Source organism: Eutrigla gurnardus, assembly GCF_963514095.1.
Source record: "Eutrigla gurnardus genome assembly, chromosome: 12".
Lineage (NCBI taxonomy): Eukaryota > Metazoa > Chordata > Actinopteri > Perciformes > Triglidae > Eutrigla > Eutrigla gurnardus.
In genome coordinates, this window is record NC_139926.1 from 14,164,479 (window position 1) to 14,236,567 (window position 72,089).

Here is a 72,089-nt window from a genome sequence, read left to right on the forward strand (position 1 = left end):
TACACTTCTTGTATTTATCTGTGAGAGAGAGAGAGAGAGAGAGAGAGAGAGAGAGAGAGAGAGAGAGACACACACACACACAGACAGAGAGTGTGTATGGTAGTAGACAGTAGTAGTGCAGATATACCGTTGAAATACACATATTGGTTTATCTACTCTTCACATGTATTAAATGTATTGTCTCTTCCTGTTTCCCAGTGCGAGTTTAGATACACAAATATGATCGCATTTGTCAATCGCGGTATTTTATTTTGAAAATTGACCGGATTGTCTCGTGTTTCTTTGTGTGATTTCCTGCCAGAATTGACGCGTTCGCTCGCGGCACACGCAAAAAATAGAGCAGACGCCGAAACGATCGCTTCACGGAGCGGGACGGCCGCGCCTATTTGCGGCGCTCCGCGTCTGGTGTGAACGACACCGTAGCTTAACAAGGGCGCCGAAAGGAAGCGGGCTCCGCTACACGCCTATTCGCGGCGCTTCCGCGGCCTGTGTGAACCCGGCGTTAGCGGTAGAAAATGGATGGATGGATGGATGATTGTTGTTTCTCGACTCCTTACCCGTCTGTCTGCTCTCCAACTGTTTGCCTGCATTGTGTTGGATCGTCTGGATTTGCCTTTCATTAAAGCATTGTTGAACTTTTACTCCTGCCTCCGTGAGTTCAGCGCTTGGGTCCAGTTTTCTTTGTAAGAGCATAGCAATCATAGCACTCTGTTTACAGATAGGATCAAATGCCAATCTCCCATTATGTTGTTGATTCTCTGAAGAGGTCTCTCCTTATCTTGTACCTTCGGCTGTCTGCGGTAATCTGTAATCATCGGGTGGGTCATGGCAACATTACACCAAAATCATATTCGCTGTCCACTTTCATTAAGTTTGTGAAATAATGGAGGCACAGATAATGCCTGGTGAGGAGCAGACACTGGAGCTGGCAGGTAATTCGTTTGCTGAGTTGATTTGAGCCGGCCTTCCTCTCTGATGGACACTAAATGGTTCTTTGAACATGTCATTGACCCCATATAGGATATATTTATTGGATTTACTGTGGTTAAATTTGTCTGGAAGCTAAAGTTCAATGTCAATATCATCTGGATATTGTTTTTTGACATCCATGGTATTTTCCCCCTTTGTCCGGGTGTGTTCCTCGTTTTGGATGAATTGAGAGGTGGGCCTTTATCAACTATAGTTAACATGGTTAACTGGCCTGGAGGAAAATGAATGCGGTATTTGAGATTTCTGGTCATTTTCAGTCGAGTCATTCTTATTCATTTAAACTGTTCTATGTATGAGATCATCTAAAGCGAGTGGGTCATTATTGTGAAATGAACCCTGACAGCGTGAATCACTCTGAAGGGGTTCATTTTGCAATAATGACCACTCGCTGTACATTATCCTGTTATTACACGGCGACAGACTAAAAATGGCAACGGCAGCGTATATTCACATGTGCAAACACTCATCAACGTCAGAAAAGACAGTCAGGAGATTGGATTAAGGGCAGCGTCTCTTTATAGAAAAGTCAAATCACAACATCCTGCAAGCTATTACACTTGACGGGCAGATTGTTCTGCTGACAGAACAAAAGACTTGGTGAGGAGACAGGAGGTGGACTCTGTGTTTACATGAATGATGCTTTGTGCTCAAAGTTGATGGACAATGTTTCCCTAATGTTGAATCATTATTGTTTAATATGCCGGCCTATATTATCTGCCTAGAGAATTCATGAGTGGTTTTGTTTCTGATTAAACTTTTCTCCCCATTAAAGTAAAAAAATGCCCTTCAGGAATCAACAGACACATACACACAACTGGATGGTATTTTTATTATAGCTGGTGATTTTAGTCAAATAAATCTCAGATATTTTTGATCAAAATTCCACCAGAAAGTGCACATCTCCACCAGAGGAAGTGATACACTTGACCATGTTTTCACAAATATTCCTGGCAGCTACAAAGCCCTGTCCCACCCCCACTTTGTTCACATGTTCAGGGACGCTGCCACCCAGAATGATATCAATCTTTAGGAAAAAACAGTGACATCTTCTATTGGCAAATGTGTTGATGATGCGGTGATCACAAAGACAATAAAGTCATTCCCCAAACAGAAAGCCTGGATCAATATTTTGAAGGCCGGATCCGGAGCCAAGGAAGCATACGGCATTGCGAGATCAAGCAGAGGCGTCAAGAGAGACCTCAACACCCACAACACTAAAGATATGTGGCAGGCAATCCAGAATGTCACACTGCAAACAGCAGAAAATGGAAAAAAGGAGGCAAAGACACACCCACCTGTCTACATCAATAGAGCTGAGCTGGAGCATGTGGACAGTTTTAAGTCCCTGAATCAGCCTCACAAACATGGTGGTCACATCCTGGTGGGAAAAAAACGCATAAATGGCTGTATTACTTTTACTTATTACTTGTTCTACTTCAGAAGGCAAAATCAAGCACTGGCTTCTTCAACATTCTCTCCCTGCTCTTCATCTTTATTGTATTACAATACAAAAACTGCAGTTTCTTGTTTGAAATTGTAGTTAAACTCAATTAAGAAAGAAGATAGGGAGGAGGATCAGGAGGAAGAGGAAAGAAGCTTCAGATGCTTCAGACAGGACTTTGTGTGTTGGATAGAGCAGCACAGAGAGCCACCAAGTTGTTGCTGAGGTTGAGATGGGGGTCGATTAAGATGTTGAAGACCCTCTACCTAGAGGATACATCCCTTCACTTTTTGCTCTGCAGGCCACCAATTAAATCCATCGTCCATGGTTGACGTCCATTATAGAACAACAAAAACAACCAGTCACTCTTGACAATTAATAGTCAGGAAAAACACCAAGCAGAGGAGATTTGCTTTCACACAAATGAACAGGTCTGCATTCATCTGCCAAATACGGTGGACCCAGGAGCTCAACACAATGCAAATTAGAGAACACGCCAATAGACGAAGCACAAGCTAATTAAGGAAATATAACAATTCAAATAGCAAATCACAAACCACACAACAAAACACAACCAAAAAGAGTAACGAATGGCGATTACAGAAAACACCAACTGCATACACTTGTTGCAAGTAGCACACAACTCAGTAGAAATGGTTTCCAGGGGACACTTGATGTACACTGCTAGCCATTGTTTGTGGTTTAGTGTTATTGACTTTGGCTCTGTGGCTGTGATGGAAATCACCTTAACTTTTATAGATCGCATGATACAGATATTATTGCAGGTACCTGCTGTTAATCAAGTGGGAGCATTTTGCTTATTTTTAGTTTACCAATTCAAACAACCTATCTTAGGGAAATATATTATATTGTATTGAGTGAGCTGTAGAAGGCAGTTTCCTGCCAAATGAGTCAGAACCTCTCATTAAGCCGAGTGAGTGACAGAATACCTGAAGATGTGAATACAACGTCCCACTGGAAATGTCACCATGTGACTGCAGAAACAAATTAAATTAGTCCATTGTGTTTAAAGTAGTCATTTGAGGTTAAGAAGAGAAAAAAACATTATGTTTTGTAATACTAATAAACTAGAGGGTAGCTCTTCTTTATTAGGGTAGCTCTTGTTTTTCTAGTCATGAGTATTATTAATACAAATATAATGCCTTCTTTACTCTACACTTGAGACCCCTCATGTATCATGATATATTTATCCTTGTCTCCGACTCTTTTCTGGACTGGTCAGTCCATCATAATTTATAGTCATGGAGGATATTGTCGATTCGGCCTCAGTGGGAAACGGCTTTACAGTCAATGTCAGACTGTGTCCTGCGAGTGAGAACCACACGTCGCCTCTTCAAAAGAAACAGACATGACAGCCTCTTTGTGGGAGAGCAGGAAAATAAAATGTTTCTGAGGAAGCGCTATGAAGCAGCATGTACACACAAGTGAACACTGTTTGATAACCGTGTGACACTGAGCATTGCCTTGAAAACCTCTTCATTGTTCGAGGGTTAAGAAACTATAAAGGGACAGAAGATGAAAAACGGTGATCATTCCTCCACGGTAAGATGTCTGGGGATATACTCAGCTCTGATTATCTGAGAGCGAGGGTGGACTTCTTTAATCACACTAGTGCCGGACTTTCTCTTCCTGAGTGACTTCCTGCTCCGGTCTCACCACAATAGGACCTGTATTCATTTCCACAGTGCCATTATACCCAGAAAGGGAATGAAACATTACACACAAAAGCATCAAAGCCTAAAGGAGTCATTTTCTCTGAGAGAATTGAATAATCCGTCAACTTTTAATTTATCCAGGGAGCATCATTACTCCCATCCTCTGAATGTTGCCCTGTTGCACCAGTCGTAGTTGCTGTGCCACTTGCTCTTAAAGGACTGACCTGAAAAGAGCTCTTATTTTTTTTTTCAATCGCACCTTGTTAGTCCTTAAATAACAAAAGCCGATACACGTATACATTCTCTGGTCTGCAGTCTAAATGTCAAGTGAGAGGTGCAGCTGTAGGGTGGCATTTCTGGATGTCAGGGTGGTGCTGAGGGGGAAGATGGTGCTCACCACTTGAATGTTGATGTAGCTTTTTACACATGGTATCATTCTTGCACGTATACAAACACACCTAAGGGATATGATCGTACATTTCTTTAGGTGTCATTATTGTATGTAATGTGTTTTTGTGCGTCTGGTTTTCCTGAAGAGGCTGTGGGAGACAAAAAGCCAGAGAGCTTTTCATTTCTAGACAGAAAACACTTCCTCTAATTGGCCAAACACGCTGAGTGTTGCAACAGCGAGCATGAGCAATAGCTGCGGCGACGCGTTGTTAGCGCCGACACACTGCCGAGCTCATTATAAAGCCAAAGTGCCGCATGTTCCAGTCAAACTCAATCAGATATCAACAGCAACCTTTTCAAGTGACAGGCTCAGTCTCCCAAAAGTTTTTTGGATAGATTTAGGGGTGTTGGCTTAGAGAATGATTTCCCAGCAGGGGTTGTAGCCGATTCCGTGGTCTGTCCAGGGACCATGGTCTCTGGCACGGCCAGTGGTCACAACCACTAGGGGCGCTAAAGACACTGGTCCCGACCAGCTCCTCAGTGGTCGCGACCAGTAGCTCTGTGGCACGGACCAGCGGGTCTCTGGCACGGCCAGTGGTCACAACCACTAGGGGCGCTAAAGACACTGGTCCCGACCAGCTCATCAGTGGTCGCGACCAGTAGCTCTGTGGCACGGACCAGCTGGTCTCTGGCACGGACCAGTGGTCACAACCACTAGGGGCGCTAAAGATACTGGTCCCGACCAGCTCCTCAGTGATCTGCCCTGTGGTACCTGTGGTCTGTGAAGCAGCTTTAGTATTTTCTCCCCTTTACACTCGTTTTGGCAGCACTGTCAGCTGGATAAATGTCAGAGATCATAATCTTTTGTCTATAAAATAGAATTATTATGATTAATATTGTTATTATTATTGATTATGAAGATCGGTGTGGTCGGGACCAGCTGGTCTCTGGCACGGCCAGTGGTCACAACCACTAGGGGCGCTAAAGACACTGGTCTGTCTTGTGGTCCTTGTCATCTGCCTGTTGTCTTACCGAGTGGTCTTTGGAGTAGTTGTACATTTAATACACCTTCTCCCTTTTCTCATTGTGTTGGCAACACTGTGCTGAATCAATGTAAAAATAATTATTTTGTCTGACAAATATTTTTACTATCAATAGAAATCATACTGACTGAAGTTATCATTTTTCCTGACTTCAACCAAGCTGTTGAACAACTAAACTGTTCAAATGTATTGTGTTCCATATTTTGAGGTGTTTTTATAATTGTTTTTTGTGTTGTTTCTGTGAAGCAACAAATATAGCACTGTGCCGAAGGCAAATTTCCCCTCGGGGACAAAGTTATTTCTATTCCGTTATGATTTCTATTGATAGTAAAAATATTTGTCAGACAAAATAATTATTTTGACATTGATTCAGCACAGTGTTGCCAACACAATGAGAAAAGGGAGAAGGTGTATTAAATGTACAACTACTCCAAAGACCACTCGGTAAGACAACAGGCAGATGACAAGGACCACAAGACAGACCAGTGCCTTAGCGCCCCTAGTGGTTGTGACCACTGGCCGTGCCAGAGACCAGCTGGTCCCGACCACACCGATCTTCATTATCAATAATAATAACAATATTAATCATAATAATTCTATTTTATAGACAAAAGATTATGATATCTGACATTTATCCAGCTAACAGTGCTGCCAAAACGAGTGTAAAAGGGAGAAAATACTAAAGCTGCTTCACAGACCACAGGGACCACAGGGCAGATCAATGAGGAGCTGGTCGGGACCAGTATATTTAGCGCCCCTAGTGGTTGTGACCACTGGCCGTGCCAGAGACCCGCTGGTCCGTGCCAGAGAGCTACTGGTCGCGACCACTGAGGAGCTGGTCGGGACCAGTGTCTTTAGCGCCCCTAGTGGTTGTGACCACCGGCCGTGCCAGAGACCAGCTGGTCCCGACCACATGGATCTTCATAATCAATAATAATAACAATATTAATCATAATAATTCTGATAAAGTGTATTTTATAGACAAAAGATTATGATATCTGACATTTATCCAGCTGACAGTGCTGCCAAAACGAGTGTAAAGGGGAGAAAATACTAAAGCTGCTTCACAGACCACAGGTACCACAGGGCAGATCACTGAGGAGCTGGTCGGGACCAGTGTCTTTAGCGCCCCTAGTGGTTGTGACCACTGGTCCGTGCCAGAGACCCGCTGGTCCGTGCCAGAGAGCTACTGGTCGCGACCACTGAGGAGCTGGTCGGGACCAGTGTCTTTAGCGCCCCTAGTGGTTGTGACCACTGGTCCGTGCCAGAGACCATGGTCCCTGGACAGACCACGGAATCGGCTACAACCCCTTCTCTGATTTCCTTAACTAACTGCAGTTACAGTGATGAACCTACAGGGCATTATCACCCCAAACCACAGCCCCTTTTGGCTTTTTGAAGCTTCATAGTGAGACTGTTAATTGTCTAATCCTCCACAACTTTAGTGTACTGGTTCAGTATCACTACCATTCTGATAATGTGCTGTTGCTTTCTCCAGTTAAGCTATTCAGTGAAAAACCTCTAAAGACCTATACCCGCTCACCACCAATATATATAGCATGCATAAATGGCTAATTCATGGAATTGCCTCACATGTGTTTCATTGCTCTCGCAAAGGTAACCTTGGAAACGCAACAATTGTGGGTTCCTTGGGAATGAGATCAACCTTACCTTACTTTGAACTGCCCTAATGGACTATACCATGTAAGATATCTTAGTCTTAGGTCTTAGTTGTTCTTGTACAGTCTGGTCATTGTTGTACTGATATTCAACACCACAGCAAAACCCTTTATTTTGTTTCCTTCCATTGGAGTCAGTAAATCTACTGCTTGAAAATTATATCAGGTAGAGAGAAAGTCAGCACCACTCTGACCCGATGTGGTATTTTGCTCTAATACTCTATGGGACCTCTATGGACTGATTACTAAATGTGACACTGGAAGATGCAGATGAGACATATGGACAGAGCGAGCAGTTGGGGCTGAGGCTGTGCCTCTTCTGAAAACCCTGTAGAAGCTTGTTGCCATGGATTTGTAGCCTCATACACCAACAGTTTACTCAGGGCTTTTGGGGATTCATGGTTGGGATTACGACAAGCATCCAACAAAAACAGTTGGCTTAAAAGAAAGGATACGTGGAATCCAAAACATGCAAATAAAGCATGCGACTGTTATACATTATGAAACAGAGGGGTAGTTACAGTACACACCATGTCCTAATTACTGCGCAGAGAACTGTTATTTTTACACTTTAGTGTCACGTAAACATCAGAAGCTCCCAGAAGCCGCTGGCTCCAAATCTCCATTTGCACAGTTTCCCAGTCTTTTCTGGCTCATGACCTCATTTTTAGCCCTCAAAATTCCAATTCCCCCAGCAATCAGAGGGTTGTCGTGCAAAATTCAAAATATGGTGGCTTGAACAGATGCGTTTCAAACCGGGTTAACTCATTTTTTAATGAACACAAATCAGTCAAACATCATAATAGAATGGGTTTGTAGCCAAGTATAAATAAACCAAATATAGGGCCTTGAGAAATGTGGATATGTAGGTGGCATATGAGAGTGAAACAGAAGTTAGAGCGTCTTTACCTCCTTTACTGTGACATATTGCAGCGAAACAGAATATTTGAGCAGTGTACAATTACAAGATTCATTAATTAAAATACTCCCCCATTTGATTGAGACGCTAAAAATTGGGCAGGCTAAGTGGTTCACCCCATGTGCAGTCTTGTGTTTCCTCCTTCAAGCTCTGGTCCTCTACCAGAGGCCTGGGAGCCTGAGGGTTCTGAATCGGGACTTCCACAGATGATCAGCACAGGGTTCCTGTCTGGTGTGGTAGACCCCCAGTCTCTATCGATCTTGTGTTCAGGGCCTGTTCTTGTGCTGCTATGATTAGTGCCTCTGTGCTTTCCTTCAGACCAGCCTTCTGTCCTTCAATGATGGTTCCCCCGCTTCCTCCTCCTCCTCTTCCTCCCAAGGCTTCTGCTGTCTGAGATATATTTTATATATTGCCATCTCTTGGGGCCTTCTAACTCATGTACTACTGGATCTTGGTTGTTTCATCCTAGATAGTGTCTCTGATGCCTATAGTCCTCGGCCTCCCTACTTCAGCTTAGTGTACAATCTCAGAGTGCTAGACTTGGGGTGAAACCCTCCATGCATGGTGAGGGGCTTTCTTGTCCCGATATCAGTGGCTTCTATCTCCTCCCTTGTTATTATACCAGTAGGGTATCTGATGACCGGCAGTGCATACGTTTTTTTTTTTTTGCCTTACTATATAAACGGTATATATATATGATGTGACTAGGGATGAGGTTGGAATTTTTCATTTAATCTTGAAATTATGTAAGAAAAAAATAACACTGCATGTTTAATATCTACATGACACCAAATATCTTCATTTCACACATCATTCTATAACCACAACACACTATTATAGTTTTCAGACAAACATCAGAATGTCAGTATAAGTCACAATGAACTGCGCAGGTCTACTCAATGTGATGTAATGTAGCAGGTGTGAAGGATTGTTCATTGTGGAACGCCTGAAGTTAATCTTGGCCTGTTTCGCTTTAACAGCAGTGAACGGAGGCACCCACCTGATAAAGTAATCACCAGACAGATGGTAACACAAGATTAACTTAACTTTCAATCCAAGACACAGTGGTGAAAATCCCCAGTTTCCAAAGAAGCCAAACGTGATATGAAATATCTATAAAATATTTATTATAAAGACAAAAAACGTCTGTCATACAGTGTGAAAAGTGTGATTCTGGAGAAATCCCTGCAGGAAAATCAGGATTGTACGTGGAGTCTCCAGTGTTTCAGCTTCTTACAGATGGATGCAAGCAGATGGTGAAAGTGTTTGATCATGTGATACGGTGAGAAAGAGCCGCATAGAGAAGTGCAAAAGGGAGGAGACTGCATTTAAAATGCATCCGTCATATTGGAGAAGAGTGGGGATTACTGGAGTGTTTCCTTTTTCTCATTCTCACATTCGGTTTCTATCAGATGCAACACACACATCAGTCAGCGTGTGTTTGTGTATGAACGTGTGTGTTCATCATCAAGCTGGGCTGGGAATAGAGGTGGGTCGCTGCGTTCTCTGCACTGCCGGAGCTCAACTCCAACTGACTCTTCTTCTTACACCGACTGTGATCATTTTCTGTCGCGTGACACCAGGAAGAGGTCAAACCGGGCTTTTTTTTAGCATTGCTAGCTTTTCCTGACACATGTATTGCGTGCAATGCACGAGGACACACTCACATCCCCGCAACCATTTCACACTGCTCTGCTGATTGACAGTTGCCAGTGGTACAGTAATGGGCCAGTCATTTGCCGCAAGACAGGAAACATGGATACGATGTAGGTTTTAAAAATAGGCTGTTTCATGTAAAAAAATCAATGCAGATTTTTAATGAGGAATGAAATGCATTTACACACAAACACAAATCCACATAGTGATCAGCAGATCTCAGCATGAACTACAGGACACAGACTGAATATACAGTGTCAGAAATAAATAAATTCAACAGTGCCAGAGGTGGACCTGCTTGGTTTGAAAAACCTAATGGATGGCCCTATGGTAGAGAAAACATGATAAAGTGCCCTCTTGGATGCGTGATAGATAAAAGTGATGAAGTGCCCTCTATGGTACTTCCTGTGTGCTGGTGCTCTCTCCAATGCAACTGATGCCCTTTTTATATGTTTAGCCCCTGCCCTTCAGACGGCCCGAGTCTGCCACTGATCATTGCCGAACCGATGTGTAGATAACTCTTGATATTTCACAGTACCACCGAATAAATACAATTTTGATTCATCTAGATTCCTGTCTGTCCACCCTTGTGCATCCAATTTGTAAATAAAAAATGATAACCAGGTGAATGATTGACATTCTGTCACAGCACGGCGAACCCCATCTAGAGATCAGATCCGATAGAGAATGAAGTGCTGCTGTGAAAGACAGCTGGTTTTTTCATTTCCTTTCATTGGCATTCTACCTGTCATCCACACCCTGGCGGCTACAGTGGGGGTGATCACATTGGTTACACCCGGCGGTGGATAGTATCAAAATCGACCTGAGTAATCACTCTGAGGCTCTTCATTTGAATATTCCCATTTTATGCTACTTTAAACTTCAACTTACTTACTACTATTAATCACATTGTGGTTTTACATGAGTTACTTTGAAGATATAAACTTTAAACATATTATTAGGATTATTTTTCTCCAAGTTGTGGTATTGCTCCTTTCAAAAATCTGTTGTGAAGTTGACCTACTGAACCACCCCAACCTGGACTTTGTTGCTCTATTACTCCGCCACCTGACTTCCTGTATAAACATGTTGGGGCACTTGCTGAAAGTTTCATTGCACAAATCTAGTAAAATGACTAAACAGTGGTCTCCTTGGTGAAAGTCCTGTGTTTGTTTGACTAATCCATCCTTCCACCTGCCCTACGCAGTCTTTCTTGCTCTACATACTATGCTGGTTGCTGGTTGCTGGTTGCTGGTTGCTCTGACCGTCTATGAATGACGATGTGGCGGGATTTAAATTGTTAGTTAGTTGAAAGCCTATGCATCCCATGTAGAAGGATGTTGCTTTAAGTGAAGGACAGAATGACATTGAAACAGTCAATCAGACTGCGGCAATTCACAGAGTAAACCACTGGTTATAAATTCACTTAAATAGAAAAAACAACAACATTAGAGCAGAGTTAAGGATTAACTATGGATTTGTTGCTTTTTAATTTTTGGAAAACCTATCGCTGGTATGAACCAGATAGTCTTGAGTTGGGATCACTAGTTGATTCTTCACTCTAGTCCCAAAAATTTTGTTTTTATAGTAATACAAGATGTCCTAATAGTGAATGGACATGTGTTTTTCAGCTATGGTGGGGTTTGTTTTCAACTCAATAGGTTATTATTACAGTGGGTAATTAAACATAATATTATTGCTTTTAACTCCCATGGTTTGTGGGGAAGCGTTGGTGGTGGTATTCACTTTTTTGGCATAAAAACGGGGCAAGACATCATAGGCTATTTTTACATTCTGCTTGTGACATTCCTTCTTCGACTTTCATCAGTCCATCACTCTCATTATCTGCTCCTACGTTCCTTTCTTTCGCCAGCTCGCTTCCTCTCGCCGTTGCATCAGCTCACCTCTCCTCGCTCCTTTTCTCTTTCAATTTAGTCCGACTTCAAAATCTTTCCTTTTCCTCTCCGACTCCTCGTTTACACTTCAAAGTCTCCTGCACTCTTAACCATGGGCTTGTTCTCATTTTGTAAATGAAGTGCTCTCAAGCGTTTCTGCTCCTTGTCGGGGCCACAGATAAGCTACACATGATGATGCCTGGACACAGTCCTACATCAGTTCACTTGAGTGTCAACATATTTACACTTCAAATGTTAAATTCTTTCCATGCATGTTGCAGCAGGACCACACGGTTAGTGGTCTCTTATGTGATCAAATGTGATTTTACTGTTTTTTTATATATTGTTGCAGGAAATATAAAGACATTTAAGGGCACAGCATTCAAATGTGCAATCTACATGGAAACAAAACACAGGATTGGCATTTTGACAACCAAACGCATGTTGTGCTTTGTGTTTTGTGCTAGTTTATAGTTACACAACATTCATCTGAACATGAAAATTCATTTGATGAGAACAATAACTCTACCTCCTCTCTTTGTGTGCTGCAAAGAGTCAGATATTGTGTCAATGTATTTCAGGTTTTTTAATTCACTGGAGCTCCATAATCCCCACCACAGTCGCCATTTTCAATAAAACTATGATTGCACCTGCTCTTCAGAAGCAGAACATTTTTCACACAAAGCTGAACCTCGCAAATTGCATGAACCTTAGCAAAGCCATTGGAAAACTGCAAACATCGCTTCCCAACACTTGCAAATACAGCCCATCAAAATGCAAATACTTTGGGAAAGAGGAGCAACATGCACGTCTTACCTCAACAATCAAACCGTGTTTCCAGGCTTGATGCGTTTGTGTGATAAGAAGCACGCAGGACTACAGGCGATGCTGGGGAAATCTGAACATCACTGTTATCTGGAATTACTCGCCCTGATTGGACAGACCCTATCAGTAAATGAATCCTGCAACACTGTTCAAGAAGACAATTTAATTATTTTTTAAATGGCACTTTATTGAATCAAACTTGTCTTTGCAATTATTTTTATGATTTTCTGGTTTTATGCATGCTTGTTTTACAAACATGTTATAATTATACATGGTAATCGGTCATTCACTGAATACCCAAAGGTGCATTAAATATAAAATGTGAAAGGTCTTCAGCAGGTTGGTCTGAAACAACCACTTCTGTATTGTGTGATAAAATGAATACAAACCACAACTTGCTAAATAGCCTGTAAGGCATCGTAAAACAAAATTATGGGGACTCAAAACCCAGGCGTCGATGAATCCAGGCAGTCGGCTCAAAGTTGTGTAACTATGTAAGACACATCGTACAATCTTGCCAAATCATACAGTCTCGCCAAATCATAAAAATCTTGCCAAAAATGAAATTCAACTCACCAAGCTGTGCTTGCTTGGCAGCGGCTGATTTGCTGCAAGGTAAAGCAGTGTACTGGTAGTGTGGGCTGTTTACCAAAAAACACCATCCAAAACAATAAAAGTGGGACTCAGAGCAGCAACATTGGAGGCGGTGCCCCATTCATTCCTGTGAAAGTTGCTCAGTGGTGCATGGAGCAAAAAAAAAAGTTTGAACTTCCAAGAAAATTCAGATGAAATAACCAGGATCTTCCACATCACCGTGCCCACAGAGCAATCCCAAGGGTCTCTATTTATAGAGCTTTTGAACAGAAGAAAATTAGCAACTTGGTGTTTCTGGCTGCCTGTCGGCCATGTTGGTTTGACTTATTTTTTTGTGTGTTTTTTTTTGCACTTGCAATGGCTTACTACTGGGTGGAAGTGTATGAAATGATGTAATAGCATCCATTGTAGTGGCTGCTATGCTACTATGCCATAAAAAACGCATGCATATACAAGAAAACATCTTTTGAAAGGGTTACACTGTAGTGACTGCATGAAAGGGTTAAGATAAATTAGAGATAGACAGAAATGAACCACCAACATGTGTCCATGAGAGCACAGTGACCTTGACCTGTCTGTGCCAAATTTGAAGATATTCCCTTCATCCAATGGCTACATATATGATGACGTAATGGGGGATGTGCCAACCACGTATGCAGATTTTTGAGTGGGCGAACGCATGTTTGTGATTGGAGAAGAGTATTACCCATAGAGTCCAGCAGAGGGCGGGGCCTGTGTGAGTTAGACCCTTACATGTTGAGCGGAGCTCTCGGCCCTGACTCTGAGTCTGCCCCCAGGTCAGTGCAAAACACAACTCAACCAATCTGGTTTGGTCTTGGCTGCATTGCCCTGAACTGTCAAAACACCCCCTTGTTTTACAGAATAGATGTGTCTCTTCTTAGCAGCAGAGAAATTCATTTTCCTTGCTTGTAGGACCACAAGCCTCTCTCCCAGATGTTTTGATTGGCAGGTGATCTGCTGTTGTGCTATCGGTTGTTGCCATGGTGACTCGGTAACTTTTGGCATAGTCCTATTTCACCCCATTGAAAATTTGTATTGGTCAATTTGGCAAACGGCGTGCGACATCAGGGAAATGCCTGCACATTACTGATCACACAACAGGAGCTGCGATTCAACATCATCAGCTGATGGTACATGCTATGCAAACTATGAGCCACCGCTGTGCAATACGTAGGCAAGTCATGGACAGGTCTTAAGACTGTCCTCGATGCCTTCACCCCCATATAACCCTACATGACAGATGAATGGAATACAAGGATGTGAAAGTAAAATGAATTAGTCTTTAATTCATAGCTTGCAGTCAGAAGAAATAACTTCAACCACTGCCTCAGGTTGTATGCCTCCGTGGCCAGGTATTTTTGCCGGACCTCAAGCAACTCATTTGAGTGTAGGCTGAATATAATTTTAAATGCTGTGAACCTGAGAATGTGCAATGGTGTTCATACAGAACATACTACCAATACAAATGCCAGTCTCTAAACTGTGTGTGTGTGTGTGTGTGTGTGTGTGTGTGTGTGTGTGTGTGTGTGTGTGTGTGTGTGTGTCCACGGGAATCTGGCGGTTAGCGCTGAGTGACTCACATGCACAGCGAGAAGGGGAGAGAAGAAATGTGCACAGGTCCAAGTGGGAAAAATACCAAAACAATATTTTGGTATTTTTCCAAAAGAGAAAGAAGGGTCACAAATGAACCTGTGTAGTAAACTGTATGATATGGAGTAGGCTACATTTCTGTTCATCATGATTGTAGGTGCAGATTTTATTTCATTGACCTCGTGTTGCATAACATTATGCATTATGTTACAGCGAGGCTTCCAACAGAACGAGAGGGGATCTCAGTATAGATCTTAATATGCTCTTCAGTACCATAAGGTGTTGCAACAATTTCAGGGGTCAATCCCCCTGTTTTTTCCACCAGAGAATTCATATAAATTATCCAAAATTCCTCCATAATAGTTGATGCATTATTCATCATAAACACATGCCGCCGGCTCCCTTCTGCTCGAGTCTCTGCTCCACCAGATCAGCACACAGAAAACCGTTATTTACTCTAAATGGGACCATCATTGACAAAGTGGACATCATGCTGAAGTACACTGAAGAATCCTGTTCCTTTGTTTAGGTCACATTTAGTTTCCCAGAATAACAGTTGCTGCAACTTTAATAATGTTTGCTTGCCCTCAGATAGTTATTATTCACAGATTTTCAAAACCAAAACCCTGCTGTGGTCGAATGTCATTATTAACTCAAGTACTTATTTAGTAGTAGCAGTAGCAATTTTTGCTAAATGTTCTACTCCATTCTATCTTAGATTCAATGCACTTTTACTCCACTACATTCATTTTAAGCTTTAGTGACGAGTTACTTATATTTTGCATCAATAATTAAAATAATAAAAACCACAGATAGAGATGCACAACTACTGATAGAGCTTGATTAAACTGTATGTCAAGATGGGATGTTCTGAGCGTGTAACCTTAAGCAATAACTTTTAACTTGGAAATATACATTTAAATAATGTCTTCTCATCCACATCTTTTGAAGAAGGCTGGCATGAACATGAATAAGGTATGAGGGCAAAGCATATTAATCATGCGATTAATCTTTACATTTATACAGTCACATATTTATTAGATTAAAGTTCTGAAGGCTCCTCATGAACATCAGACTTTGTGCTTGACCGCATTCCAACCGCCTTTCAAATGCGTTTTTGCGGAGGCGCCTTTCAAGTCGGCAACAGCGACAGAAAGTAGCTCCTGGAATATGTAAACTTGTGACTAATATGAACGCATCATCAAAGATATAGTGATTAGGAGTAAGATGAATTCCCCCGTACAGGCCCTACTGGGGTGCGTTGAGATGATCTGCTTACAATCACATGATCAGACCGATGATGAGTGTGTGCCGCTACTCTTTGAAGCCTTTTAGTTACAGTCTGGATCATCAGGACAAATTAGCCTTCATTTGGTCCTTCTCTGTGATCTGTGTGTCTCCTCACTTCAATCTCTGTCAGCCCTCGGAGACCTGCTCTTTTCATCACCAGGACCGTTTGATCTGAGCCTCTGTGCTCTGGTCTTCACAACCCAGGAAGAGGCTGACAAAACGGGAGAGCGGACTCATTGTTTTCAAAATTGTATCGTGCTGCCCCTTTTTCTCCCGATATTTGTGTAATTATCATAATTCGCTCACCATGTTGCCTTTATCACACCAGCTCTTTGAATTTACAGAGACCAAGGCCACAGGAACGCTGAAATGTTACGCGTTATCATGCTTCCTGTCTTCTCATAACTGCAGACCTGGTCTGCGTGTTAAACCCAGAGCTTTCCCACCACACTGTGTTTCATGATGCTTATCAATACACCAGTGGCCTGTCAGTGTCATCCTTTCATATTTAATCTGCACTGATGCATCATCAAAGATAGCCAGGGGCATAGATGCAACATTGTCACACCAATGTGTCAAATACAGCAGATTGGTCAGTGGCACTAAGACTTCAGATAATGAGAGTCTACAGTATGTAACCGACTAGTGTCAGTTATGGCGTGCCGATGTTGGCCTGTCAATGACGGCGTGTCAATATATTGTCGTTACATGCAGTGTCTCATTAAATAAATTGCTCTGCCTGTTATGCCGCTGGCTCTTTATGTTCACCAGCTAGTTGTGTGTCAAACTCCACCTCAGCTTTGATGCCAATATTGTCCCAGTGGCCAGTAACAGTATTGCAAGGGGATATTTCTTTTAAAAAGCCATCTGTAAAACGTGATTTATGTTTGTAAAAAGTTACAGGAAACAAGAAAAGCTATTTTTATATGCTCGATGTCACCCCACGCCTGAACTTATCAAAATATGTTTTGCCTTATGCACTCGGCGGTATTACATTTTCATTCAAGTGAACGGGCGTGAGTCAATCTAGATCTTATAAAAGAGTCATGATAAATCTTTGTCAGATTACCACTATGATCAATCTTTCTCACTGCACTGCTAATAAAGAGAAAAATATCGATCAGTGCAAAGCAGCTATGAATGGGATTTTTAGAATGTATTAAATGATGTGTCATAAGGTGTCACTGTGTGTAATGAACCTATCCAGAGAATTATCAGCCTGCAGCTCCCCTCTGCTTTCCAGCTCCATTCATATCAGCTTCAAAGGTGATATCAGTATCAGACACTGCTGTATGAAATGTTGTCTGACAGGGTGGGATAAGCCTGCCCCGAGAGCTTGTTGAGGTTGTACCAGCACACATTACCTCGTCTTTTATTGTATGTGAACAGCTGTCAGTAAGTTACAAGCCTGAGTGGACCCAGATAAATAAACAAGATGAAGTTAACTAGCGTTTCAATCAGACTGCGAGGAGCCGTTGGTCATCTGAAATACATTTCGCTTGAACCAAACCCTGATCTTGTTGAACGATTTCCCCTCTAACTCCAACTGTAATTTCTCCGTGTAATTAAATGTAGGCTGCACACACGAGCCTGTCGACAGGAGCGACGGAGGTGAGGAAGGTGTGCTGGATTTGACATGAGGTTGGAGGAGGGTGTGTGATGCAGTGCTTGTTGTTGTGTAGCCTCCTTGTGGTCAGGTGAGATGAAAGCACGAGAATGAAGCAGACGGTAAAAAAATACAAACACAGTTGAAGATTGTAACCTTGTTGGGGAAGGCTGCAGGATTTAGCTACCTACAGGTATACAAGCATGTGCATTTTTTTTGTTATAAGAATAGCACTAATCTTATTTTGAATCATTTAAATGCCTAAGGAAGCTTATCAAGGAAGCTTGTTTCAGTGGAATGCTTTCAATCCCATTTGATTGGGCATTTTGTTCGTTGTAAAACGATTGCTACATTTGATGGAAAACGGATTCTTTTCTTCCACACAGACCACATTAGCCTTCATGCAGATAAAGATGGTTTTCCACCCCAGGCAGCTTTCATTTGTGGATATCCATAGGGCACAGCTCTGGTTCAGCAAATGAGGGGATAGCTGGGAAAAAAGCTTGTAGTCTTACAGGCCACATGAGTAAAATGCCCTGCCTTGGTGCTTGTTGCCTAGCTACTGCCTACATCCATCCTGTATGATTGTTATTCTATTTAATTTTTTTCTCTCGTTTTTTTTTTTTTACCAGTGCATAATGAAGACTTGAATAAAGCTTATATCACATATATGATGTGTTTATCAGGTACCGTACACGTCTTTATATCTGGTTCTTTTATTCCGCCTCTCATTGCTTTACCTCTCAATTCTTTGTTCCACTCTCTTTATATTATATGAACGTTTTTGCATCATGACCTTTAGAGCAAGATGGCATTGTGTATCAGAAACAGTTTTGAATGGACTTCTGGTGCATGGCACATGAGGTTATAGTGTTGAATTGCAAGTAGTGACCTGTGAAGACAGATTTCCTAAAGATTCCAAGCTGAGACGTCAACAACCTTCAAATATGTCTTGAAATGAAAGCAATGTTACCCGCTTACAGCACCCACTTGTAGCGTAATTTCTTTTTTTATTATTTTATCCTAGCTGGTCCATCGTAGACCCATGTGTCACTGTCTCTTCCCCCCACCCGTCAGTGCTTTTCAACAATGCCATCTATCTGTTAGATATACTTATCCTCCTGCAACATCTTGTTATTCAGTTTTTTTGCCCTTCAAACTGTGAGCACCGCGAAGAGCCGAGGACAAGAGATTCACAAAGAGCAGCATGCATGCCAGCAGTGTTGACTATGTAAAAACAGAGGGCGAAACTCATCCGGTGACACAATTGTATATGGATTGTAAAATAAAAGTCTCTTTAAACATTCAGCATGCTGTGCAATTAATATATTTAGCAAGTACTATGATGTTTGTGTGTTTTGCAGAAGGAACAAAAGGGACAGTGCGTCCTCACAGCGGAGGCTCAGTGGATGAAATGTGGCTGCTGGGATCAAGAGAAATGGAGGACACTGAGTTTCTAGCTGGAAGTTCACAGTAGGTTTATGCTATGATTTTCTCTTTCTTTTTTCTCTCTTTTTTTGCTGCATTCATTACTCACTCTTTCCAATGATATGATAATATATTTGGTGATGCATGTTTTTTATTTATTTTGCACTTGAATGAAGGTCTTTGCAAGGTCTTTGAAAACCTTTGATGGTAAATCGGTTGGTTTTCCACTTTTATCACCTTCTGTGCAACCTTTTCTACAAACAGAGTACAAATAGAAGAAGACTTGGTGTACAAATTGTAAATGAAAGCTTTAGTTGTCTATTTAAAATGCCTACCGCCGTGTTTAAACAGTGCTATGGGTTAAGTTCATTATGAGTGTGTGTCTGAAAGCCCTTCACGGCTTATTTCTTCTTGTACTGTAGACGGGAATGAGAACCCGTTGAAAGGAACTAGAGAGTGTTACACAATTCCTTTGCTCTGCAACAACTTTATTACATGAATAACATATTGCTTGATTTCACTTGATTTATTTTTTGGATATCTGCTCTGATTTGAGACAAATGCAGAACATTCTTATAAAAAAACACCTCAGAATACCTGAGACTTGATAACAAAGTGAGTTGGTCCATTGTGACTATACTGAGAGCTGTGAATTAACGTCAAAGTAATGTCATTTATCTAGCAAATATTCGATGTGACATTTACTAAATGAAGAGAGATGGTAATCTGTGTGAGATGAGGAGAGCAGATTCCAAACCCGCTCTTGTTTCCTCTTCTGGACAGTTAACCTTTGCTGTTCGAACAGGGTTTGTTGAATATGTTGATGAAATTAGCTCTCGCAGATGCGGGCGGGCGGTGTTTGTTCAGCGCTCGGTGAGTCAGGCGCAGCTCTGGGCAGATGGCAGTCAGAGTGTTGCATGAAGCTTGATATTCATCAGGAGTGCTGACCCCTGCCACGATGTATTCAAGCATCCAACAAACCTCACTCAGAGTTCATCCCTGCATAATGAATGGGTGCAGAAATTCAAAAACAAGAGAAAAGTCGCTTTTCGGCTCTCGGTTCCACTCCCACTTGCCCTCTCTCATGGTTCGGTTGAGTGAAAACAGGGATATTTGGACAAAATGTTCATGCTGGTTTGGAGCACGAAATTCTAGCGCTGATTGTTTTATACAAGGGCTGTTATTTAAAGAAATTTGCTGAAGTGCTGCAGGGTCAATCAACAAAGTTCAGTGTGTTATTAAAAGAAATTGCACACACCCACACCGAGCCATGGACATTCTCAAGTAAAAATCTTGGAAAATAGGCAGCAGCACAAAGCTGCAGTCAGTTTGTTTTTGTCAGCTGAGAGATACCTTTGACATCTGGGAAACAGATTTTGCTTCACACTGCATTAGCTACTACCTACTACCTACTACAAACTATCTATCTATCTATCTATCTATCTATCTATCTATCTATCTATCTATCTATCTATCTATCTATCTATCTATCTATCTATCTATCTATCTATCTATCTATCTATCTATCTATCTATCTATTTTAAAACATGTATTTTTTCTACTTTGTCCACACGGGAATTCAGTCTTCATATAATAATATATAAATTGTTGCATAAGTGGGGAAAAAAGTGTTTACACACTTGTTTTTTTTTATTTTTTAGAAAAAGCGGTGATGAGCTAAATGGGAAATGGAAACGCCTTTGTTGACATAGCCAACATTTAACTCCCATGACTGATCAGCTGTTTCTGCTGTTAGCGATATTTCAGTTATTAGTGTGTCATGCTTGTCTTCATCTCCAGACTGCATGAAACATGGTCAATCGCTGACATGAAAGAACGATTCAAACTTGCCCGATTGAAACAAATTCCTGAACTGCTAAACTGCAATTATGTTTTGTACAAAATATATGACATTTGATGGTCATTCTCTTCAAGCACACACACACACATGCACACACATGTTAGCAAGTTACACATCAGTATAAAACCCCTGAGATGTGCCATCTCCTTTACACGCATGCACACACATAGTCCACCTGGTACACATCTACGGATGTGATACCTGTGAGAATGTGTCACCACACTCTGTTCCCACTGGATCAACAGTCTTCGGAGTGTGTGTGTGTGTGTGTGTGTGTGTGTGTGTGTGTGTGTGTGTGTGTGTGTGTGTGTGTGTGTGTGTGTGTGTGTGTGTGCGTGCGTGCGTAGTGGGGAAGGGAATATATCTGATACCTGCTTGTTACAACATGCTTTATTGTCTGTATGAGATTAGAGTAATAGTCCATTTTAGTCCATCTGTCAACAACCAAACATTGTATTTATGTTATGGTGTATGTACGTGCACATATTTGTGTGTGTGTGTGTGTGTGTGTGTGTGTGTGTGTGTGTGTGTGTGTGTGTGTTTGATGGGGAGGGAAGCTGAGGAGGGGACAGGGATCTGGGACAGGTGCTTAAAGAGAACCCCTTTGACTCATGGTCTCTTCACTAATTAAGTTTAGGCTCTTTATGTGCATGTGTGTGTGTGTGTGTGTGTGTGTGTGTGTGTGTGTGTGTGTGTGTGTGTGTGTGTGTGTGTGTGTGTGTGTGTGTGCGTGTACTTATCTATCCATGGGAAAGGTTTGACTTTTCCACTCCCTCACCCTCTGATTATCTATTTTGTACGCATCTAAAAGCACATTCAGTCCGCACTAGTCTGATCAAGCTCTTTGACTCATCTATTTGCTGGTATTATAAATATCAACATCCAATATACATTGAAATTTGACAATTTTATTTCCAGATATTTGTAGTTCCTGTTTGTGGAAGTGTTTGTGCTGAATTTTAGCATGCTTAACCCGGAAACAGTTTAGATGATGGGACTAGCAAAGATCAATTTTGTAGCGATAACAACAAACTTGTGCAAAATAAAATACTACAGTCATTACCCAAACTGTAAAAAAAAAAAAGTCTACTGTAGTCATCATCAGGGAGAGAACCCTGCATGAATCACGTCTGATTAATCAGTCAAATATTGACACAAAATGTGATATTTAAAGGGAGATTTTCTCAGTCACAGTGTACTATTTTGTATTTATGTTGCAGCTACATGTGCTGTTGTGTCAACGTTGAGTCATCTCGGCAGGCTGTTACACCATCAACTGCTTACATGAAAGGCCAATAAGCAACTTGAGCTGATTTTAGAAGAATTATTGGTCTGTTCTTTTCATGAAAAGTCTAAATTGCTGAAGAATCATTTTAATTATCTGCTGGTAGATTTTTGGGAGATTAAAAAAATCAGAGGCGGTTCAGTCTCTATGTGCAAAAATAAGCCTGCATTCACCAGCTGGGAAGATGGTCTTTACCCTGAGTGGGAGTTGTTGGCTGAAATGAAATAAGAGAGCGAAGTATTTTAAGGATGATATGGTGCTGCTGAGATTTTTTTTTTTATTGTCACACATCATTACATCGAGTCGTGTTCTTAATGTCGGGGATTCGGTGTCTTTGTTTCAGACCTGCTTGGGTAAAATGAGATTTGTCAAAGTCCATTTTGATTTGCTTTGCAATTTGTCACAAAGGCTTTCTTCGTCTGTGCTCGGCCTTGTTGTGTTTTGTTTAAGATCTATCGAGGTTACAGAATGAAGGGGAGTTGGAAGAAGTAAATTCGAGTCACCGTCATTTGATTTGGGATTTTGATGCCTTTGTAGGACGGGACAACATGTGCCAACCACGATTAACAGGCTTTTCTCTTAGGTTATTTCAATGTGGGAATGTGTCAAACTGTGTCAGCTTCGAACAAAATGAACATTTCTTCACCCTCCACTCGAGTGAATGGATGAATCTGTTTCATATCTGTTTTGAGCAGAGACATTGTCAAAAGGTCGGGCTGCATCCAGTCCAGATTTACACTGCATGCTTAAGCGAGTCGAGTCGTGCCTGCCACCCACAAGCTATTTTCCACCTGCTGCCCACCTACATCCACAATAGTGAAGCAGAGCTCAGGACAAACACAAACACAAACAGACACAACAGAGTGCACATGGTGGCCACGCTCTCCAGATTAGCCTTTATCCTCCCAGATGAGACGCTGTTGTCTTTACCTGGAGCGCTCTGCATTCAATACAATTTGGACACCCTATGGAGACGCGTTTCTTTTAGCTTCCACTGAGATACACGATCTAAAAAAAAACAGTCCTGCAAGACTTCAGTGTCTGTAGTGAAAAACAAGTGTGGTTTTCCTGTTTCGCAGCGGTCTAGTGGACATGCATGCAAAACAAAGCAATTGGTTTGAGACAATTTGCGGCTTCATGTCAACCCATATTATATACTGTATTATCACATTAAGCTGAACGAGCTCATTGTTATTTTAATGAGCACACTGAGGGTTCACCATATTTTCCTATTGTAACAACAACACAATCCTGCAATCAAGGAGAGGGAGAAGAGAGGGAGAGGGAGGGGGGGAGGAGAGGAGGAGATCATGTTTCTCAGCCGCTCTGTACCCTAATCCTGGATTTGGAAACGGGATGAGGAGAACACAGGTAAGGGCAAACACAAGTAATAACAGCACTGACATGGGATTGGTAGGTGGGGGGGAGAGCAGCTCGATAGGAACTATGGGGCCTCGTAGGTCGAGAGAGGGGTGGTTATTCAGGTGGGTGGGATATAAATACCTCCAGTAGACAAGGGCAGCAAAATGCTGAGGATGAGACAGACACTGGCTCACCTGCAGAAAAAAAACAAGTAAATGCACTGCAGAGGCCTCAGTGAGAGAAAACTCAGTAGTTGAGAAACAGCTTGTATCTGCTCTATCAGTGATAGTAACGTCAACCTGAAGCTCATCACTATTCAGCTTCCAGAGTCTTGGCTGAGGGTTCAGATGTGTCGCAAACGATGAAGAGTTCTGGACGGCACGCGTTTTCCTTTTGAGAAAGGGAGAGTTGTTTTCTACCTGCGTATTCCCAGGTAACTGAAGAGAGACCTGTGTCTGACTGAATTAGGAAGAAGAGGACAAGAAAAAGAAGACAAGACGCAGCGACAAGGCAGAACAAGAGAAGGCCAAGGGAAGACAAAAGGAAGGACAAGACATAGCAAAACACCAGAAAGGAGAACAAGGAGAGTAACAATGGAACACGAGACCAATTAAAGCAAAGAGTGAGAAAAACAAAGAAGAGGAAAGAAGAAAAAAAAGCCACCAGTTCCCATTTCACTGTCAGACTTCAGTGCACCACTGGGACCATTCAAGAGAAGCCAAAGGAGAATGGCATGCCAGGCTTTCAGCGCCGACTCTTTCAACCCACTTGCTGGAGATTCGCCCTTGCCAATCCTCATGCACCACGCCTCTACCGGCGACTGCCTGCCAGCCAGCTCCCATGCTCACAGCATGGTTTCTGCGGGTAAACTGGGTCCAAATGTTTTCTTCTATCGCATTGTGCTCTACACGATTTGTTCTGTCAAAAAAATAGGCTCCCACGGTCACAAAGTAAGAGGAGATTGGATGTTGATAGTGCTTGAATGATACGGACCGTGGCCCATCTATAGTGTAGTTGTGATGTTAAATCCCGGCTGCAGGAAGGCGGCCGTGTAACTTCAATCTTCCACTTCAGCTTCACAAAGAGAGGGTATTGGCATTGTGCCGTTTTTTCTTGCTGTGACAAAGTGATTCTTTTCTCCTGTTGTTATTGGCCACCCTATTGACTTTACAGGAAGTCCCATGGGTGCTGCAGGTGAGTGATCTTGTACAAGTTGCTCCCGTAGACCTCTAATTGATCCAAGCTGAGCAGGAATGAGGATAAATTGGATTGAAAAGTATATTTATTCGAAGCCAACCTAAAATTATGGAAATGTATCTAATTATCTGGTTTGGCCCAGCTGTCTCTTCTCAGTGGATAATTGCTTTGAGGATATGTTATCGGTATGGCAAACCCCCTCCAGACCCTCTTTTTTTCACGGCGGAGCATTGTGGGGAAAACTTCCTGGGAATTTTAGTGCCTGCTGATTGTTACAGCTTAGATCAGATCAAGTAGAACATTGTTCAAATGTTGCAAAAAGATTTGTTCTGCCCAGATAGTACTTGAAATGTGAAAAGTGGCCATCTCAAAGAAATGGTGCAAAAGTGCAATTTGTTATCATTAAATAATTTTTGAGGATTTGAGGATAGCCTCATAATCCTCGGGCCCGTCATCACACAGAACGCCTCCATAGTTCCTACATTAGTGTTGGTGTTATTCTACCTCACAGTGTATCCCAACACATTAGTGCTTGAGCTGAACACCAAGCTGCGTGAAAGTATGAATACATGAATAGTAATGTAATTAGCGGAGGACATGACAAGAGAGGGATGTTCAACTTTATTTAAGTACACTTAGAGAAGAGAACCGACAAAGGACTCTTCGTAGAAAAAACTTTAATGGGTTTTCAGTGGAAGGTTTTAGTGTACATGAGTACAATTATAGTAAACTTATTTTCAAAAACCTCTCTTTTTCTATATGTACATCTTATTAATGCTGTATCACAGTGTGTTACTATGTGTTGCTGTTCCCCTCACCCCTCCATGCTTTGTTTTATTCTTTAAGGAGGCTATTGTAACATCTGGCCAGGGACTACAGATGGATACTAACCTGTTGGCTAACTAACAAAAATGTTAATTCATATTAAATAAAGAGATCTGATCTTTTGTTCTACGGTGTTGTCAGATTGTAACCACATTTGTCTCCATCAGTATCGTCTGGGCTGTCCCTGGGTCAGCCCTCCAAGCGCACCCACATGCACCTGTCCACTTCCTCCCTCGGCAATGCTTTTGGCAACAGTCCCCCGGGCCTACATTACCCAGTCACCCCCTGTCACTACAGCAACCAGCAGGCCACCTATGGCATGATGGCAGGTGAGTGGTGGCGACGGTATTTGTGTATTTGTCTATTGCTGTAATTAATCCGCAAGTCAATCAACAAACACTTCATCATCGAGGTCAACCGAGCCTTTAATCACTGTATTAAGCAAATTATGCTGTGATGGTAATGTAGCAGTAATGATGAGGGTGGTATCACGCAGACGATGATGACTTCACTGATAAGACCCATGCTGATGATAATATGATCTCTCTCTCTCTCTCTCTCTCTCTCTCTCTCTCTCTCTCTCTCTCTCTCTCTAGCTCAGGAGATGCTCTCTGCCAGTATTTCTCAGACTCGTATCCTGCAGACATGTGGTGTTCCTCACCCCAACATGGTAGGCAGTGCAAACCCATTGCAAGGTAACGATTAAATAAACACACACAGACACACACACACACACACACACACACACACACACACACACACACACACACACACACACATAATTATTCTCTCTCATGGCCTGGAGAGGAATCCCGTAAATTGTTTATCGGCAATCAGTTTATTTCCAATTTATTTATTTATTTATTTATTTTCCATTAGCTATCAGTTAAATTATATTTCAGACTTGATTACTTCACCTAACACTTGAGCTCTTTAGCACACTTGTTAAACATAACTGTCAAAGACGACTTGCCACTTCCTCCCGATGGCGCAGAGGGAGCCAAAGCAAGGATATAGAAGTTGTTGTGTGAATGCGGTCGGGGGAGGGATGCTGCTGGTGTTAAGAGACTTTCTAGTCTTCATGCCAAGGGATTCTGGTGTCAAATCCAAGTTGGGCATCTGTGTTTTTAAAGCTGCCAAAAATATTTTTGACAGTCAACATTGAGCTCTCTCTTCTGGGATATGTCACATATGTCTAAGCACCATGTGATGGCACTCATGTTGCCAGGCTGCTGTCAATGAAGTCTAATTAAATCCCAATGAAGGTTGCAATATAACTTTGATTGTTGCCTATTTAATCATAAATATTACTATTTTACTGTGAAGATTGAAAAACAATTCAATAGTCTTTTTAGTCTTTTAGCCTGCACATTTAGCACCAAATCATCATTTCTCAGGACAGATATAATTATGGTAATTTTGATGTGGCATTTAAAATCACTTTAAAGCCATAATTCTTACTGTACACACAAGATATACCAAGTTGGGGCAAATACTGGCTAAAAAGTATATGATCCAAATAGTCTACTTGCTGGAACAGAACTATTAACATTTGCAGAGGAAACAGGATTGCTGCTGGTCTTTTAACAGACAAGGATGATAGGATGTTAACCGCTGGAGGCGACATCGACCCGCTACTGCAATTAGTCTATTGAAATGGTATGGTCTGCAGTGTCCCACAGTGTGCTGAAATACATTAAGATTAAAATTCAACAGCCGGCCACATTTAGTATTAACATTAGGAGGTCATCACAAAAATGAAACTTGTTGAAAGTGGTCAGTAACAGCACGCATCAGAGGGGTAATTAAAAGGAAAGGGCAGTCGAGTTAATAGCATTAAATAAAACTCTGTAACCAGTGAACTGAGACAAGGTCGTAGAAAGTGGCCCTTTCATTTTGCATTTTTAAAGCTGCACTAAACCATTTTTTTATTTTAACAATGGATCAAATAGCCAAGTGTAATGTGAAAGGTATACATGTATGAACCCACACGTAGTTATGACCTCTGGAGTTCCCCTTAGGGTGATAAAAAAAAGTCAGTGCTTTGCTAATAATGACAACAGTATGAAATTGGTAGGTCTATCTTTGCTCAGCATGAAGCTGTTGATGCTGTTTTCAAAGTCAGGTGTCCAGTCAGTCTCAACAGCATACAAACAAATGGCAGCACAGCGTTCTGTACAGTAAACTCTCCAGGGAATATCCGTACATCACGCACAAACAAGGCAAAGCCTTCTCTCTCTCTCTCTCTCTCTCTCTCTCTCTCCGACAAGGTGATGGCGAACAGGACCCCAAAATGGCTCATATACTGCTTTTAGTGCGACACAATATTTACTATTCTCTGAGTTTGTGTGCCATCATGGCAAAATGTGGCACCTACTGTAGTGGTTCCACAGAGCCAGTTTGGAGTACTCGAACCAGCTGTATATATGTCCGTGGACAGTTTTTGTAACCGCAAAATAGTGTCGCAACCTTGCAAAATGCACTTACAAAATTACATCAAAGATGGCCGAGGTCCGAGCAAGGGGGCCAGGGATAGGGGAAGTGGTAGCGCATGGATGGTCTCTAGTTAGCTATGTCGGAGATTCCAATGAAGCTTTTATGGTAATGGTGTCTCAGTGTTCTATAGAAAAAAATATTGCTATGCACTGTATTATGCTCAGTTTGAAGAAGGAGATGCCAAATCAAGGGATCCATACTTGCCATAATAACACACTATGTGTCTCCAGAATCACATTTTGCCGTGATGACACACTCACAGACACACAGGGTGAAAACATTACCACTAGTAAACATTACATCACATATGACCTTCATGAAGGTCGGATTGTTTGCAGGGCTGTTGTGTTAGACTCATACACAAGTTTTTGAATATGATGAACTGGCCATTATATTGCGACCTTGTCTTGTCTGTGTTGTGATTGCATCTCCCTCATCACTGGGTCTGTAACATTCAGTTGTTTTTACTGCACTACAACCCCACTGACACAAGAGGGGAGTGTTGCATTGCTCATTAGAGATAGTGTTTCTGCAACGTTGATGCTATCAAGAGTAAGCAATACTTGTGGGATAGTGGCCTGAAGCCAACATTTGGCAGCTGTCAGCCAATACCTGGCTATTTTCTGTTCTTGCGGTATCAGGATATGATTGATTCAACGTCTCAGTCAAATTGATTAATGCAGTTGTTTTTTCTTCCACTGCAGCTGTGCAAAGTGTTGATGCAATGACGAGCATCATATCCCAAATAACAATTAGTCATCCACCCATCTGCTACTCTGGCAGGAGTCTGCCATTAATGCAAACAAAAGGGAGAAACTGTGATTGGCAGCAACAGGCACATGTTCCACTGCAGCTAAGCGCTTCACATTAACAGCCACTTGAAGAAAGTAGAAGGGCACTCATAGAGTGCAGGCCGCCGCCAAGGCCATTTCCATAATGTCTGTATACGCACTGTGATTTGGATCTGCTCCAAAATCTAATGGGATCTTCTTTGGACCGTGCTACAACCTTCCTCCAAGTTTCATGAAAATCAGACCACTAGGGGTTTCTCCCCCCCCCCCCCCCCCCCCCCCCCCGATATCCTGCTGATAAACAGACAAACAAACCAATAAACTGAATTTAAAACATTACTTCCTTGGTGTACGTCATAACGAAGGATCTTGAATATTAAGGATATGACAAAACTTTTAAAAGGTTTCGAACTGTTTTATTTGTATCACTTAACGACCGTTTAAAACAAAGAAGTGAACTCAAGTAGTCCATCAATCAATGTGAATGGGCTTGTTAAATAACAGCTGAACGGCAGAGATGAATATCTGGGATATATTATGTTGAGGGGAAGAGAAACCAATACCTATTCATCAAAAGGCTTTGAAATAATGTGATATTAAGTAGTCTACGTGGGGTTTCATGAGGGGTTTTCTCACTTACGAAATAAAAATGGGGCAAAAGATGTCAATGGTCATTCCCATTAGTTCCAGGGGGGTGAAAAACACTATATATTGGGGTTTCATGGGGAAATTATAACAGCAAAATAATAATACAAAAAACAATACTAGCAGTTTTTATTCTTAGTTCAGGGTGCATGTCAAAGCTTTTTTAAGCCGTGGAAATAAAGGCTGTCAGGATCCATAGGGAATAGGGGCCCTGCTGTTTTTGGCACCCTTCTGACAGTCTGAGGGTCTCCCTTGAGACTCCTACCAACTAATTTCCCTCTCTCAAGCTTTCTCTCTCCCTCTCTCCCCCTCTCTCTAGGGTCTCTTACTCCGTGCTTGTACAAGTTTCCAGATCATGGTCTAAGTAGTGGTTCTTGTGCATTAAGCCACAGTTTCTCCTCACTGCCCCCGGCCCTCCTCTCCACTGATGAGGCCCCCGGGGGTCTGAGTATTGGAGAGATGAAAACTGACGGCCAAAAGAAGGGCATGCGGGACCCAGAAGATGCTCCCGCTATGGACTCGCCGCAGATACGGGAGCTGGAGATGTTTGCCAATGACTTCAAAATACGCAGGATCAAACTTGGCGAGTATTATCACGGAAATGACCCCACTACCCAACGGTGCCAATTAGACCCTTGACATGAGTGCTTCTGTTGTTGCTCTCACCTTGCCGCTTCGCCGCTCGTGGGTATTCTTATTAAGCATTGTCGTTTCCTTTTCACCTCCAGGCTACACACAGACGAATGTAGGCGAGGCTCTTGCCGCAGTGCACGGCTCCGAGTTCAGCCAGACCACGATCTGTCGCTTTGAAAATTTGCAGCTGAGCTTCAAGAACGCCTGCAAACTCAAGGCCATTCTGGCTAAATGGCTCGACGAAGCTGAGCTGGCCGGCGGTGAGTCACACACATCCACTCCGATCCGTCAACCCTCATTTACGGCATCTATTGAGACGTAATCTTTACCTTGGTATCTCATCTCCATGTCGATCGATAACAATGTAGTGTTTTCCCTTCTTGCAGCCTTGTACAGTGATAAGATAGGAATGAATGAGCGAAAAAGGAAAAGGAGAACAACTATCAGGTATACAATAAGGAGCAAAGATACGATGGATACCATGACAACAACATTTTGGTTTCATAGAGATCATCTTCTCTTCCCCTTGTTCCCCACTGCAGCCTGGGAGCGAAGGAGGCTCTGGAGCGTAGCTTTGTGGAAAAAAGCAAGCCGTCCTCGCAGGAAATAGCCCGGATTGCTAAAGGCCTCCATCTGGAGAAGGAGGTGGTCAGGGTGTGGTTCTGCAACCGACGGCAAAGAGAGAAACGGGTCAAAACCAGCCTCAACCTCAGCTCCTGTTTGACCAAACTCAGTCCACACTGCATTGCACAGATGAGTAAAACACAGAGACCCATGGTATAGGTCTAAGGTTCAGTTAGGAAGTTACCGTTCACCTCGTGTCTGCTGCTTCATGACCACATCTAGTGAAAATGTGTTATTTCAGAATAGAATGAAGTGAGAGAACAGACAATGAAAAAAAAGAAAATCAATAGTTAAAACATTTCAAACTATTTCATTGATTTATCATTCAGAAGATCATTTGTATCCTGTGAAGATCGGCCTTACTTTCATTCTTCTCATTGACCTCATATGATCTGCTGGTTTGACATGACGGCATGACATTTAAATATACTGAATCTTGGCTGTGCCTTGTTTGCTATGATGTACACTGAACATGTACTACGCAGACCAAATACGATGTAATATATGCACCAGAGAGCAGATGTGCATGCAAGACGTAGACCAGCCATGTGCCTTTAACAGATCCAAGCTCCACTTTAGTTCTTAAAAGAGAAAAGAAACTTTATTGTTGATGAAATCAGCCAAACTCTTTGTGTTGTAGTTGTTTGTGCGTGTATTTGTGATTAGAGCGGAAACTCTCATTAATTACCTGTCTTATATGAAAAATGTTTGTTTTATTTAAATTAATAGTTGTGGTAAATAAAATAATAATATATTTAAATTTTCACAACAACCTATTTATTTGATGTCTAATAAATTATGTTGATCTACTTAGCTGAGTGCAACCTCTCTGATTTATGGTTTGAAGTCAGGGATATGTGAAACGTTCCAGCATTTTTGGCAACAAATGGATCCGAGGTCTGCGGTTTCCCCGTCGTAAGATGGATTTAATTTGTCATATTTGTTGATGTTATGCTGCCTTGACAAAGTGGACTACAAAGAAGAACATCCAGCCAGTCAGGACTCTGACCTGGTTGGGATGACTGATGTGAAACATCCCGTAAAGTGAAGAAACGAGCAAACACAACTTCCCTCTCAGACAAAATCCAGGGCTTTGTGTTCAGCTTGCATCAGGTAAAATGAATTAGCGCCTGGAAGAGAAGCACATCAGACCGCCATGTTCTTGTAAAGCAGTGGTAATGAAATACCGTAATTCCTACTTGATTGAAAACATCCAGTAAATATGTCTAAGACATAGCTGATTTGTACTGAGCTCGTGTCTTTCTGCTTCTCAAGCACTGGAAGGTAAATCCGTTTAAATCATTCCTGACAATAAAGGGGAACTGTTTCATGCAGAGCTACATGTGCCATCTCTCATTTTTACTAATGCCATCATATGACCTTATGAATACATACATCAGGAAAGAGAGTCAGCGTGAACTGTGCAATTCACGGATGTCTCTGGGGATTCATAAATAAAGCTGGCAGACGGCGTATTTCAGGAACAAGCACTTTCTAGTGTGATTCATGGACAGCTGTCTCACTGGAGCGCCGTCAGGGGAAATAGATGCAGCGGGGTCATCTACTGCCGACACATTTCTATAAGGCAGAAAGTTATATCCTGATACGCTGCTGGTTTGTCCAGGGCAAACAATAAGTCAGTCTGTACCTGAAGAAACTTTATTCATTATAAAAGCCATAAACCCTTTACAGAGTCACTTTACAATGACTAAACAAATAAAGGAATATACATACACCTTTTAAAAATTATGGACATTTCCTAAGCATGGAACTGCACTCAATAAATGTTGAAATCTGTTAAAACATTGTTTCCGCTCACGAAACGCAGAGGAGAGAATGCTTAACAAAAACTCAAGGGTTTGTGTATTTATGTGTCAGTTGCATGCAAGAATGAAAACATTTTCAATTTTTTTTGGCAATGGGAATCAATGTGGCAACAAAAGCCCAGAAAGAGAGAAAGAGTTAATATCACTAAGTATGTCCCTGTGACTCTGCATGGTGAAGCTGGCTGACGTTAACAAATCACTGCAGAGGAGAGCCAGCTTCAGCTCGGAAGAAGAGAAGACATCTCTCGGATCACAGTGTAGATTTAGCAAACACCATTTTCTGTAGTGAGTGTGTGTGTGTGTGTGTGTGTGTGTGTGTGTGTGTGTGTGTGTGTGTGTGTGTGTGTGTGTGTGTGTGTGTGTGTCAGCTTAAAAATGACATGACAGTAACTGCACAGCAGCTGAAAGAGAGGAGGGACTGCAGGACCAGTATCATCCTACAATCCCAATAAACCCCATGTCCAATATAAGATACACAAACAGATCAAACCAAGAATAATAATTGAAAAAAAAAAAAGAAGAAAAACGATTACTCAGTAGCATCAAAGAGTTGATTCAAACTCTTCGATAGGCCGTACATTAGTCCTATTAGGTGCTTGGTTAGGTTTTCTCACGCGGTCTGTACAGCATCACATCTTCAGTGGTGCAAATTAAACGCTTGCCCTCAGATCACCCCATCTTACAATCTCATGCATTACGTTGAAGTTAAGTGAAGGCCTTACCCTAGTCCGTTATACATTTGACATGCACATGTTTGTGTGAGTTACATCATCTCCAGTAACTATGGTAGCGTACCTAAGGGTTTTCAAAACAGGATAATGAATTAGCCAGTTGACAAGTCGCTTCGTTTGAGTGGAGACAGTGATCAGTTGTTGATGTAAAGTCACGGTGTCCCATTTCACCCACATAACAATGAAAAACATGCGCGTGGAGTAAAGGATAGTTTGCCTCGGAGGACGGGAGTCACGTAAACGGTGTGAGCAGGAGAATTACAAGTTCCATCTGGTTACCGACAACCCCTAAGCTCTTTTTAATTACCATGTTTTACTCATTAAAACTTGCTGGAGAAACACCATCCATCTTCAGACACATAAAAGCTGATAGATTATATGACTTAACTCAAGTAAGACCCAAACATTAGACGGGAGAAGCCGGTTCCATGGCCTCCATACCATAGCCCTTATAAAGACTGAGATGGGTGGTAAAGAACAGCGTACGCAGGTTCAGAGCTCTTTAGGTCAGACATCTATTATTGATCATAATAAATATCATTCTCACATAAATAGATCAAAGGTCCTGCCCTAATGACCTGGAAGGCAACCTGCTGAAGAAAGTATGAGTATGTGTGTGACTTTGAATTCCTTTATGTGGGTGTATATGTCGGTTTCCTTTGTTTCATCTGTAGCATTTCAACAATGACAAAATCCAATGTGTCTAAAAGAGTCCGTATCAATTGGTATTAATGTTGCACAGGTTGATAATGTGAACATTAATACGGAAAAGACCATTAGTCCACTCCCAGAGCTCGGAGCTGTCTCTCGATCTCGTCGTCGGAGATGGTGGCCTGTTTGGAGGAGGCGGCGCTGGGGACGCTCTTTCCTGCAGCTGGAGCTCTCACCATCTGGAAACACACACAAGGCAGAAAAATCCCATTAACTAACACACACACACACACAAACGTACTTGTTGTAACATTGGCTGTGGACAGCTGCCTACCGCCACTCCAAAGACAAATGTAAAAGACGTGTTCAAATACGATCCAATATGGTCAATTATATATTGGAAAACTATTAACCCCACATAACAATTCATGGCTTGGATACTTTATGATGCCCTTTAAATTACTATAGCCCACCTCAGCCTTAAACATTGTTTTTACAGCATCAATCATCCTTCACTTCCCTTAAAAACAGGGGTTTTTTTGGTTAATGGTCAAATATTTCCTGCACTGCAACATTCTTTATAAAAGTGTTACTTTTAACAGCCTGGCACTCCCCATCAAAAGGCATAATTTAATTATATCGATGTTAATTCATGCTATCACTAAGTGCCTTTGTCTTTGCTGAAAACTGAAGCCATTTTCCTGCACTTGTTTTTTTTTTGTCATACTTTATTATTATTTCCAAATGACAATTCCACTGAATATGACAATAACACACATGGTGTGCTTACTTCTACCAAACTACCATATTTTATGAGTCTTGTAACTTCCTTTCAGCTTCAGGGTTGATTGAGAAAGCTTTAATTGTTTTGCTTTTCTGAGAAAATGCACAGTATGAGAGCATTCGGAGAATTCTTTGCTCTTTGTCTTTTATTGCGATTGAGCAAAAAATAATTACACTCCCTAAATCCAAAAAATCAGTTTTGCAGGACTTTGTGAATCTTGCTTGTTTATTCTCTCCAGCTGCAGGCTTGTTTATGGGACAGTTTATGGGTTTGTACAATGTGTAATGATAGGTAATAACTCAAGAAGTCCCCCAGGGGGAGCCAGACATGCAGCAGATGGGCAGCCTGGCACTTACACACTGACTACAGTACAGGAGACTCAGAAGAGCTGAAGGCGAGCCCCACCATGTGGCAGCTGGAATATATTTTAATGGCAGAGTAAAACCCATGTGGCACAGTTGCTGGGGGATGATTTAAATGTGTTAAATGTGCTTTTAGATTTTCTAATTTTATTAGAATATTAAAGTCTTTTCCAACATAAGGTCAGGGGCAGTCTCTCTCTCACTCTCTCTCTCTCTCACTCACTGACTTCTTACCTTTCCCGAGATCTCGATGCCGATCTCATCCAGAACCTGGTTGACAATGTCCTGAGATTCCTCTTCATCTCCAGACTCGTCAAAGATCTCATCTAAAGTGTCGTTGACTGGACAGATTGTGAGACAGCGAGGGAGGAAATTAGGACAGACAGGTCAATTAAATCAAGTATGTTGATTTTCAGTCACACTTTAGAATAAGAAAGATTGTGACCTCAAACTAGTTAATGTATGTATGTGTGGAGCAGTTACAATTGAAATAGAAAAGACTCTAAATTGTCGTCACAATCATACATTTATATTTATCTTTCTCTAAGTGAACAGACAGCAACACACGTCACGCCTTACACCGTCACATGTATCCTGACAATCTGGTTTTGGCCCGCCTGTGAATACCAGAGCTTATAGTGAGTGTGTGTGTGTGTGTGTTCATTACGAGTCCTTACTCATGTCCTCGGTCATGCCCATCTTCATGTTCTCCTTCTGGAAGTCCTGCATGGTCTGAAGGGTCTTTTGTGGATCCATCTTTTTATTTACTGCTTGCATTGTCTGTACACATGATTAAAAGAAAGGTCAGATCATTAATACGGAGGTTTTAAGGCACTAAGGGAAAGCAACACAAGAGCTGCTCTTGAGAGAAAACAAACAACACAGCAGTTAAGTCAGACTAAATCTAAATTATGCATCTCCTTCCTTCCTCTGAAAGATCAGCTGAGTCCGACATATCTCATATATATATACACACACACATACACACACACACATACACATATTTATCACATGTTGAAAGGAAAGGAAAACAGAGTAATGTTATTATTCTGTGATACTCCGACAACACCTCTGTTTTGTGTGTGTGTTCTACTATCTTCAGTCTTTACTTAAATTATTATATTTTATATTATATTATATTATATTATATATATATATATATATATATATATATATATATATATATATATATATATATATATATATATATATATATAAATATATAAATATATATATAAATATATAAATATATATATACATACATATGTACATACATACATACAGAACACATATTTTCCTCTCTCTCTGAAACAGCCAAACACCCACCTCATCATCACACTACATTAATCTGAAGCCTAATTATATTTGACCCGTGTATGTTTGCAAAGTCTCTGTACAATACATCGCTCCGGGCCAATTACCACCTTTCACACTTCATTAACGACGACGCCACCAGATTTGGATTCAAACACGAGCGGATCCCTCATTAATAGTTTAATTAGAACATTAAAATATTGATACTAGTAGACGCTGAAACTAGTTCATATGCAAAACAAACTACAGTATGAAGAATTCCATATTTTAAAACCTCAGACCAGTGGAATTAAAGGGACAGGGTCCAGGATCTTACCTTGGCTGTGGTGGACATGGCGCCGGCCATCTTCATTTGTGAGTTCATGACCTTCGTCTGTGTGGACATGGAGGTGACCTTGGAACTGACAGCGTATGTGCGGTTCTTCTGCTTCCTCAGCTGGACCAGCTGCTTGGCGAGAATCTTACAGGCCTCCTTGTTACCACTCTTAGCCATTTTCTTGATTTCAGCCTCCTGAAGGTGGAAGAGGAGATATCTCGTTTGTCAGTTGTCAGTTTTAGTTAAAGAAGCAAATGGAGCAGCCACTAACAGCTCCAAATTGCAATTTAAAAATATAGTGTAGATATCTGGAACAAATCCATTAAGCCCCAGTGTCTCCTGGGTTTATGGGCAAGCATATCATCTGCCTAACATGGAAAATAAGTATTATATTTAGACATAATGTTCATGTGTATAAGCATATAAATTAAGAAATAGAGAGTTTACGGTTGCCCATTTTGCAGATTAGCTGTAGCGGAGCAGCAACTTCACACAAAAGACACATTTCTCTTCAAAGTAATGTTTTGTGAACTTTATAATGTCAGTGTTCGCCACCAATTTCCCATCTGTTTCAGCAATACGACATGCTGAACCATGTCGAAAGTCACATTAAAAATGTTGGACGATAAGGACGGAATATAATCAACAGCAAGAAGATCACAGGTAACTCTGGAATCCAGGGTTCAGAATGGGCCGATGCCATTTTTGAGAGAATATTTGAGTTTTCCATTCCTTGTTTTCACCATCTTAAGTGATGTTCCATGACTCTGAATTACTTTTGCAAAGTACATTGTGTAATCATCATTGTGTAATTAATTTCTCTGTGCCGCTACTGATCTTATGACCAGTAAAGTACTACCAGGATTTCCTGACAAACAAACAAGGACACACTATACATTGATTAGCCGATATAAATATATCCACAATGCTCCCAAAAGACTAATGAGTTTGCAAATATAGACATAGTGAATTAAGTCATATGGATCAGGCCTTCCACAAGGGCAAGCAAATACATGCTTTTAGCTTCGGTAAACATCAGAAGACACACTGATGCCCACGGGGAACCTGTGTGTGGGCACGAGTGTTTGTGAGCGTCCCAAGAGACATGAGTGGAGCTGCAGCTTATGGCGAGCTAGCCAGGCCTCTCAGCACTGGTACGCTGTGTACAACAGGCCCAGCATGGGTTGTTTTTTTCCTTGAGTGTGAGCTAAAAGCCTCTTCAGGAAACAACAATCAATTATTAATGTTTGATGAAGCAATAGACATCGCCCACTTAGCTCAGCGTCACACACACGCGCACACACACTACAGGTGCAGTCTGTTCAGCCAATTTCTTTGCTTTTGTGCGCAGAAAAAAATTAAATAAAATAATGTCAAATGCACTGCCATCTGAAAAACTATGAATGCTTGAACAGTGAAAAAATACAGAGGAGTGTAGTGGGACTTCTGCTGATGTGAATCTTATAATGTCTTATTTACTGTCCTGTCAGAGAAGGAGGGCTGGGGCTGAAGGACTGTGATGGATGGATAGTGCTCTCATCGACGTGAAGGAATGCACACACAAAATGTGAGGCTGACTTTGCCTGGTAGGAACTGGGAACCCTTAAGTATAAACAGACAAAGGTTTGTCCGAACAACAGATGGACAATTTCTGCAACAGTTTCGTTCCAATTATCCAGTTAAATTTACATTTTTTTAAATCAACATGTGTTCTCAATGTACTGTATTTTCAGGCATTCTAAAATTTACCTAAAACCAATTTAACAACAAAATAAAAAAAAACTCAATACTGAAAAGTTTACATGACTTAAAATGTACATCATTAATTTAACGTCTGCTCTGTACCATTCATGCATTCACATTGAAAGCATGCAAAATGCAAGTAGGGGGGGGGGGGATTGCAACAGTCATGATTGTGCTTATCTGCAAATATAGGTCATTTCCATTTCTTAGCGGAAAGATCTTTTATTCAAAACATGTAACAAAGCTTTAAAAAAAAAAACTAGACTAATTAGCGGAAAGCATTAATGAGGAATAAAAAATTGGGTTCTCCAGGGAGGTAATTATGTCCTGTATGATATTTACTTAATACAACAGAGGGAGACAGCTTCTTTTATCTTTCAGAGAGGGGAAATGTTACGTGGGCCTGTAATATAGCCTTATCGTGTAACTCTAAGTGACTGTTTTTCTGTGAGAGAGAAAGTAGTCCGACTCGCCTGCAGCAAAGCCACCACACTAGATAATTCTCATTTTATTCATTAAGACCAATTAGCCAATCAGGCTAAATCCCAGATTGTAGGAAGTGGACTTAATATGTATGTCTAGTTATGTGTATGTGTTGGGAGGGCAGGGGGGGTCTTAATAAGCAAGTGATGCAATATGTAGAAAATGATGGAAAATGCCTTGGAGATACTTTTGTTCCCAAGACTTTTTGCATGTGTGTGTGTGTGTGTGTGTGTGTGTGTGTGGAGTCTCACCATTTGCTTCTCTTCTTTCTCCAGCGCTGCTCTATCCCTGACGATCTGTCTCTGAGTGCCACGCAACTCCTTAGTCTGTTGCTTGATTACGTCTTTGGAGAGAGCCAAAAGGAAGAGCGGTCACACTTTGTAAAAGATACAATTGTTGAACATTTATTACACCAAAATGCAAATACACACTCTCTCTCTCTGAATGTCTTTGATTACATGTATGACCTTTACTTGTGAGAAAAGTCAACTGGAACGTCAAGCTAAAACACTTAATTCTGCACTGTGTCACATTTCGTGCAAAATATGGAGATTATTTATTTATTTATTTTTTTTCTATGTGGTTTATTCATGGTATTCATACATTTTCTATTCTCAGTGAACAAAGAGAAAAGTGGTAAAAAAAATTGACTGAAAATCTGTTAGGATTATGATGTAAAAATCTGGACTTCACTGTGTGCAGTTAGAACCAGCAGCGTCCAGGTCAGCTGCATGGCTTTGGAAGACATTTTAAACATCTATTCTGTGGCTTAATGGTGATTATGTTTGAGTGCCCACATAATACCTCACGGTAACAAGCAGCATGCTGAGAATGCACATGGACACTGAGGAAGAGCTTGGACAGCTCACACAAATATTGAGTCAGCTCTAATCTACCCACGCGATGTGGTATCATGTGAGATAATGGATGACCCTGAAGTCAAACATTCATCCACGACTCCTGAGTGAGGGACAACCCAAACAATCATGGTCACATGACCAACTTCAGGACCCCCAGAAAAAAAAAAACACAATATTTGAGATCTTTCAAATCTAAACCAGAGAAAATCTAAAGTCTGAGGTACTATTGGATTTTGAAATGTACATTTATGAAGAATTCACACACACACACTTTGAACATGTTAAAAAAAAAATTGGGAAAAAGGAAAAAAAACAGAAAAAGAGGAAACCCTCTTGCAGGACAAATGGATGTCAATAAATGAGCACAGGATTACACAATAAATAGGTTATCAGGGAAAAACAAGATTAGATAGTATTTAAAAAACATGAAGCACTGATCAATATATTTCTCTACACTGATACAGCTCCACATTCATGAGTTGCTATATAATGTTAAAGGAAACAGCACTTTGGAAAAAGCAAACTACTGCCAGAAAATGCTTATTCTCTCTAAAAAGTTCAGCAATCATGAACTTGGTCAACGGACGTCAGTGCGTTGGACCACTTGTGGGAACGACGCATGTATACGTATACGGTGACGTGCCGCCAACGTCTCAAAGTGGGAGGGATATCGTCCTACAAATGTGTGATCTAACCACCCACCCCCCCTCTTACATTCGCCAAATAACCAGAAACCACTTCAGCCGTCTACCCAGGGCAACAACGAAAAAACTCCGACCCAGCATGCCAGAGATGAGAGAATTTAATAAGGAGGGATGGAGACTGTGAAATGTCACCGCTGAGATGACCGGACAACGGCTTGGAGGTAACACGGCACAGTAAGTACAGTATGCAGAGGATCGGTACGGGTGAAACTGGAAGGACAATGATGGGAGGAGTAGGGAGGCGGTGCTGTGGAAAGATTTACCATAGCCAATGGAGCGTATTTTTAAACATAAAGGCGATACACTGCGATATTGTCATCGAATTCTCAACACAAGTAAGTTTGGGGTCCAGAGGAGGTGAACTTTAATCTGTCCCCTCTCAGTATTTGAAATTAAATAATTGATGTATTAAATCATAAAAGAGAGACCGCTTTTCCATTTTGACCCTGTGAGGCTGATTACCAGCCTGGAGATGAATACTAAAATATTTAGAGTGAAAGGCTTTTCAGAATCACTGTATATTACAGACTAAAATTACAACACTCAACTATGAAGACATCACATCATGTCATGTTTCCACAGCCTTTCCTTTACATAAGAGAAATGTGTCACACAGTTTATGATAAGGTTGTAGTTGTTTTATCACAGCAGAGCAAGGCAGTTACTTAAGAGTCTTTATGAGACAGAAATGGACAGTAATGTACCTTACTAATGTCTGACAGGAAATGTGAGAGTTGGAAGTGAGGTAAAGTAGCATGTATTATCATTTAAATTAAAAAAAAATACTCATTATATAATACAAATAGTCACAAACAAATATTATACCTGCTGATAGCTATGAATATGACATATTCTAAGTGTTTACACACATATGATAGCTGGGGTTTATGTTTCCGGTTTCTGTTCAGACGGTGTGAAAACAATTACTTAACCTTAGCTTTTGTGTAGCAATCGAGACACCGTCCTCCTATATGGAGCTAACGTTAACAGATAGCTAACAAATACACCAGTGTGTGGAAACTAACCTAAACGACCCCTTTGACGAGTAACACCGCATTGTAGTTCACAGTTTCCTACATTGCAATGTTAATTCACGAATAGCATGTTAGCTACATTAAGTTTGGCGGCGCCTCGATGCTGGTTTTAGACTTCAGCAGGCATTGTGACTGGTGACTCAACTAGACCCAAAACAGGTCGAACGAGATAGCGTTGAATGGGGAATAGCGAAGTTAATATGGGAACAACACGACAGCCTGTCTGTACACCCGGGCTAAAAACAAGTTAGCTAGCTTTCCACACAGAGCAAACTTACCATCGACAGTCTTCTTCTTGAAAAGGGAAGCCATGTCGCTGCTTTAGTTTCAACTTAAATACAAATCCTACACTATGATACTGTGTGATTCCTATCGTCAACACAGGCGTTTATAGCCGTCACACCTGAGCGGTGGGTCAGTTTAGCAGCTTCGGTTTCCTGGTTGACTTTCTGCCGTCGGAGTTCCTCCCTCAGCTGACTGACTCAACCGCTCCACGTGACGTCACGGCGGGACTCTCATGCTGCCTTCACTTGTACCTCGTGAAACACCCGATCGTAACAAGAAAAGTATGTCTGAGACGTCAAAACGACGCCAATTAATGAAGAATATAAACACCGTGGAGTCACCCGTCTATTTTCTGTTGGACTGTAAGCCCTATACACTCCAGAAGAATGGAACCTGAATGCGGACGTGTATGACTGCACCCACAGATACATGTGTCTGTGTACAGGGAGTAAACGTCAGACAATGATAGCTCTGCTGTTATGAAGAGTGGTCCCGACAATGACCAAAATAAATAAATACATCAAATTTAATGTGTACACAGTAAATTAAGACATTAGATTACTACATCAGTCCTATTTTGGCTACCACTCAATATTCCATGCAGTAAGTGAAGGCAGCATGAAGGCAATGAAAATGATAAAATGTTCATTGGCAACAAAGACATTTCTTATTGTCGCTAAATTAATTGGCAAAACAAGCAAATTAAGTCATATTGCGTTTGCATGGATTTTACTTTTTCCACGTTTACAGGATATTTTATTGTCTCTCTCTTCCTTTCAGTCTTTTACTATAAGTTGAGTTTTTGTGTATGCAAGCAGTCTATGCATTTGGGCATGTTATCAGTTTATATATACTGATCACTTCATATACAGAACAAAATAACAATAAAAACAAATTAACTGTTGTAGGGGAACAATCAGGGAGTTCCTGTCTATAAAATAACCCCCGTGGCTTCTCACAGCATCATAAATTCTGTTCTCAATTTCCTTCCTCATCTCTTCATCCCAAGAGACGAGGGTTTTCATGCACTCCTGTGTGTATTCATATATTCCTATTGTCTTATTTCATGTTGATGCTGAGAGCAACTTTATGTGCGGTGGTGGGACTCTTGAACCATAACCAACTCAATTTGGTGCATGTGTGTGTGTGTGTGTGTGTGTGTGTGTGTGTGTGTGTGTGTGTGTGTGTGTGTGTGTGTGTGTGTGTGTGTGAGAGAGAGAGTCTGTGTGTGCGTGTATGAGTGGTGTAATGGCGCAAATGATCTCGCAGCAAGAGAAATAATCCTGCATACTTTATGATCTCATATCAAAATTTAAAATATAAGTTAATTGCATATCTTCACTCATCGAAATTAAAATAGCCTGATGATTATTTGAAATGCATGGATTTCTAGTGGCGGTGGGACGTAGCAGGGAAGATGTAAGGTGGGGTGACTCGGGCCCAGAAGTAAGGAGAGATGCCAAGTTTTGGCTGGAGCAGAGGAGAGAGGGGTGACATTGAAGAGAAGGAGAAGAGGATAGCCCATAGCTCTTTTCTCTATCTCCAAGGAGGTGCGTATGTATGCGTGCTTGCCTGTGTGCATTGGCATGTCGTCCTGAGGCGTTGTTCTTGTTAAGGTTATTAGGGAAGATGTTTGGCGCTAATCAGTGGGGGACTACAGGGACCCCCACTAAACGGTCTCATCATCAGAGAGCCCCAGTGGTGATAAATCTAGCCCCGAGCACCCAGAGGGCCTGCAGGTACCAAGCCTGTATCTGTCTCTAGCCGTAGGAGCATGGGATGCATATATTGGGCGCTCAGTATTTTATGTTTTGCTTAACACTTTACAGATAGTGAATACTGGTGCAACGTAGTTTGTGTTTGTAGGCACAATGATTTAATTAATAATATACATGTAAATGTACAACCAAGGGGAATTATACATTAAAATATATAAAATAAACAACAAATAAAATACATGCCACAATTCCCCTTTTCATTTTCACTGTCACATTCAGCATCACTTTCCTTCCTTTTTGTCTCCACTTTCTTGAACTATCTCCGTCCCCCTGTTCTCCTCCTCCACTCTGTGATCTAGCCCCGGGCTAAGCATACATGGAGTGTTAAGGCACTAACTACAGAGTGTATAGACACACTCTCTCACACACACACACAGCAGAGAGAGACGTTCATGTGTGAAATGAGATCTCTGCACAATCAGTGGGAGTCTCAGCCATAAAACACATCAAGCCTTTCAGCTTTAAGGTATCAAGGAAATCTCACAGATCCTTTCATTTGATGGCCGTGACAACTGCTTCTTTCCTTCTCTTTACAGATAATCTCATGGACATCCAAAGAAGAAGGCAAGTGTTGGGTCCATTGACGAGGGGTCCAATATCTGCCCCAGATATCCAAACCACAAATTCCATTATTTTCTTTCTACTTTGTCATTTGCAATAGAATTTCAACAAAGCTCCCTCAGGTCTCCTCCGGATGTATATCTCATTCCCCATATTTATCGAGCATAAATCCTGAGTGATAATAGAATATAAGATATGACAATAAACCACATTCTTCCCTGTGCCCCTGACATGTAAGCAGGCTGAAATATGTTTGTATGCAAACACAGAGAGATGAGGCACTGTGATGGGAGGCATGGGATTTCAACACTACTTCTTCTCCCTGATGGATGGATACTTCACTGCTACCCAGATGGAGAGAGATGGATAGAAGGAGGCAGGGAGGACACAAAGAGTACCAGGGGGGTTCAAAGAAGAGGAGGATGGAGGGCAAATTCACAAGAAGAGGGGGATGAATCAATGGAACAATCAAAGATAGAGAAGAGTGGGGACAGGGGGAGAAGTTACAGTTTACAGATCGGTCAGAAGGCCTGGAATCACCAATCCTATAACAAATATTTAGGGTTAAATGCTGTTCATTAACCCATCATTCAAGGTATAGATTTACATTTTAGGAAATGCGCTTTTCAGTTGTAAATTAGATGATGAGATTCATACAACTCTTAAACCTGTCTGCTGGACATAAAGCTACATCCAGGAGATGGCTATTTTATCTTAGTGTAAGACCATAAATGTTTGTTTAATCCTGACAAAAAAAAGATGTAAAAACAACCAACAAGTTTTAGTTTTATGGGGTTGATTATTTCTTGGCCGTGTAACACTAAAAAGGTACGTCTGGTTGCCTCGCAACCTCACAGGGGGTCATTTTACACTTTGACTTTGTGTATTAAACAAAAGAGAAGATGTTAATAAGTGAGCTCTAGAGGTATTGGCAGACAGAGTCACGCTAGTTGTTTCCAGTCTTCATGCTAAGCTAAGCTAACAGGCGTTGCAAATTTAACAGACTGCAAGAAAGCAAATAAGCCAATTCCCCCAAAATGTCAAACTATTCCTTTAAAAAATAAGATACACGCTAATCAGGTTCATCTACATTTAACACGATGCAGTTTGTTAGTTATAGTACAATATAATTCATCACTCAGCAGCTTCACACTACATACAGGAAACTTTGAAAAGGAATTATCTCCAACATGACATTTTAATCAGTTTGTAAGTATTGGAGATGATTTAGGACATAAGGAAGACAGCAGGTGGCTGAGAGAGCAGGAAGAGACGGAGGGATACTACGAAGCAGGACGACCCACTGATAGCAGCGGGGGAGGCAGGGGGCGGGGTGTTTGGTACGGTCTAATAAATCGAGTGAGTGACTCCACTCGTTTCTGCCTGTGGGAGGAATAGTCGCGCTCACCGGCACAGTGCAGCATCAGGGAATTATGGGTAATGAGGGATTATTCTCCCCTGTAGTGTTTGCTCATCATCATTGCCACTCACAGCCTCCCCAGCCTCCCATGAAGCACGCACACACACACACACACACACATGCCCCCTAACGCAAGGCAGATTTAGCATAGATGCAGGTGCAGAGTATAACTGCCAACATGTGCAGACACACACATACACACAGTGGCACACACACACACATCTTGCAGTCACGCTGTCGGTTTTGTGAATAAGGTCAAACAGCGAGGTGTTATTGTTTAAATCTGCTGCTGGCGCCAATTTGGAAAGTCACACTCGCAGGCACACACACACACGGTTCAATGACACCCTCTTTTACCCACAGGTCTTTCTTTGCCTGAGGAGGCCAATCTGTCCGAGGGTAGATCCTATGCATCAAACCAGAACCCTCTTCCACCTTTCTCTCCCACTCTCTTCTGTCTCTCCAGTCCGTGGTCCTCCTCGCCCCGGGGCCAGGCCGTGACCACAAGAAGTAGGCTGGTGGTCCCAGTAGGGGCCGAGGCCCAGACACACCATTAGCATGAGGGAATTAGACTTATTACAACTGGAAGGGCACCAGAGGACGAGGGCAGAGGAGGTTTCGGGGCGTCTTGTGAAACAGACAAAGTAGGAAGCTTTGTTATTCAGACATTTGTCGTACATGGATGTTTTTGTAATGCTAATACATGGAGTGAGTGTTGTATATTGGTCTCATTCTGAATGTCATATCCTGAAAAGCCAGGATGATACTTTTTAAACGAGGACCACGTTTGTGATGGAAGTTTATGTTATCCATTTAGGGCAGTGTAATATTTAAGGACAGCTGGATACCGTTTGTCCATTGAGAATCATCAAGCTGGAGCAGCAGAGAATCACCTTCGTCATGGAGTTTTACACCTTTTAATAAAAAAAAAATAAAATGCTATAATAACAAGAGCCTTCTTTTCCTTTTTTTTTAACCTTTAACATGAATTCATGTAGTCTTTGGTGACCCTCTCCTTTGTAAATAGCTTAATGTGTGAAAATAAGATACAAACACAGTAAAGACAACAGTTTATTGCAAGAGAAACCGAAGAGAGACTGAAACCGAATAGGATATAGGCCTACAATAGATTTGATATAAAAACACTGTTTAAAGCAATACTCATTGTATAGCAGTGATGAAAAATCTCGGACCTGAGTCGGCCTCTAAAGCAAAATAAAGGCAAACACTGTTCACGTCCCACATTTTCGCTCAACGTAACGTAAAAAGAAGCTCCTGTGTCTCATTTGAGTTTTTCATTCATGCTTTGTCTTACCTCTGCTGTAGATCATTTTAATACGGTCACAGATTATATGAATAAAATAGACATTCTTAGTATGTCAGCGTTTAAACCCGACATCAAAATGTTGCTCCAAAAACTAATAGAGCAAAATGGGAACCTGCATGCATAATTTCACACATATCCAAAGTGAAGGAACATGCCCTGCATATGCAGTATACATTATTTTCCAATTAACTGTGGATTTTAAGATTTCACATTTTAATCCATGTCCAGCCTTTGTTTAAAAGGAAAATTCCGCCTATCTTGACCCTCGAAACGGGGACAGCACGTCTGTCAAGTGGATCCCACCCTCCATGACCATGACCCTGTCTTTGAGTCTCCATCATGTTATTAACTTCTGCTGGGCAGCCTTAGCAGTTTCCTTTATCTTTACACAGTCAGAATATGGGTTAAAACTGGGGGATGGACGAAGCAATTATCTGCTTCTTAAGCAAGGTCAACGTGGTGGCTTTTGAGGGAAGCCAATATCCACTGGTCAATTTGTTAACAGACAGTATGGATGCAGGCCGTCGGGCACACAAGCATGCACGCTGTGGAGGAAGTACTTTCCTTTTGTCTACTCTTTGCAATTAAAACTCCCATTTCCATTTATAAAACGTGCAATAATGGCTATAGCAATTAAAACTGAATATGTGAGATCACTGAGATAATGGAAAAACTAAAGCGTGGCGCTTTTGTTTGACAAAAAAAAAAGAGCCATTGTAACAGTTTTTTTTCTCCTTTGGCTTAAAATGGAAATTCCATTTCCATTAACTTACAAACGACTGTCGTTTACTCATTAGAAAACACACTGGTGCTACAGTGCTAATGATGCCACCATGTTGTTGTGTGTCTCATTTAAACTAAATTATATATCAAGATGCATGTTTTAGTTGTGAATTAGAGGCACATCTTGTGGTAGATATAGCAAGTATAATTTGTGAATATAACAATGAATAAAAAATCATCTGTTATTGCATCACTCCATGTACTTGAATATGCACTAATGGTTCTTTAATTAGACTCTTAGCCTAATTAAATTCTAGACGTTTGAACCCCTCCCCCACCTCTCATACACGCGTATCTGCATGGAAATATCCACTGAATGTACCTGCAAACAAAAAGTGTGTGCGTGTAAAATGTACAAAAAACAAATAGCATATTTGTTTTAAATAGTGTAAGAGCTTGACAGTATGCCAGTTATTAAATTGGGCAGATGTTGGCAGATGATGGGTTTTTTTTCACTGACTTAATATGACAATTAAATATGAATCAAGAGATGGTACCCAGTGTAATAAATATATTATCCAGACTTTGTCATCAAAACCCTAAGTACTGTAAATGCTGTTCTTTTAGGATTGTCCATGATAGAAAATGTCTTGCAGCTCAGTGACATCTACATTGGTATTGGCCTCTACATGTAGGTGAGAGAGCCTGCACAAGAGCCTCATCATTGTCATCATCATCGTCATCGTCAAGTCGTCCAGAGAGTCAGCAGGCAGGTGTGCATTTCTGTAGACTCTCCCCAGGGCTAAAAGAACAATAGCAACCGCACTGCAAAACTCATGATGCTGCAGTCTGCTTAATGTGAGATATCATCATCAACAGCACTCAGCGTTATCTCACACCTGCCTCATCAGGAGTGCATTGATGAAAAAGGTTGATCTTTTAATTTTAATTTTAATTTGGCAAGATGCTGCATTTTTTTTTTTTTTGCTTAAAGGGGGGGTTTGACAAAAGCTTTTAAATTCTTGTTTGGTAAAAAAGTGTTTTTAATTGTCACCGTCAATGTCTCCAAACTTGGAGATTCAAACTTTCTTTTTCCTCTGAGACTCAGATCTGGGACACAATTTTTTTTTTATTCTTGGGATGTACCCCCAAAACATCCTCCTTCACCGAGAAGAATGTTCCCCTGAAATGTGCCTCCGATCTAAACCAGTGATTATTAAACACGAGAAACTTCTTTAGATCTAAAGCACTGGGGGTGCCCCTTGTTCCTTGAAGGGTTTAAAACTGCAGGAAAAGCAAACAATTCTCCAACTCCACTTAAATGTGTGTCCCTTCCCTTCTCCCTCCTCTGCTTTCCCTCCTAAAACATCCACTAATAACCATCTCTGTGCCTCATTAAGAAGCAGAGGAGTAGAGGCACGGGCTGCTCCAGATGTTTGGCGGAAAACCCCCGAGGTCCAGCGTCTGTGTCAGAGAGCTTGTGTGTTTCTGTCTGTTGTAATGTGCACCATCAAGTGTGCATGATTGCATGCACACGTGTGTGTGTGTGTGTGTGTGTGGGGTGCGCGACGCCACTATGAATCTGTGCGTTTGATACTTCCTGTCCTATCTCCAGGCGTCTTTCTGAGTGTTCCACTGCCCCACTTCCACAGCAGGCGAAGGAAGCCGGCGACAAGATTCCCTCTATGAAAACATTAGATGGGCTCACTCTGCCATCTCTGCACGATTCTATCATCCGTCTCTTTGTCTGCTGGTGTTGTCACACTGAGTGATCTGGTGGCAGTGTAGGATTTGATTGATTTATGGGGCCGATGCTGACGGTTTATTCAAATCTGGCCCTGTCACTCGTTCCTACGACGGCGTATTAGGGCCACTGTAGGAAAAAAAAAAAGAATGTAGCAGAGAGAGATGGGCAATATTCAGAGAAAAAAAGTAGTGAACTTGCTACTTTCATAAAACTTTATGAAGTAGCAAATTAGCTAGTTTTAAAGTTGCAAATGTGCTACTTTATTACGATGCTAACAACAGGCATTTATGCTAGCTTAAATCCCATTAATGTTGCATGTTTCTAATTCATACATCACACGCCTTGCTAAGGTCCTTATGGTGATGGCTGTTGATGGTTATTGTTGTTTTTTTTTATAAATATGGACCAAATTGTCATTTTATGGGTGTTTATTGATTGGGTAGTTGTGCTAAAATGCCCCGAAGGGCCCCAGGTGGAATCAAAGTGAATGAAACATGAGTAAAAAATGGCGAGACTGTTACTCGCTTGCCATCGACGTCTCCGGGGTCTCATCAGATGTGGCACCTGGTAACAGGAAATAAATAATACATCTTCCTGTTGTCTTTCTTAAACATTTCCAGTGCAACACATCCCACATAGGGCAAATGCACATGGAAGCCATTCTATAAGTAACACAACTTTCCTTTTCATATGTAAACACAATGATTAATGTTGGCCCCACACAACCTCATGTTGGGAAAGATGGGAAGAACTCCAGACTTTTAGATAAAGGCCTTTTTCACAGACCACATTCTGACTTGTCACACTAAAGCACAGGTGTAAATAATACTAATAATAATAGATTCCATTTAACTGTCACCCTTCCAGCATCCTGGTATTGTTCATGTCAGCTCACTGTCACACAGTTATGACTTACTGGGACACTTGAATACAACAGAGCCATCATTAATGTTGTTAGTAACACCTGAGCTCTTCATACTGAGACAAGCCGAAGGGCCTATTAATGTGACTACAAGATGGATTAGTGGTGGTGTGTGGGAATGGAAGTGGGATGGCTGTGTGAATATTTACAGTGTGCATACAATACATATATATGATTGCATTTTGTGTGCAATACATCTGACAGCAGAGACAAAAGTATCCCCTTGTGGTGTTAATACTACTACTAATACTACTACTACTAATAATAATAATAATAATAATAATAATAATAATAATAATAATAATAATAATAATAAATGGAACTTATATAGCACCTTTCAAGGAACACAATAATATGATAAATGATAAATAAATAAATAAAGATCTAGCAGGCGTTATTTATTACACTTGAGTACTGAATGTGAGACAGAAGGTCAGTTCCTACACACGTCACACTTGGTCTTGGTGAACAAGATAACATCCTATCTAACCTTGGCCTGTCTCTGCAGCACCCTTCTGTCTCAATTTGAACTGAAAAATTATGTTTAATGAAAATAAATTCTGAGTAATCTGGTAATTTGATTTTCAATTATATTGGGTCTTTATACATTATATTGTAAACCCCTTTGTGTCCCCAAATGCTGCTTGCTTTTGGGTGAGCCCTGTGAATGACCTGTTCTTCTTTGGCTTGAGTTGTGAGTCATGTAATTGGTTACTGCACTTAACAGAAATTACCTCACATATAGTTGGATCACTTTTTCCTCAAACTGTGCAATCTGGTGATATTTCCCTCTTGACTCAATCCGACTGAAGATCTCTGGCCAGGGGGAAACAGATGTGCCCGACCCAGTGGAATCAGCTGCTCGGGAAGAGCAACCATGATGAGCGAGTGGCACATGGTGCTTAAGTGCACGAGGAGGGGGAAACTTCTGAAATGCACAAGTCCTGGAGCTTGCAGGAAAAACAGCATCTTGTTGGAAGGCAAACAATATGTAGAGCTTAAAAAACTTCTGGGTGATGAACATGAAGTATTTAATTTAAAAAAAAACATCCTTATTACTGAGGTGAATGTTAAGCGGAACTGCATGGTTGATCTGCAGTACTACCCTCACTGAATAGGAAGAAAGGTGAGTTTTGATGGACACATTTTGAAATAACTTTCCTTATTTTTTGTTAACATCAAATTGTAACATCCACTAACTGGCTGTGTCTTGTTGGGGTCCTTTGCTTCTGTTGCAGATGGTACGGATGTGTGGTTTACAGCAGGTCACATTCAGGGTCAAACTGACAACCATGTCATGTCATTGGCCTCACCAACAGGTGGCAGCAAACAGCTCAACTCAGTCCGTCAGGAAGCTTCATTCAAACAGGGAGAGATCAGGAACAATCACTGGCAGTAATCATCAGAGTGTCATTGATTCCTCCTTTAAACATGTTAAACATGTAAAAACATGTATGTACATGTGGCAGGGAACCATAGGTCATCATAATGTTTTCCTTTCCTTTTCATCCACTTTGTTTCTTATTGCCTCTTGTTCTGATATATTACGTCACATCCACTTTATCAAAATCATCTTAATATTCAGCAATGACATATGAACATAATTTAGATCATCTGTTCTCCGAACCCTCGACTCCACTGTTATCTTCCGGCAACAAGTCAAGGCCTATTATAAAGGCTGGCACACAGTCTTAAGGTATGGGGTGTGACATGCACAGTGTAACTGGAGCTGCGGTGATGGATGGTTTCAATAGAAGGCTCCAGAAATAAAGTGAGGGTGTCTGCTCAGGTGCTCCTCGTCCTGACAGAACGTTTTGCCTCAAACATCATCATGTTCTATGATTGTTGCGTCAGCTAATGAGCATTTCGGAGAATGCAGACCAGATTTTACTGAGCATCTGTACCCCAGTGATATAATGTCATATGACATGAGATATCTCAATGTTCTTACCTCTCCTTGCACTAAGTCATGACTCAAAAATAAGCAGAAAATAAAAGGTAAGAAAAAAGATTTCTCTGCTCTGTAGGGTCTTTTCCATAATGTTGTAGGACACATACCAATCAGAGGCTGTCAACAAGCAGCCAGTTTAGTGGCTGCAGGCTGCAACCGACTCTCTCAATACTGGACCAATTTCAAAAATCGTTATCCCCACAAAAATATGGGAAAATGGGATCCAGGCTGAACAAAATAAAACTGAAGTTACCATTTAAGTATCTCCAAAGTCAGTGATAGGCAGTCCTGAGGTCAGGGGGACTCTGTACTATGAGATCTTTATGTGACCCAGAGTGCACACTTTTATGAATGAGCGCCACCAGAGGGAATAGAACCATTAGACTCATCATGGCAGGGCAAGTGCCTTGCTAAACTGCGCTGCTCCATGCAGGCCCTTCCCCGGTGGGCGTGAGTAAATGGCCCCAGCCTTCTCTAAATATAACTCCCCTCCAAAACTGAAAGGGAGAGAAGGAGGGAAAGGATTACTCACCCAATCAGAAGCGCTCTAAAAAGTTTTTTTTTTTTTAGGATACAGTGTGTGTGTGTGTGCGTGTGTGCGTGTGTGTGTGTCATACCGTTTTGATCCATTTTGTGGCCCCGGGTGGTGCTGGCGGAGCGCGCAGCGGGACGTGCATTGTCTGTATGCAAACTGGACGACATGGCTATTGTATGCGTTCGGGCATATACGGAGGCACCGACAGCTCGGAGGATACAGCGCGTCTGAAATCTCCGGGTTGAAGTCGAGTCGCCCTCGGCTGCGTAGTGCGCGTTTCTCTCCTCCGACCCTTCTCTTCTCGTTCACCGCTCGGCTCCGTCGCAATGAGTTGCCTGGATGTGATGTACCACCAAAGCTATGGAGCGCACTACCTCCCCGCAGCGGCGTACAAGGCGACCTACTATAACCACCATCACCAGCAACAACAGGTGAGATATTCCTCATGCAACTTTTCTAGATATATCGAGTGACGCAACTGTACTTTTTTCTCTGTTAAAAAAAAAAAAGACATTTCCAGAGCGTGTGTAGCATAACCAACTTTAATAGCAAGTATTTATGATAGGCTACGAAAGAAAATAACTATCACAGAACAATTAGGTGTAAGTTAAATATAAAGTATAATAATATAATGGATAATGTGTAGGCCTGACATAAAGTTTGAGAATGCCACGTGTCCTAAAGTCAAAGTTTTTATAGACTTTTCAGAACGCAAATATATAAATAATAATCCTTAAATAAGTTTCCTTGTTGCCTGACTTCTCACTAGGACACCACCCCAAACTTCCTTAGACTCCTAATACACACACACACACACACACACACACACACACACACACACACACACACACACACACACACACGCACCTCTTAACTTCAGTTTCACTTTTGAATGGAAAAATTCCGACCTGATGCTCGGTATTCACCTCAGGTCAGGCGTAATGACACGGAACTATTAATCCTGTGGTCAAATGGTGATGTAATGACAGCCGGTCAGTCACTCAGGAATGTGGATGAGGCACACTGAGCTTTACAAATAGTTGGAATGCAGTATGGGAAAAAAGAGAGTCGTTTTCACACAGCTCCCAAGAGAATCATTCTGATATTTAGAAATAGTTTCTTGTTTTTTTCTATGTCTATAAAATAAACATATAAATGGATTGCTCTTAAACTGTAATATTCTACTATGATTGTGTTTACTCCTAGTAAATTAATCTCTGTCTTTTCCTCCAGAGGAGGCTGAATGTTTACAGTAAGATGCAGGAGTGTATGGAGCAGCAGCAGCAGCAGCAAGGAGGAGGACGAGGGATGCTTTCCAGGGATCAGGGCCTTCGGCAGAGTCCTGCAGCACCAGGAACCGAATCAGGCCGCAGATCCACATCCGATTCAGAGCTGAAGGACGGCACTCAACCGGCAGAGGCGGAGTACTTGAGCTCCCGGTGTGTTTTGTTCACGTACTTCCAAGGCGACATCGGCGACGTGGTTGATGAGCACTTCTCCCGGGCTCTCAGTCAGTCCAGCACCTTCAACGCTGAGACCAAGCCCATCAGAGTGAGTCAGCCGTCTGCCTCAGCCACTGCTGGCCTGTGGAAAGGTGAGGAGGGCAACAACATAGTTTTATGGTGTAATTAGTTAATTATCAAAGACTTTAAACACTGTAATTGTTTCTTTCTGTCAGCGTGTTAAAGTATAATGTCTGTTTGTTTCAGATGGCGGGTCTCTCTCTGAGGGTCAGAGCAGCTCCGTGTGGAACAGCACATACGCATCCCAGGCCAGTCCTTGCCTTCCGCCGGTCTCTGTTTCAATCCACCCAGACTTCTCCTCCAGTCCCGTTCCCTTCAACCACCCGGACGGAGCTCTGTGGGCCGACCACGTGCTCTCCCAGGCCAGCCTCCCGCCCCCGGCTGCCCTCCCCGATAGCTGGACCTACAGCCTGAACACCCCAAGCACGAGTGGCTACCCCAACGTCCACAACGTCTACCATCCTCACCCACACCCCCACATCCACACCCGGCACCACCACCCCATGCTCCATTCATACCCAGCCCACAGCTCAGCGTTGGATCCCAGGTTTAATCCGCTGCTGCTGCCTAGTGTCAGGAACCAAAACCAGCCGCCCGCCAGCACAGGGAGTTCCCCACACAGCGAGGGGGTAAAGGCAGAGATGGATGCCAGCAGCAACAGCCCCGTCGCGGCCACCTCTGTCACCTGGACTCCCTCGGCCCTCCACGGATCCTTGGAGGTGTATGACTCAGGTAGATACTATTTGAGTTCAATCATTTCTCATGCAAGCGTTTGTCAAACTTGTGACACTAAGCAGAATAGAAGTAAACCTTCTTTCTTTTCCTCTTGCAGCTCCTGATCAAACCAAAGCAAAGACGTCAGTTTGGTTCTAACCGATGCACTGACAATGAGATGGACTATGATTTCACACCAAAAAGGACCTACTATGTGGCTCTATCTATGGATGGCTGCAACGCCAGCACTGTAATGTTAAATGTAGATAGAAGGCTTACTGTAGCGTATTCTACGAGTCCTGCACTGTCCACGGAACATATTATGGAGAAGAACTGGACTGAGATGACAGTGATCTGCAGGTTTGGGTGCAGGTCAAGGCCTTCAAAGAAGTATAAAAGAGGACTACTAGCTTTAAGAATGGGAGGCCTCTTCTTCTCTGACGGCACAAAACACCATTTCTCTTTCATGCAACGTGAGACCAAGTGGTTCTGTTTCAAGAGCTTGATTTTGATCCACATGTTTGCTTTGTACAGTAAATGTTTGTTGATGACTGTATGTTCTTGCGTGTACAGTTTTGCCATGCTAAGTTGTTGTTTGCTGGAAGAATTTCGCTAAAATTCTTGCCTGAATGCTACTTTACTATTTTTTGGCCTGAAGGGATTGTGTAGTGTAAATATTGGTACTCTATGTTTAAGTAATAAATTGTTGAACTATATTTGTAAGTGAAAGTTCTTTTTCAGACACAAACAAAAAATAGGTAGAAAACATTCACTTCCAATGAAATACTCTAGCTTCTATAGTACCAAGGGAAGGGAGTTACATTCCACAGACAGTTTTTGTAAGATACCATGACATGACTGTTGTCTCTCTCCATACAAACACACATGTGGAAACACACACACAACCAGACAGAAACACACACCAAAGAATGCATTTCCTGTCTGGGCAGGAAGTTTGTCACAGAGCGTCAGATCAGGACTTTTTTTTTTTTTAAATCACACACTCCGAGACCGCCTATAGATGATTGTTTGAATGTAAATAATTCAAGTAATGATCACAATGGTTATTGGTATGAGCTGGGTGCTGCTTTTAATACATATTTTAGGGTTCGTCAAGTGCCAGACCAGCATTGTTTGTATCCATCCTGACATAATCAGCAGCTGGTGGAGCTTGCGTGCATGTATGTGTGTGTGTGTGTGTGTGTGTGTGTGTGTGTGTGTGTGTGTGTGTGTGTGTGTGTGTGTGTGTCGTGAGTGGTCTGACCAGGTGGGTCAGCAGTAGCAGCTCACTAACATTCCAGCCTCCTCTCCCACGTCACCCACTTCCCACAAAAACAGCAGGATTTGGAATCTGGACCTCAGCAGCTACATTTTTATCCAAATCAACATATCGTAATGCATAACAATGTAGTAAGAACAAAAAAAACTGAGTGGAAAAGGCTTATGATATTTGAATCGGGTTGCATTTTCCTTGATTTTACTGAACAATAAAGTGTGATTCAATTCCCTCAGACAAGGTGTGTGTTTTTTAATAACAATAATAATAATTGGATATAATGAGAACAATAAAGCCTTTGCGTATTCTTATTTCTTTAGTGAGAAGGGAATTTACTGTCTATTACTTCATCAGTAATGGATAGACAGCACCCAGTGTGAGCAACATTATCTGACACAGAAGTTTAACAACAACTTGGGGAAAACACACGCAAGCAATAAACAAGTTGTATATTCATGTTTGTAATCCCATTAAAACTGTTAGGGGAGAAGTAAGAGAGCGTTCTTTTCCGATCATGTTCACATATATTTGATTAGCTTAACTTTATTAACACTTTTATCTAAGAAAAATCATTGACATGAGCTATGCCTATTCTTTTCATCCATACCATGTCTTACTGTCTGTCACACAGAATGCAACAATCCTTCCATGTCCATCACCTCTTCTTAAAAATCATCCAGCACATCTCTCATGCAGTTGATGTGTGAAGATAATAAGTTTGTTCTGTTTGTATTCATTTTGGCGGAAAAACAATAGGTTTTAATTTACATGTAAATTGAAGTGTTAATTCACATAATGTTTCAGCAAAAGCACATCTTTATGGTTGTCTATAAAGATTAATTTGCTGTAAGAAATATTGCGATATCAACCATGGGGTATTTCAAACGTCAGGCCTCTGAGATTTTAATGAAGAGCAAGAGAATAAAAAAAGGCTAAGCGAGAGGGGAAAAATGTAAAAAGATGGGGTGATTTCAGAAGATTTTCCAATGCAGTACATCCTCTCGTCTCTTCTCTTCTACTCCCCTCTCCTCTCCTCCAGAGCTCTTAATTAGCATTAGCATATAGCTTCTGCATCAGCATGTAGTGTACTTATATGCTAACAGGCCTCCCACTGGCAGCCTTGAAGAATCACCACAGGCACTTCCACTGCAGGAAGAGCAGATACAGTAATACAGAGCTGGAAGCTATATAAAAGTGAATTATTATGTCAATTATAAAAATGATATTAAAATGGGGCAGTCAGAGATTTAGGAAATGTTGCATGTGTTAGCTGTTAATTAAAGTTTAAACCGCTTATGATTTATGCTGATATTTAAGATCTTCAAAGAAATAATTGCCGACATTGTCTTAAAGCAATGTTTCCGTGTTATAATCACATTCTGGTACATCTTTCCATATCAGAATCAGAAACATATTTATTGAATGGATACATTTACACACACACACACACACACACACACACACACACACACACACATATATCGTGCACAAAAGACACTAAATGAGACAAGAATGAACCCAGAGCGAATCTGGGGTTTTGGATCCTCATCTCCTCTTTGCCATGATTGCCTCTTCTGTGACCAGTATCTATTTCCTTTCTGTAATGTAGAATTGCATTCATTTTAAGAATTGTAAGGACATTGTTGTATTTTCTCTTTTATTTCCCTCAAATTGGCGTTTCCTTCCTTCTGAGGCTCAGACTCTACTCCCTCTTATTGCTGCCCTCTTAACTCCAACCTAGTTCTAATCCATTTCATTTCTTTTTTTTCCCTCCTTTTTTTCAAAATGTGTAATTTCTTCATTCAGACATATAAGGAAAGCTGGATGGGAGGATAGGCAAATCATTTCCAGGCCTTCATTTGCTGAACACTAAGGCAAAACAGAAATATCCAAGAATGGTCCATCACATTCATGCATATAAATAAGCTTTTTTCTTCATTAAGAGGAATAAATATTGTCTGTTTTGATGTCAAACAAAGTGCAGAGGCAGAGTCCTGTAGGTGGTTTCAAATGACCCTTCAGGGTAACAATCAAACAGGCATTATGTTGCCACCAAAAAGAAGCAAAGTTGCTGTCACACTGAAGTGACTGGGAAAAAACACAGCCCAAAGTTGATCGTCTCGTAAATGTGATTCATTTTTCACATTTTGCTTTGAGAAGGTCCAACAGGAATATCCAATGATCTGTGACCAGCCGGCCACAGAAATTAATTCAATTGAGTTGAATTGTATTGTATTGTATTGAGTGCTGAAGAAACAGCAAGAGAAAGAGAGACAGAAAACAGATGCTGAAAGAGAGTAGCAAATTGGAGAGAGCCGGAGTCCACAAAAAAAAAAGATGAAAAGAAAGATTGTGGGAGAGAAGGAAAGCTGATCAGTCATAACATGGTCCGGCAACACATTCCAGAGTAATTGAGCGGATGATTAGTCTCACAATCAGCAACACAACACCAGCTGTCTGAACACAAAACTATATAAATACAGAGATCAGGACGGAGAGGAGAAAAAAAAAAAACACGAAGGCGAGTAAAAGAGGCAATCGTATCTCTATCTCCCCTCTCGCTCACTTTTCTTCCCCTTCCCCTTCAAACATCTTTTTCTCGCGTCCACGAGCCGGCCCCACGCTTACAAATCACTGCGGTAATTAGAGCTAATTTGCCCTCCTCGTGTGAGTATTAGGAGTATTAGGGGTATTAGGGAAAAGGCTCAGCTTTCACCGCTGTTTGTGTCAACAGGGCAGCCTAATGAAGCGTGCTGGGAGTGTCAGAGAACACTTGTCCTGCTGATTACGCTTGATTCGCGAAGCCTTCTTTGTTAAATGATACATGGTTGCTCATTACAAATCGACTAGGAACACCCAAGGAGGGGAGATACCAGTGAAACATCAGTAATATACAAACTGGAATAATAATAGTTGTAATATTACATCACATGTCCTCTTTTCTAACTCCAATTAGGTCCAATAAACAGATCATGTAATTGAAAAAGGTTCAAACAGGATAGACTTTAAATCTCTATCAGCGTTATGGATACCCGATTGGATTTGATCATAACAGCTTCATCTGATTTAGTTTAGATTGGATGAAGCTGCAATGATCTTGATAAAAAGGGGTCACAGCACAAAGAGAGGAGGCAATAACAAACTGCTGAGGATACAGGAAAGATTAATCCAGCAGAATGTTCCATTTAGCTCTCAAGTCTTGAGAAATATCTGGCTCTCTGTCTGTATCTGCTAAAAGCCACCCCTACGTTCTCCATCAAGTTGCTAACGTCATTTCTTCACAAGTAGTTGGATTAAGTGAGGCCAGAAGTCATCAATCAAATGGATATTGATTGAGAGACAATGATGGATGAGCGCTCCTTTGCAGCTGTTTGATCCGCTTGTTGGATAACAGATACATTGGACTTAAATTCTGCATCCAAACCAACAGCTAGCAGACCTTCACTACTTCAGAGACATCAGCACTGCTCACTGTGTTGTTGTCTCCCAGAAAAGGGAATTATTCCTTGAATATGTCTTCCCTTTTATCACTTCAGGCTGTGTAGGGGTCCCACAAGGCTCGAGGGAGGGAAGGTTTGCACAGGTCCATGATCCTGAGCGTGGCAAGGATGAGGTCTGTTGCAGCTCCAACAACTGAAGGCTGGCTGTTAAATCAAAATTCAATACACACTCGCACTACGGGAAAAGATCAACATTTCAACTGTTTACAATGTATAGCAAGAACATCCACCCGTAACACAGGCCAGCCACATTCCTCAGCCTGCCCACACACAGACCGGCCCCTCCCCTCGCCAGATTTCAGATGGATTTTTGAATTTTCACTTGATGAAGTCTGCCTCCCAATATCACAGATTCAGATTTTACTGGCCACTGTAAAAAATATTATGAACTGAAACTGCCAGAGGGAAAAAAAGGTGGATTGGGGAAATGAAGATTAATACACACAGCATAGCTTCATACTTTTTCCTCGCTCTTGTTTGTTGCCAAGTCCATTTACTCGACTAAAATCCTTCTACCATCACAGGGAAAGGCACTCCATTCATAAAGGCTGGAGTAGCTGCAGCAACAGCAGCAGTAGGTTTTCCTGTCAGCTCCACTCTGGGTAATGTGCCAGTAACCACAGAGGCCAGTACATAGCTGTCATTCCTCTGCTCACTGAAAGCACATTTAGCAACCAACACCTGTTTCCCCTGCTCAGTCTCCACTGTGTGCTTCTCCGCCACAGCCCTGCCTGCATCGAGAGGAGCAGAGATTCCACTTGTGGGACTTTTAATGCACTATACTGCTATTTCTGGAATATTGCTATAAGACATTTTTATTTATGTTAGTTGTTAAAACTCAGTCATGACAACAAAATAATCCAACATTTGAACCTCAACAGGATGTTTTCCCCTGAAATTTCCCTTGGAAGCTGTGACATTCTTAGAGGTGGATCGGTGGCTTCTTAAAGGGACAGTTCATAGAATAAAAGATTTGTGGGACAGTTTACTTAGTTACTGGTTGTGGATAAATAGCAACTTCATTCAAAAGTAGGGATATGTTCTGTAAAACTTCTCATGGGTTGAGTGGTTTTATCATATGACACATTGCAATTTACATATTCATAGGATTTCACATTTTATTATGAATGAAAGACATTTGACATTTTGTTTAGCAGAAGAAGCAGCTGTTTAAGGCTCACATAACTTAGATTATGTCTGAGGTACACTGACTGTTATATCTGAAACTATCCATTTTTTTTAGTAAGGCTGATTTAATGTGGACATTTTGTTGTACAGAAGCTTTTCAGTGTGTTTCATTATCTTGTTTTCAGAGCACAACAGTGTTTTGCTGACCTTCAACCAAGCCAAGCCATCATTTATAACATGCTGAACAAATGGTGAACTCAAATTAGTTTGTGTGGTGCTTTTCTTTAAGCTCTCTGGCCACAGGGAGGTCAGAGTAGAGCGGTGCATCTTCAGATTTCTCAGGGACACTGCAGAAGGACAATCACCAACACAGGGGTTTGAATTTTGTTCCCTGTGGTTGACGGGCATCTTCTCTACCAAATGTGTTCTCGTAGAACTTCACCTACTCATACTGTGACTCATTTTCATCATCAAAATTCATGGATTACTTAGGCTTGGATCGCTGTATGTCTCTAGTGTTGCTCTGTTTGCTTTCCCCAACAACTGACAACAGGGGCGTCAGCAGCATTTGATATGTGGGGGGGTCCAGTTCAGGCGGGGGTCTAGAGGTCCTCCCCCTGAAAATTTGAGAATTTTCCTCCTAATCGACAGCATTGAACTGGCCCAGTCTGACTGCCGGGCCAGAGCTTCAGCGTTTAATGCTGTCTGCGGATGCGTTAAACGGCAGTGTTGTGGCTGAGGGCCGTACCGTCACCTGTTTTAATACGCCCATGATTCATGATTGTAACATCTAACCGTTGACCAAGTAGCTGCAAGAAGCGAAGTTCCTTTGGTGCTCGTGTGTGCTGCGGGTGTGTGTGTGTGTGTGTGTGTTTGTGTGTGTGTGTGTGTGTGTGTGTGTGTGTGTGTGTGTGTGTGTAGGAAACCAGGAAAACATGGAGTGGATTCCTATTGCTGTGGGTATTCTCTTACTGATAAAGTGGAACAGATTTGATCGTGAAAAGAGCGCTGGACAAATTAGACCCGTCGTGCACTTATATTTTAATGGCAAATGTGTGGGGGTCCAAACAACTTTTTTTAAAAGGTGGGGGGGGTCCCGACCCCCCCTCAGTATATGGTGGCGATGGCCATAACTGACAACCATCTATAGATTTAAATCTCCCTTAATTTACTCTCTATCAACAATCACTGTCAATAACGATGGCATATCTCTGTCTAAAAAGGCACTGGAAATAAATGTCAATGAAAAGAGCTATTTTTTATTTTAAATGTTGATGACAGTACTCAAAAACCAAATACAAAGTGTCAATTAGAATTTATAAAATGGCAAGAATTTCCCCCAAAAAAACGCATTAGTCGGAAAGCAGTTGAAAACACACAGTTACTCAGCGGGTGACCCCGTGCTCTGCCACCTGCTTGTCAATCATCCCGGCCTGTGTTACGTGAGCCTACCTGCTGCTACTGTCCCATGCTTCCCACAATGACCATACCACACATACCAGAGCCACAGAGGGGCATTCCTGGACCAGTGACCCAGTTCGTTGTTTTTTTAACATTAAAGCTGCCACTGAAACCAGGTTTCCACTGAGGATTAATACAACTGACGGTTGGATTCCTGAGGGAGATGTGGAGTCGCAAGCTGTGCATCATTACAAAGTGCAGTTAAGAGCTTTATAGACAATAGAAGAAGGGTGTTTGTGTGTAAACTGGACTATAATGATGTCATAACATATTGAATAAGAAACTTCATACGCATATCAAGCTACATTGTTTTCTTGCACACTTTTTTTTGTCAGTTACCCATAAACCCCGAACTGAAATAAAAAAAATAAATAAAAAAATCTGATAGTCATGACTGAAGCCAATCAAAATACATCCATCCATAATTGTTCTATACATTTATTTAAGGTCACAGGAAAGTGAAAACTATCCCTTCATGTATTTTGTGACAGGCAAAGAAACAATAGGATTTCAGTGAAATTGAATTGGCCCATTCCAATTTTTTGGACCTTTTGCCTTTATTGGATAGAGAGGAGAGAGAGAGTGTGGGAAGGGAGAGTGAGGGGGATGACGTGTAGCAAAGTGCAGCAGGGTTGAATTCGTAAAGGGGCCGCTGTGGTAGTACTCAGCCTTGTTACGTGGAGCCAGGTTAGCTAGTTGAGATCCCATTAAAAATAATAAAATCTCTATATTTAATCCAAACCAGAAACTTGCTTTTGGTCAAACTGTAAAATGTAAAAGTTTGGTCTTCAAGAGTGTATAAATAAATGTATATCGAAGGACGTAATGTAAATTATGTTTGTGAATGTGTGTGTGTGTGTGTGTGTGTGTGTGTGTGTGTGTGTGTGTGTGTGTGTGTGTGTGTGTGTGTGTGTGTGTGTGTGTGTGTGTGCCTGCTTGTGCATGCTCTCATGTGTGTGTTTGTGTGTGATCATGTCAGCAGAGAGTGTAATCTGAGGGATAACATGGTGCTTATCCAGCTGATCCCCCCACCTCCCGGGTTCTGACAGGTTGACATCCATCATTCTTCACATAAACTTTGCCTAATTGGCAGGTAATTCCCCTCTCCCCTACTGTCCCTCTACTGTCCATCTACTGTCCCTGTATTGTCATTGTACTCAGCCCCTACTGTCTCGCTCTTTATCCACCAATCTAACCAGGCACCCCGCAGTCAGAAAGCCCCACAGCAGGACTTCTTGTCCAGGCCCAGAGTCCTGGTAGGCCCTGTCACTGTAACATGGGGAAGTGAAGTTGGCAGCTTCCTCTGTGAAAGTGACCCCCATGCTGGGAAGCTCTCTACGGGGCTGACAGGAGAGCCAGCCCCAAATAATCTCAACCTGACAGCTTCTGCTGCCCACCCACCCCTTACAACTCCAGATTGGTTTCCCAATATTTCTTTAATGAGATCAATTGCCTAATTGACCTAACTAAATGTTGGCACTAACATCAGAAAAAAATCTGAAAATGAAACAAGCACCATCCGTTAAGCACCAAAGCCTGAATGTTCTGTCACATCGGCACAAATGCTCTTCAACATTTAAAGCTTGGTCCCATTCATGCTACCGTTAAAGCCCAAACATACAAGAACGGCCATTCCACTTTTACTGTAGCTCTCGACAGTGATTGACAGGTGTTTGCAGAGTCACTCTGCAAAGTCAGACATGAGACATATGTGGGTCCCGCCCTCCTGTCATGTCCGCCTTCCCATGAGTCCTTTGTGGCTGAGGTGGAGGTGGCAGGAGCAGTCAGGAGCTTGTCAGACAAACAGGAAGAGGCTAGCGCACTCACTCACTTTCTCTCTCTCTCGCTCTGCATACACATACAGACAGCCTCCCTCTCTTACAGGAACAACCCTCATACACTCTCGCTGTCAACCCCCCAGTGAGTGTGTCAGCTGTCATTAACTTCCCAGACTTGGAGTGAGCAGGGGAGCTTCCCCTCGCTCCCACCCCCTCGCAGGTGACTCTCACTGGGGGCTTCGTGCAGCCTCTCTGCAGGAAGTCTCCATCCTGTCCACACGTGCCTGTTTTGTGTGTGTGTGTGTGTGTGTGTGTGTGTGTGTGTGTGTGTGTGTGTGTGTGTGTGTGTGTGTGTGTGTGTGTGTGTGTGTGTGTGTGTTTGTACCCATTTCTGTGAGTTCCCATTTATAGTTTTTGTGTTTTGAACTGTTTGTGTGAAAGTTGTGGATACGTGTACTGTATTAACTGTTAATATTGTAAGTCAAAATACAGAGCATTCGAATGCTTTATTTGTATAAATGTAGGTTTACATGGAAGATTTGTGCGTGTGTGTGTGTGTGTGCGTGTGCGTGTGTGGTGGGGGGGGCATGCATGGAATGTGTGTGTGATATAAAGGCTCTCTCCTCACGCCACAATGGTGTCTTTGACAGGCGGGAGAAGGGAAGGCTTTGTTTGGTGACACCACACAGTGTTGTGAATGCCCGACATAGCTGCCATTCCTCTCTCTATGCCCTCCGCCAGGCTACTGGCTTATCAGGGATTCCTCTCCTTTCTATCTGCCCACGCACACCCCTCACTATGTGTGTGTTTCTGTATGTGTAAGTGAGGGAAAGAGTTTGTGAAGCAGACTTGCTAACACCAAGGAAAATGCAAATGAGCTCTGGAGGACAATAGGCGCTCTGTTTGGTTACATATTTCTCCTCAAATGGATCACTTTTGGTGCCACATTTTGAAACAATTTCAAGTAGCTGGCCTAGCTGATTGGATTTGATTAGCTCTATTTGTACACATAAAACAAAGTTAATGTTAATACAACCAGTATTGTTATAAATAATTACAATATTGATTTCATTGATGATAGAAGTTCCCATTTTCCTGTATCAGGCTACATGAGTATGAACAGTAAAAAAAACCTCAATACACACGGAAAGAGGGTGCAAACCCTCTTCTATTTCTATATTTGTGTGTGTTTGTGTGTGTGTGTGTGTGTGTGTGTGTGTGTGTGTGTGTGTGTGTGTGTGTGTGTGTGTGTGTGTGTGTGTGTGTCAGTGTGGGGGGGTTACCAGTACCTATATATATAAATATTCACTGAAGATAATTCCTTTGTGCATATTTTCCTCAAATCAATCACCCAGTTAACTTTATCCACATAATCAACAACAATCGTACACATTTGTTAGATAACTGCCCAAGATAAGCACTCATTTTAAATTAGTTACATTTAAAAGCAGACCCGAATACAAAAACCAGGACTGAGAAACTAACGACTTTTTACAATTATGCATTATGTTCTCCCTTTACATTAATAATAATTTGAATTAAGACTACTTCAAAATGTATGCCTGTCTTCAGTAAAATGCATTTCAGCATGAAATGTCCCATATGAAGTGAATTCATTAGACATGGGCCTGCTAGGATGCAGCTGTGGCTGCTGCTATCCTTTTTGGCCAAACCAATAATTGAAGAAAACACATGAAAGCAAGTGCATGAAACTGTTCAAGCCTAAACTCCTCGGGCAGGTTGTTCCAGAGTTCACATGTTTTTCCTCTCATTTCCCATCCTCTAAGCCTGCTCGCACATCATTGCGGTTCTCTCATAGCTATACTGTCAACTATATGTTGGTGAAAAGCTCATACTGGTCTTTCCAGCTAACATATTTATAAAGAGGCCTGATACCCAACTTAAAGTAGGTATGGAGCCCACAGGTGCAAATTAAGAATTGTATTCACATTAACTCTTGGACACGCTCTCACACAGCTGTTCTCTGTGTTTTCCATGCCAGGGTGTTGGTATTTGTTTGATGTTGGAGTGTTTGCTGGGCCTCACAGTGGCTCTTGGCATCTGATACTGACACACCTCTGTATGCGACGTAGCAGGCTTTTGTGAATACTCCGGGATTGTCCCCTTTGTATGGATGGGAGTGGTGGCGGATGGATCACACAAACACAGGACTTTCACCTAGGAGACCTCTGTTATTGTGAAGCTAAAAGTAAACATTGCCGTATCAGCCATGTGTTAGTGTGTGTAGTCCAACCCTTACTTCCTGTGAGACAGTATGCATGTAACAAATATATTTTCACACACCCTCCCTGACACCTCAGAAACGAATCCTGGGGGGGTACCTGGAGCGTCATAGATTGAAGCCTAAGGCTTTTCATCCGACCATTTCTAATGGGCATACAACTGAAGAACAGGGCCTTGGATGTCAGCTTATATACATCTGGTGGTAAGATGGATGAGATTGAAGGGGAGACTGTCAGACGGCTTGGTACACCCAAAACATGTGTTGAGGCTCAGATGGAAACAGCTGCAGGGGACTCTGGAAATACATCCCCCCCTTAACTTTGAACAACTTTTCATAAATATGGACAGAGGTTGGGGACAAGGTGATGGCTGGCAGAGGCTGTCAAGCTGAAGAAATTCACCCCCTGAGTAGCCATAACTCAGGCAACTCCAGACTCCAGCAGAGAGCACCAACAATCTGGAGGGGTTACAGTCCAGGGGAACCTCTGTAGTACAGAAAGCAGGAATTTGCAACGGTTGTGGTTATAAATTTGTGCGTCAACGGGGATGGGCATGTCACCCAAGATTGCGTATTGAGAAGATTTGCAGGGGGCCATGAAGTTGAATGTCACGCTTCATGGTCCTAAGACAAAGCGGAGGATGGAAGATTGTTGGGAGTCCATCTCCATGTTAGCAGGTGTTCGGACCAAAAATAGGGCAGCGTTAAAGAATGCTGCGTTGGTCTGGGTGTGTCGCTTGCAAGTGTAGATGCAATACAATCCAGGAAGTCCAGAGTGAGTTTGAAGGCTTATAAGGCGCCAAAACATGACACAGCAGTTTTATGATTTAAGGATTTTACCACTCTGAAAAGTCATTGCAAAGAAAGTTTTGATAGAAACAGTGCAGTGAAGGAATGGCAGGTATTACCTCAGGACCGACTGTTGGACGGAGATGGAATGACTGTTAGAGGCTGGCAAGTATGCAAAGTGGACAGAACAATGCAGGAAAAGAGCAGTTGAGAACCAGGGCTATAACTATTTCTTCTCTGTCTCAACAATAGTAAAGTAAACAGCATAAATGTGCCACTAGCGTTATAAAGTACGATACCAGGAATGAGCACGTGCATGAATTTGATTGGCCAAAGCATTACTGATTGATGTTCCATTGAGTAAAATGTTGAGGAAGAATGGTCACTTATTTGCCATAGGGAACCTGGAATATTTCTGCCTTGCTTTTCACAAATAACTGATTTAATAGCTATAATTTTAATGCATCTAATAACTTAATGAGGACACATACTTACCATAATAGTTTTTATGATGTATGAAGTTGACAGACCTACAGTCTTACATTTGGAATAGTTATCACTGTTATCACTTCCAAAACAACATTTCTGTCAGATAAATGCATATTTGACCGGTTTCTCTCATTTCTTCATCTCATTCTGAAATCACCAGGAGCACATCAAGGTTTGTGGTCAAACTATGTTTATTTCAAATATCACAATATATGATTTTCAAGCCCACTCACAAATATCAGTTGTTTTACCAAACACACACAAACAAAACGGCAATTTTCAATCTCTGTTGTTGCCTGTGTTTCTGCCGGGATGTGGGAGGTTTGAGTTATTCTTACCACTTTCCTAACACTGTGCCTTTAGGGAACAATTAGGTTCCTTTTATGTTGTAGCTTATATCACACTCCTCCGCTAGTCCTCCTTTTTAGACTGAAACACACACACACACACACACACACACAAACAGATGATAATATGAACACACATGGTCCATTAACTCCACCAGTCTCCTAGGAGCCTCCTGCAGTTGAATGGCAGCCTCAGACTCATCAGCACTGCTAGGAATAATATTAAAACAAGAACGAGCCTTTCCATTGGCGTCTCTCTGTGTGTGTGTGTGTGTGTGTGTGTGTGTGTGTGTGTGTGTGTGTGTGTGTGTGTGTGTGTGTGTGTGTGTGTGTGTGGCCATGTGCGGGTTAGTCTTTTTCGCGTACTTCCACATTGCTTCATCTATATTCGTGTGTGAGTGTGTGTAAGCATGCTGCGTGTGTGCAAGTGCGATTGGGAATGCAGTGAAAATAGTGAGGTGTGTTGGGGAGCACGCCCGTCCCTGTTTGTGCATGTGTGTGTGAGTGTGTTGTGTATTCGCAGACTTACTGCTCCCACGTCCCTGAGAATGAGGCCAATCAGATTGGACGGACAGTTTATTTCCAAACACAAGCGTCTGGCCTGCTGCCTCACACACATTCCAATACTTCCAGACAGACTTTCAGAAGCGGGAATTAAAAGGCATCGGAGTTGTTAAAACATGGCATTCCCAAAAAAGGGCTGCTGGGCCTCGAGACTACCCAGAAACATCCCACATGACTCAACTCTGCAGGAATGACAGCATCGCCAGGGTCGCTGATGAAGGTCCTCTCATAGATGTAGTCGCTCTATTACACTCCTCTCCTCTCTCTCTATTTCAATCCTTCCACCTCTCTGTCATCGTGCTCTCGCACATATAAGATCATCTTTAACTGAAACTTTATCTCACGCAGTTAGGGTTAAGGGCCTTGCTCAAGGGCACCTCAACAGTGTGTAATGAGGGAGGGGAAAATGTTGCTCTTTCTCCTCCCGACCCAGATTTATTCTAGCGGCCTAACCTTTAGGCCCACTGCCGACCCATGGATTTAAACTGTGTATACAGTATAAACATGCATAAGCATGCAGTCGTTAATATCACACAGAATACAGTATCTGACTTTCTATTCAATCTGAACGCACTCTCGTGTGACATCTTAGTGAGATTCAACATAAAATGAAGTTAAATGCAGTGTTTTTGTGTCTCATGAAGAACTAAAATAGAAGAAATTCAGTGAATTATATATTTTATTAAATATTAGCATATGAAAAATATTGATGTCGTCTTGGTCTTCAAATGCCCAAGTATGTGCACGCACGCACACACACACACACACACACTGGAAGGAATGTTGTGTGTACTGTGAGTGGGAGTTGAGGTCAAACATCACTATCAGGGACTGTGTTAATGTATTCAACTCCTATATAGGCAGACTCAAGGGGAGCTATCTGTTTAACAGAGGATCAATTCATCCTGCTAGCAAAGGGGGCCACCAGCATGAAAAAGAAATGGGGGCTTTGACGCAACTGAAGTGACCGTTTCAAAGTGTTTAAGGGGTTGATCAACTTCCAGTCATGTCCGGTGTTTCCTCGAGAGGTCGCGCATGCATCACCCGAGGTTGGGTTCATTAAAAGTGCCATGATAACAAAACAATATGGCAATAACGGAAGCTGGTTTTATCCATACTAGCTACACTATATTATATATGACAGGCAACATTTTTGGCACATAATGAGTCACTATCCAAACGACAAAATACATGCTACCAGGTTACTTCATTGAAAGACATTTTTGTTTTTCTCTTTTTTTATATGTGCGTTTTCCTAAACTAAATGATCCCGATCATATCAACAAATAACCCTTAATAGATTTTTGTGATTTACTGATACTTCAGAAAGCTCCTTCCAGATGCTCAGAAGAGTTTTCACTGGCTGAATAATAGTCAGGTGATGGTAAAATATATAAATGTAGTTTTAATATTGACTTGGTGAAAGAGTCTAAATAACCTCCTCCCCCTACATATCCCTTTATGTGTGTGATTTGGACTTAATAATACAAAATTAATAAGGTATAATAGCCTTTTTCTGAATTGGCCCCACCAGTGCACTAAATGAGAAAGATTAGAACTGCCCATAATATTTTAGACAAGAAGCATTCATTTTGCATAAATGTCACCTGATGTATAGAGTTTTGACCATCCTATTAGATTCAAGATTCGAACATATTCTAAATAAAATGTGAAATGCATTCCAGGCCTACTGCATATTTTGCCATGTGGGAAACAAAATTGGGAATTGAAAATTTAGGCAAATGAAAATGGAAACAAAGAGAAAGCACCTGTCTTTTTCATAAAACCAACAAAGGAGGAATTCACTTCATTAGCATGTTGCTTTTATTACTATAAGACAACGCAAGAAAATCACTCTGCAATACAACTCTTTCTAATGCTCTGCCACACTGTAGTGTTATTCTCACCTACTTTACCATAATCAGTAATTCATTTATATTTCAGCACCAGAATAATCAGACTAATCTAAAAGTCTGATTAAACTATGGATCCATTGAATAATTAAAACATTTCCGTACGTTTCAATTACAAAAAAACGGTGGGTTTCAAGGGGCTCCCCAGGAACAGGGTTTCTCCACCTCCCAGTTTCCTGGGGCCCCAAAGGCCTTGTATAGTGTGTAAGGGGTAAACATTAAAATATTCATGTATCAATTAAATCTGTAGAAATTAATCTAATAAATATAACCGGACAAAGCTATTACAGGCTCTTAAACACCAGAACTTATTATGAGGATAAATCCTGCAGGGCTTTGGTGGAAATGCTAATTGCTTGAGCAGTTCTGATTAATACATCTCTTTAGTGCTGGACTGGATAACTAGTACCAGACTCCTTAAATGAAGGCCTGTGTGATGAAATCCATCTATCTATCTATCTATCTATCTATCTATCTATCTATCTATCTATAGATTTACACTGCTCAAAAAAATTAAAGGAACACATAAATCGCACATTGTATGTGTACATTGTATAATTTGTTGAGAACAAAATGACGTAACCACCGTCAATGGAACCAAAAGCATCGACCCATTGAGGGCTGGATAAAAAATCACCCCGAAAATTAAAGTAAAACATTTAAATAACAGGCTGATCCAACTGATAATGTGACTTAGTATGATTCAGTAGTGTGTTTGACCATCATGTGTCCGTATGCACTCCCAACCACGTCTGGGCGTCCTGGGGGATCTCCTCCCAGACCTGGATCAGGGCATCAGTGACTTCCTGGACAGTCTGCTTCCTGAATGGACAGATTGATATCCCTGATGTTTAACGGACTTATACTGTACTAATGCTGTTGTACTGGTTAAGCGTCCCCTTCATTTTTTTGAGCAGTGTTTATGACTTTAAAAACTTCACAGGCAATTACTGTAGTAGTGATTGACATCTAATAAAATCTAATAAACATCTAATAACTTTGAGTCTCCAGGGTTATTACTCTCCACTGACCCATGACATTTAGGAAAACGTGGAAAATATGAACCAACTGTCTCAGAGATGAAACAAGAGCCTTATTCCTACCATTTTTCATCAAATATTGCACCCTTGCATCGATCCGCCCCTAAGGTATCTATTAGGCTTCACATTTTTACGGGCCTATCCCTATGACGTCCCAAAAATATATTTTTAATATGGAAAAGCCCGTAAAAGTGCTTCTCATGCCCAGGGACACAGTGTCTTGTCCGGACTCTGAGGCAGAGTAATTGCTCCAAGCCCCCCCTCTGAACCCCAGATCCGTCTTTACAGCTTGCATTAGCATACATAATACTGCTCTGTGGACTCAAAGAGTCATGCCAATTGAAATGCAATCATTTTCACAGCAGAGCGCTGCCATCACCACTTTAATTGAGGGGGAGAGCGCATGTGTATGTGCATGGCTTTGTATCATGAGACAGGGGATAATTGCTTTTGCCATACAACATAGCAATATGTTGTTAATTCAATGATGGGGCTTGATTGCTTTT

At 41.6% G+C, this 72,089-nt stretch overlaps 3 protein-coding genes and 1 long non-coding RNA gene across 4 annotated transcripts; 3 read left to right on the forward strand and 1 right to left on the reverse strand.

Moving 5' to 3' along the window:
* Nucleotides 1-24,253: 24,253 nt before the first annotated feature.
* Nucleotides 24,254-30,924, forward strand: pou1f1 (POU class 1 homeobox 1). Its single transcript, XM_084023131.1, has 7 exons — nucleotides 24,254-24,415; nucleotides 25,741-25,902; nucleotides 26,170-26,268; nucleotides 29,825-30,088; nucleotides 30,234-30,398; nucleotides 30,525-30,585; nucleotides 30,681-30,924. The coding sequence occupies exons 1-7, from the start codon at nucleotides 24,280-24,282 to the stop codon at nucleotides 30,919-30,921; spliced, it is 1,128 nt and encodes a 375-aa protein (XP_083879257.1). The 5' UTR covers nucleotides 24,254-24,279; the 3' UTR covers nucleotides 30,922-30,924.
* Nucleotides 30,925-32,405: 1,481 nt separating this feature from the next.
* On the reverse strand, nucleotides 32,406-42,038 carry chmp2ba (charged multivesicular body protein 2Ba). The gene is made up of 6 exons (XM_084022644.1): nucleotides 41,849-42,038; nucleotides 39,224-39,315; nucleotides 36,747-36,941; nucleotides 35,794-35,896; nucleotides 35,351-35,457; nucleotides 32,406-34,209 (listed from the first exon to the last, which is right to left on the reverse strand). Exons 1-6 carry the CDS (start codon nucleotides 41,880-41,882, stop codon nucleotides 34,096-34,098), a joined length of 645 nt encoding a protein of 214 aa, XP_083878770.1. The 5' UTR covers nucleotides 41,883-42,038; the 3' UTR covers nucleotides 32,406-34,095.
* LOC311021812 lies at nucleotides 40,566-46,522 on the forward strand. Its single transcript, XR_014598043.1, has 3 exons — nucleotides 40,566-40,710; nucleotides 44,170-44,197; nucleotides 45,978-46,522. It is a non-coding gene; the product is annotated as an uncharacterized lncRNA (long non-coding RNA).
* Nucleotides 46,523-52,823: 6,301 nt separating this feature from the next.
* On the forward strand, nucleotides 52,824-55,760 carry vgll3 (vestigial-like family member 3). Its single transcript, XM_084023163.1, has 4 exons — nucleotides 52,824-53,250; nucleotides 54,053-54,413; nucleotides 54,529-55,074; nucleotides 55,175-55,760. The coding sequence occupies exons 1-4, from the start codon at nucleotides 53,146-53,148 to the stop codon at nucleotides 55,213-55,215; spliced, it is 1,053 nt and encodes a 350-aa protein (XP_083879289.1). The 5' UTR covers nucleotides 52,824-53,145; the 3' UTR covers nucleotides 55,216-55,760.
* Nucleotides 55,761-72,089: the final 16,329 nt, after the last annotated feature.

What these genes read in the sequence shown, in the direction of transcription:
- vgll3 (XM_084023163.1), top strand. Translation starts at nt 53,146, where the DNA reads ATGAGTTGCCTGGATGTGATGTACCACCAAAGCTATGGAGCGCACTAC. An exon ending in CACTGCTGGCCTGTGGAAAG is followed by an intron (nt 54,414 to 54,528) that starts GTGAGGAGGGCA and finishes TGTTTGTTTCAG; the next exon opens with ATGGCGGGTCTCTCTCTGAG. An exon ending in CTTGGAGGTGTATGACTCAG is followed by an intron (nt 55,075 to 55,174) that starts GTAGATACTATT and finishes TTCCTCTTGCAG; the next exon opens with CTCCTGATCAAACCAAAGCA.
- pou1f1 (XM_084023131.1), top strand. Translation starts at nt 24,280, where the DNA reads ATGGCATGCCAGGCTTTCAGCGCCGACTCTTTCAACCCACTTGCTGGA. An exon ending in CAGTGCAAACCCATTGCAAG is followed by an intron (nt 26,269 to 29,824) that starts GTAACGATTAAA and finishes CCCTCTCTCTAG; the next exon opens with GGTCTCTTACTCCGTGCTTG. An exon ending in AAAAGGAGAACAACTATCAG is followed by an intron (nt 30,586 to 30,680) that starts GTATACAATAAG and finishes TCCCCACTGCAG; the next exon opens with CCTGGGAGCGAAGGAGGCTC.
- chmp2ba (XM_084022644.1), bottom strand. Translation starts at nt 41,882, where the DNA reads ATGGCTTCCCTTTTCAAGAAGAAGACTGTCGATG. An exon ending in AGAAAGAAGAGAAGCAAATG is followed by an intron (nt 36,942 to 39,223) that starts GTGAGACTCCAC and finishes TTCCACCTTCAG; the next exon opens with GAGGCTGAAATCAAGAAAAT. An exon ending in GCATCGAGATCTCGGGAAAG is followed by an intron (nt 34,210 to 35,350) that starts GTAAGAAGTCAG and finishes GTGTGTTTCCAG; the next exon opens with ATGGTGAGAGCTCCAGCTGC.